The sequence below is a fragment of the Staurois parvus genome, unplaced genomic scaffold (assembly GCF_062004578.1).
Source record: "Staurois parvus isolate SC_StPar_1 unplaced genomic scaffold, SC_StPar_1.0 ptg000561l, whole genome shotgun sequence".
Taxonomy (NCBI): Eukaryota; Metazoa; Chordata; class Amphibia; order Anura; family Ranidae; genus Staurois; species Staurois parvus.
In genome coordinates, this window is record NW_028318357.1 from 3,234,236 (window position 1) to 3,295,183 (window position 60,948).

The 60,948-nt window shown below is 42.8% G+C and overlaps 1 protein-coding gene across 1 annotated transcript; it reads left to right on the top strand.

Moving 5' to 3' along the window:
- Positions 1-20,770: 20,770 nt before the first annotated feature.
- Positions 20,771-60,535, top strand: AKIRIN2 (akirin 2). The gene is made up of 5 exons (XM_089691310.1): positions 20,771-21,268; positions 36,372-36,515; positions 44,812-44,958; positions 51,890-51,961; positions 59,836-60,535. The coding sequence occupies exons 1-5, from the start codon at positions 21,094-21,096 to the stop codon at positions 59,844-59,846; spliced, it is 549 nt and encodes a 182-aa protein (XP_089547436.1). The 5' UTR covers positions 20,771-21,093; the 3' UTR covers positions 59,847-60,535.
- Positions 60,536-60,948: the final 413 nt, after the last annotated feature.

The following is a 60,948-nucleotide window of genomic DNA, read 5'->3' on the forward strand; positions in this document are numbered from 1 at the left end:
AAAATGCGCCGGAAAAACACATCAACCACAACCTGTAGGTGTGAACCTAGCCTAAAAGTGGCCTGCCTTCTTACACCTCTGGTGAGCCACAGGTTCCCATTCCAACGTTGCCCTCTTCTTTTCTTCTGTTGAAATATTATATAGTGGGTGAAAAGTCTTTCTGCCACAAGTAGAGAAAGTTATCGGCATTCCTTTTTTTTTTTTTAGTAAACATCATAGTTTTGTCACTATACAAAAACAGACACCATTTTTTATCTGGACACTGCATCTGGTTCTGACTAACATGTTTCGACATGTGTCGTCATCAGGGGCATGCTGGTGGCAATGTGAGTGTACCTATGATAGTTTTTATTAATAAATAATAGATTGTTTTATGCTATTCAACTATTAAGCCTTCCTTTCTGGTTTTTGCCATGCTGGCAAATGGTCTGAAACTGTGAGAACCTTGCAAGCCCATTAATGAAGAGAGCTGATCTCTCATAGGCATACGCACAGGGTGTGATGGATGTGCCTGGGCACATCCTAATCACCTGGTGCACATTAGTGTTATCACTCTGTGTGCAGACGAGGAGATGGGAAAGATCGCTCTCTGGCTGACTCTGCCATAAGTGAAGTGTTTCCGCACTTCTCTTTAACATGTGTTTGAGCTTTGGGGTGCACACCCATGGGATCTATTAACCCATTGTTGGCTGTTATAGATTGCATAGTGCCCCAACAGGATTCGAAGATGATTGTATTGTGTATGATACCTTTTAAAGGAACAAATTTTTACTTTGTAATTTAAGTTTTGTTGAAAGAGGTGAGCCATTTACTTGAAGAGGTGAAGGACACTGTGTGCTTTTACATCACATGTATGCAAAGAGAATTTTTGTACAAATTTATTCCACTATATATTTTTTGCTGTTTGCACATATTGCACTTGATGGTGGACATTAAAGTGTTACTAAACCCAGGACCTTGCATTCACTACAGTATATCTGGTCTTCCACAGTACACAGAACATGGAAGTGCAATTATTTTAGTAAATATAAATTGCTAAATACCTTTCCCATCAGCAGTTATAGCAGTCTTCTGACTTCAGCAGAGTACTGGTTAAAGCTTGTAGGAGGCGTTTTCTTTCTGCTTTAGGAGGATGCAAAACCCCTGACCCTCTGTCTGAAGAGTGCCCATTGACCCTGTGCTGATCACATGGACTCTCCAAAGAAAAAAAAACTCTCTAGCAATACACACTAAATTGAGCATATGTATGTGGCTAGGGGGTCAGTCTGTCTTATCAGGAAATAAGATATTAGGACAAGAGGAGGGGCAGAGAAGACAGGATCAAATGGCCTTTTCACACACTGCAGAGGATTAACCACTTAGGTTCCACAGTGAGTACAAGAAGCATGCTTTACTGCATATACAAACTGATGTTATTGTTGTGGGTTTGGTAACACTTTAGGACTTTGTTTTTGTTTATTTGGGTTTAGGAATAATTATTATGGACACAGTGTTTGTGAGCTGAGCTGCACAATATTTTGAAAGTGAATATTTTGAGGATAGGTTTTTTTTATAGTATTATTTTAACACTTTTTCTTGTTTTAGATAGTTTAACACTTGATATTTTGAGCACGGTCATACACACATTTGTTTTTAGACATTTTTTTACCCTGACCTTGCGAAGCCAGATATACTCATCTATGTCCTCCTCCAGGTTCCTCACCTCCCCTACTACCAACAGTGATCATGTTGTCCTTTTTTGGATCCTGAAAGAACTCTGCGACTGGACAAACAATAGGAAGTAATATGGACACACGAAGGACACAGGCAGGAAGTAAAAAGAGAAGAAGAAGATTCGGGGCTGTGGTCTCGCATGCCATAAGGAAGGTAAAAAGGGAATTAAGGGATTTTTTTTTCTTTAATTCAGCAATCACATAGGAGGGAGGGGTGGACAAGGGTGAAATATATCCAGGAGTGCGGTTTTAATGGAAGAGGGCCTTTATAGCAAGTCCATATCATAAAACAAACCAAACATCTGCTCATCTGAGTCACTAACTAAATCCATGTGTATTCCTGACTAACAGGGTGCCCCTAAAACGTTCCCCAAAACACAGCAGAAGACTCCCACAGCAGAGAGATTCCTGAGCATCACACATATTAAAAGGCCTGTCCTAAGCTGAGACTAATTAATGAGGTCTAGCTACTAAGTAGAATATTGACCTAGAAATGAAGGCTTTGCCCACCAAAAGTTCTACAATGCTTCTTTTAAGCCTCCATGCTCCAAAAACTGGTACTTCTTAAGATTCATAGAAAAAAAAATTTGTTTCCCATATCGGACGCAAACCCTGGAGCCCAAGACTTTGGCTAGCTTGGACCAAACAAATTATTTGCATGCCAGAATGGACTGGATTTATGAGAATTCTTGAATTTTTATCAATGTACACAAGGCTTTCTCTGATTGACCGAAGTGGAGATCATGACATTATCTACCTACCTATCCACATTAGCCAATCAAAGGAAGCTGTCCATTTATTGATAAAATATAAGACTTCTTCTAAAAGGCGTAAATACATTATGGACTACTTTCTCTAGACAGAAGTATACCACTCTCCTAATCTCTTTACAGTTCCCAGGTAGAAACATCTCTGCTTCTGCCATCATTGATTCCAGGACTTTTAGCCGTTATAGGATTCTTCGCTCTTCAACATGAACTGCCTCTCCATGATCAGAAAGACAGCTTCTTGGGACCCATTACTCAAGAGACTTTCCCTATTCTGTGTAGCACTTCATTGGGTCACCAAGAGTTCTTACGCCTGGATGTCGTAACCTCCCCGTTTCCTGGTATATTGGGTCTTTGTGTGCGGGAATGCGTTAGCACATCAACAATCAATGTTAGCACCAGACAGCCTATTTAAGGGATGCCTTATTCCAGTACCAGTAGACTGGTCTTCAGATGTATCCTGTCTCCTGCTTGTATCCTGTGTCTTACTTCTGTTGCTGACCCAACTTGCCCATAACCTGATCCTGGATTCTACTTACATGCACCTTTTCCTGACTTTGGCTCTGCTTCTGACTTTGATTCTGCCTATGTCTCTGTACCTTGCTGCCTGCCTTAGGCTAACCCCAGCTACCCATGTGACCACACTTCTGTATCTGATTCAGTTCTATGTTACTTTTGAGTGCCTACCCTGGCTATCATCCGCATCTGCACTAATCACCGCTGTGTGTTCCTGTTACAAGCCTGCAGGGAGCTCTGACAAGCCACACTTCCTGAACCTGTGGCACGCATGGAGTGCCCCTTTAACCTCTGCTAGTCTGTCCTGCAAAGCTTTTGTTCCTGACTCAATGTCCTGCTGGAAGTCTGCACTTCCAGCAGCAAGTTGTGCTATCAACACCTGCTGGTACTCGTGTTCCTCCTGTCCCTTGGCATTATCTGTTTTACTCTCAGTGTGGCCTGAGCTGGAGGCCAACATCATTATTTCAGTCTCCTATCAGGTACTGTACGTGACAGTACTAGTCAGTCATTGATGAAGTCTGAAGGGGACACCTCTCAATTAGTGACTCTTTGCCAACCCATCTCTGGCTTGTCTCAAGTCATCATGTGTCTGTAGGAGATCTTCAGTCAAATAGAGTGGCAGTTACTTGCTCTGACAAGTGTGGCGTCCTTTTCCAATTTAGTGTCTTCTTCAGCAGTCAGACTTTTCCACCAAAGTTGTATCCTGCACATCCCGTGGGGTAGTTCCTTAAAGTGTTACTAAACCCACAACAGTAAAATCAGTCTGTATATGCAGTAAAGCATGTTTGTTATACCCACTGTGGAACCTAAGGGGTTAATCTACTGCATTGTATAAAAAGTCTGTTTTATCCTGTCTTCTCTGATCCTCCCCTTCTTCCACTGTCTTCAATTCATCTGCTGATAGTACAGAGCTCTAGGAGTCATTCTGCACATGCTCAGTTTGGTGTGTATTGCTAGAGAGTTTTTTTTTCTTTGGGAGGGTGAATGTGTTCAGCACAGGGTCAATCAGCGCTGTCCAGACAGAGGGTCAGGGGTCATGCAGCCTCATAGGAAAATCAGGAAAGAATGAAAACTCCTCCTACAAGATTAACCAGTGACAATGATAGAAATCACAAGACTGCTATATACTGCTAATGAGAAAAGGTATTTAGCAGTTTATATTTACTAAAATAATTGTATTTCCAAGCTCTGTGTACTGTGGGAGACCAGATATAGTGAATACAGGGTCCTGGGTTTAGTAACACTTTAACCAGAACCCAGGATGCCTATAACTGAATGTATATCTGGAGACCACAAGAGGTTCTGAATATTTAAGAACTCCTGTGAATTTTATTTCTCACTTTTGCCCCGAACCTTCTCATTGGAAGACACCAAAGTGGGGTTCATCATTTCACCACTATAGAATAAACCTCAGTCCTGGGCCCACATCTTGTTGAACAACTTGACATTTTCTACCACAGACTCTTTTTTCTTGGCTATGTCTCAATTATACTCAGATCTTGTCTGCCATCTGACCTCAGAAACTATGCTCAGTAATCTACAACAAGGCAACCTTTGGAGAACTACATATCTGACTTTTGATTATGGAGCACACATACAAAATGGAGCAACTCAGCATTGCTACCAATTCTATCCTGGCCTGCCAGAATCAGTAAAAGATGAACTTGCCAAAGTGGAAGTACCTGCCATCTTGGAGGACCTGATCCACCTCAGCATCTAGATTGACCATCATCTACAAGAGAGACAATTTGAAAGATCTGGTAAGTTCGGCTCCCCGGTTTCATGCAGTTCCTACAATAGACTCTAGACAGATTCATACTTCCCTAATTGCTCTTCTATTCTCTTTACAATTCCCGGTATGATCAGGGTAGCTCGGGAATGACTGCCAGCCAGTTTGGTAAAAGCAAAACTGTTTATTTATTTGAAAATGGATAAGAAAAGACAGCTTACTTCAGCCAAAATCAGTCAACAGTTCAAGTCCTGGCTTCAAAAACTAAACAGTGGCTCACCACCAATCTTTGGTTCCACACTGGGGTTAGGCTCCTCTGTAATAAGGGTGTCAGGCCACACAGGGGAGTCAAGAACCTGTGGTTCAGCTTGTCTGGGAGCTCACGCTTCCCACACAGCTTGTGAGTCTCTCTCTCCACTCACTTCCCTGACACAGTTGCCAGTTTCCCTCTGCTGCCTTTCAAGCCTCCCCCACCTGGGACCAGTAATTAGGCTGCACCTGATGTGGGCTGCTGGGAATTCTCCACCCAGTTATTTATTTTCTCTAGAAAACTGGTGGAATGGCAGTATCTGTTGGAGGGAGGTTTGCATCCTATTTTTATTTTCAAAGACCATAAAAAGAATATTTAAGGAACGCTAAACATTTAAGGTCCCCAACAGGCCAGATAAGCAATTTTTAAAAAATAGACAAACCAGATGTTCTCTCATCCATGTTTTATAATACCGTTGGGTCATTAGAATATGATACTATCTTACCTGCTGCTTGAGGTGATTGTAGCCATATTAGTGCGACAAACAATTGAGTACTGTCTGTGATACTTTTTTTATTTGCACTAACATACAATTCTGAGGACAAGCTTTCGGGGAATGTCCCCTTCGTCAAGGTCCAAGCAGTACTACTCACAAAGTTTTAGCAGAATGTTAGCAGAGATGTGGGGGATTAAAAAAAAAGGAGACTAGAGATAAGACACAGCAAAAGCAAAGACTGGGGGGGGGGGGGGGGAGACAACCACATCTCTGCTAACATTCTGCTAAAACTTTGTGAGTAGTAGTGCTTGGACCTTGAGGAAGGGGACATTCCCCGAAAGCTTGTCCTCAAAATTGTATGTTAGTGCAAATAAAAAAAGTATCACGGACAGTACTCAATTATTTCTGTATCTTACCTGCTGAAAACTTTTCATTGCTCCGGGATGATTTTGTAAAGTTCCTTCAAAGGTTGCCAGTGGTTCCCTGAGCAATGACCAATTTTCGCCTCTTAGATAAGTTCCCACTGACACCAATTATCTTTTTAGCTATCTGTAAAGGGGTAATCCTTCCCAATGACCACAAATGTAAGGAGCACTCTTCCCATTGACCATTGCACTAATGCATCTTGAGTTGTAGATACAGTATTTTTAGTAGAGGCTCCCTGAGACCGGAAAGTTATTTAAAGGGTTCCTCTATGTTGAAAACGTGAGAAAGTCTGATTTAGTATAATAAGTGAAGGAGGCTAACCATCCCCCTCCGCAGAAACTCTATTTTCAAAGCAAGGAAGGTCTTTACATGTTGAGGAAATCTTTGTTCTTGAGCAACTTCGGACTCTTCACATGTGTCATGATCACAATCAAGCGGGACACTTTAGGGTGTGCAAGACCTCAAATGTAATCCTTTGTTCTTTCTGTTGGCCAGACTTGGTCCAAGACCACAAGAACTATATTAAAGAAGTATTAAATCCAAAAGCAAATGTTTATTAAACTGCAGCTTATCAATTCTTAGCTATGATGGCTGTGTTGTTTTCTTTTTTAGGCTTTCTTTCTTATATTTTCATCTGGTGATTCAGCCAGACAGTCTGCTGTTTTTCAAAAGCTCAAGCTCTCCAGCAGAGTGTATCAGTTTACATGGATGAGACAATCCATTTACTACTGGCAGGGGTGATTAAAATGATCAGTCTTTATTTATTAAAGCGGAGTTCCATCCAAAAGTGGAAGCTCTGCTTATTTAGCTCCTCCACTGCCATATTTGGCACCTTTTGGGGGGCAGTGGGTACCTGGTTCTGACAAATACCTGCTCCCATTTCTGGTTCAGTTCACCAGAGGCAAAGAGAGCCAGAAGTTCGGCCCCCTCCTTCCTCCCGCAGTCTCCTGGAAACTTTCGCAGGTCCCAGAAGACTGCCGGACCAATCACAAGGCGCATCTCGCGCATGCACAGCGGGCACCAGGCTGTGAAGCTGTAAGCTGTCACAGCCTGGTGCCCACAGTTGAGATGCCGGCGCCGTGGAGGAGAGAATGGATGGCACGGCTGAGTACATTGCTAGACCCTGGGACAAGTGTGTTTATTAAAAGTCAGCAGCTATGAAGCTGCTGACTTTTAATAAACAAAAAAAGTCTGGAACTTCGCTTTACTCTAAAATCTGTTATAATGGATTATAAAGTGTGAGCTGGAGATTGGCTTTAATTTGTTATTGTATTCAAATCTGCTAATACATTTAACACTCCCATCTCCTCCAAACTGATAATTCTGCTGTGGAGGGGCTACAGTCCAGAGGATAATTCCTCTGAGCCATCCTCTAATGTTCATGCTCCACGGTTGGTGCAAGCCGATCTCCAAGTTCATCCTGAAAAGTGAGCACTGGTGGACATTTAGCAGCTGCCCTTAAAATTATACTCACACACATAGTTTAATTTACATTATCTCTTCTTTTTCTGTATGTGAATGATGGCACTGTCAAAAAACTTCTAAGTACCTTTTTTCCTAATTGATATACAGCTGTCATGTGACCCACCTCTTTCCAGCATGTCTGCAGGGAAGCCGTGGCAGAAAAAGCTTCTAGTACTCTGCTGCTGGCCATAAGCTCAAAATAAAAATAAAAAAAAACAGCCTTTGGGATAGAGAGTAAAATAATCAATCAATATGAACTGTTTTAAGTTGTCATACAATTATATATTTGACATGAAATGGAGGAGGAGGGAGTAAGTGGGTTGTCATTTACCACTGTGTATACGTGCGCGTGTAACTCTGTAGTCACATGGGCTGCGCAGATGTAATAGAGTGGAAATGCTTAGGGTAGAAATGCACAGAAAACTGAACATGTGAACTAGGTAGCAACATTGCTGCTAAATCCCCAACTGCAGTGGGGACATGGACAGAAGAGGGAGATTTCTTTTGCAGAGTACAGAAATGAATCCCATAGTGACTGAGTATGAACAGCATGTAATACTGCATTTTTTATGTTTTTTAATGCTGTGGATTTAATAACACTTTGGGGGAGGGGGTGGTATTTCACACAGAGCTGACACTGTAAGGTATAGTTGTATACACTAACACTACTGATCCTGAGTGGTTAGGACCTGGATCACCTGCTGGTGGCACTGTGGTTCCCTGCGCAGAGGGTTTTATTTCCAGTGTCCACCAGTAGGCGTCTCCGAGAAGCCAGCAGACCCTAGTAATCAATTTCCACCTGATGCGGTCTGCAGGAAGAGTATTTAGGTCTTTTCCTATTAGTCCCCCTCACTCCAGTGTTTTGCTTCTGACAGATTCTGTTGCCATTTATTCTGATCTTGCGCCTACCCTGTACCCAGTGCTCTGCTGCTCACCCTTGTTCCTTTTCCCAGTTTTCTTCCCCCATCTCTCAACACCTCCAGTTTTTCCCTGCCTTTTGTGTTCCTTGGTTTGTATATAAATAGTTGTTAGGTTTTCTGTTCCTTAGGTTTAGGTTAGGTTCACTGATATTTTTAGGTTTACTGTGTGCTGGGGTTTGGATGGTTTTTGTTTCACTGTATATAAATCTCACAAAGTATACACAGTCTGGTACCAGCTTTCCAAGTGTATCTATGCAGATCTGGTTATCCCTGCTGATTCCTGACACAACACTGGAGCCCTCTAAGGACCAGATCAGCTACACTTATGAACTAGGAGCTTTTTGCTCTGAGTATTTGTTGTGTTGCATCTAAGAGGAGGTTATTGGTGATGTGGCATTGGCATTAAAAAGCAAAGATCTTTGCCACTTAGTCTTACAGGACTGCACTAGTAAAAAACAGCAGTTACAGTCAGGTTCATAAATATTGGGACATTGACACAATTCTAACATTTTTGGCTCTATACACCACCACAATGGATTTGAAATGAAATGAACAAGATGTGCTTTAACTGCAGACTGTCAGCTTTAATTTGAGGGTATTTACATCCAAATCAGGTGAACGGTGTAGTAATTACAACAGTTTGCATATGTGCCTCCCACTTTTTAAGGGACCAAAAGTAATGGGACAATTGGCTTCTCAGCTGTTCCATGGCCAGGTGTGTGTTATTCCCTCATTATCCCAATTACAATGAGCAGATAAAAGGTCCAGAGTTCATTTCAAGTGTGCTATTTGAATATGGAATCTGTTGCTGTCAACTCTCAAGATGAGATCCAAAGAGCTGTCACTATCAGTGAAGCAAGCCATCATTAGGCTGAAAAAACAAAACAAACCCATCAGAGAGATAGCAAAAACATTAGGCGTGGCCAAAACAACTGTTTGGAACATTCTTAAAAAGAAGGAACGCACCGGTGAGCTCAGCAACACCAAAAGACCCGGAAGACCACGGAAAACAACTGTGGTGGATGACCGAAGAATTCTTTACCTGGTGAAGAAAACACCCTTCACAACAGTTGGCCAGATCAAGAACACTCTCCAGGAGGTAGGTGTATGTGTGTCAAAAGCAACAATCAAGATAAAACTTCACCAGAGTGAATACAGAGGGTTCACCACAAGATGTAAACCATTGGTGAGCCTCAAAAACAGGAAGGCCAGATTAGAGTTTGTCAAACGACATCTAAAAAAGCCTTCACAGTTCTGGAACAACATCCTATGGACAGATGAGACCAAGATCAACTTGTACCAGAGTGATGGGAAGAGAAGAGTATGGAGAAGGAAAGGAACTGCTCATGATCCTAAGCATACCACCTCATCAGTGAAGCATGGTGGTGGTAGTGTCATGGCGTGGGCATGTATGGCTGCAAATGGAACTGGTTCTCTTGTATTTATTGATGATGTGACTGCTGACAAAAGCAGCAGGATGAATTCTGAAGTGTTTCGGGCAATATTATCTGCTCATATTCAGCCAAATGCTTCAGAACTCATTGGATGCCGCTTCACAGTGCAGATGGACAATGACCCAAAGCATACTGCAAAAGCAACCAAAGAGTTTTTTAAGGGAAAGAAGTGGAATGTTATGCAATGGCCAAGTCAGTCACCTGACCTGAATCCGATTGAGCATGCATTTCGCTTGCTGAAGACAAAACTGAAGTGAAAATGCCCCAAGAACAAGCAGGAACTGAAGACAGTTGCAGTAGAGGCCTGGCAGAGCATCACCAGGGATGAAACCCAGCGTCTGGTGATGTCTATGCGTTCCAGACTTCAGGCTGTAATTGACTGCAAAGGATTTGCAACCAAGTATTAAAAAGTGAAAGTTTGATTTATGATTATTATTCTGTCCCATTACTTTTGGTCCCTTAACAAGTGGGAGGCACATATGCAAACTGTTGTAATTCCTACACCGTTCACCTGATTTGGATGTAAATACCCTCAAATTAAATCTGTCAGTCTGCAGTTAAATCACATCTTGTTTGTTTCATTTCAAATCCATTGTGGTGGTGTATAGAGCCAAAAATGTTAGAATTGTGTCGATGTCCCAATATTTATGGACCTGACTGTATATATTCAGATCAGAACATATTTTCATTTAGGGAAATACAGCATTTTGTTAAGGTGTGTTCTGAATTATCTTTTCCTGCTACATCTCATGGCCATGATGCTTTCACTCCTCCCTTTAATATGGCTCAGTCTTTGGTATGCTTGCTGGAAGATGGCACCGGTTGCTTATTTGAGCAGTGCTCAGCTTGTTCACAACAGGTACTGTTAAATTGTATTATTGTTGTGTACTCTTTAGTTAAGCAAGGTAAATGCAAACTGACCTTTGTTCAACCTCTAATCCGAACCTGGTCTGAGATCCTATCGCTAGTTTCCCTTGATTCACACCAAACTGCCTCTGAACAGCAACCACAGCTGCTACTGATTGTTCCTTACCTCCTGTAAATCAGTACTCTGCTTTCATTAACCAGACTTCCCCTGCATTTATCCCATTGAAGGCTCCCCCTACAGTTCTGTTACCCATGGCAACCTCTCAGACATCTTCCTCTGCTTCTGCTACCATTTTCTCTATGCTCCTCAGTACTGTTACTACTTTCCCACCAGCAGCACAATCTGGTCTGCTGAAGGAGTCCAGTCTGCCTCCATGCCGCCTGCCGATGGGGTCCAGTCTGCCTCAATGCCTGCTGGTGGGGTTTAGTCTGGTGATCCGCTGTCTGCTGCCAAACTTGCTTCTGGTGTTTCACTGTCTGCTGCTAAGCTTTCCTCTGATGATCCACTGTCTGCTAACAAGTCTGCCTCTGGTGGTCCGCTGACAAACCTGCCTCTGGTGGCCCGCTGCCATAGCTGCCCCTGGTGGTCCACACATTTCTTGAAATTCTACTTTAATCTTTAACCCCTACTGCCACCTCCTGGCAGCCCTTTAAGGTGGTGCTAATGTAGCTTCCTGATCATGCTATCAGATTGAACCTTGGCTGCCAGGGCGTTCAAACGTCTGAACAATTGCATGTTAGGTGGGAGCAGAACGTCATAGAAAATAGTCGTATTGCTTTATTATTATTATTATACGGGATTTATATAGCGCCAACAGTTTGCGCAGCACTTTACAAAATGAAGGTAGAGGTTACAATACAATTTGGTACAAGACGAAACAGAGGGCCCTGCTCGTTAGAGCTTACAATCTAGGAGGAAGGGTTAAGTGATACAAAAGGTAATAGCTGTGGGGGGATGAGCTGATGGAGGAAATAAATGGCGGTTTACTAGGTAGAAGCAGGATAGGCTTCTTTAAAGAGGGAGGTTTTCAGGGATCGTCTAAAGGTGGATAGATTAGGAGACAGCCGGACAGATTCAGGTTGGTAGTTCCATAGGATGGGAGAAGCTCAGGAGAAGTCCTGGAGGCGAGCGTGGGAGGAGGTGACACGGGAACTAGGGAGCAGAAGGTCTTGGGAGGATTGAAGAGAGTGGTTTAGTTTATATTTTGAGACCAAGTTGGTGATGCAGCTGGGGGCCGAGTTGTGGATGGCTTTGTAAGTTGTTGTTAGTATTTTGAATTTTATTCGTTGGAGGAGTGGAAGCCAGTGGAGGGATTGGCAGAGAGGGGTAGCAGACACTGAACGGTTGGTAAGGTGGATGAGCCTGGCAACAGTATTCATGATTGACTGGAGGGGGGATAGCCTATGTAAAGGTAAGCCAATGAGGAGAGAGTTGCAGTAGTCGAGGCGAGAGATGACCAGGGAGTAAATTAGGAGCTTTGTGGTATCATTGGTTAAAAAGAGGCTTATTCTGGAGATGTTGCGGAGGTTGAGGCACCATGATTTGGACAGGGATTGGATGTGGGCCTGAAAGGATAGTTCAGAATCCAGGGTTACACCTAGCACCCTGGCATGCAGGGATGGGTTGATAGTGGTGCTATTGATCCTGACTGAGAAATCAGGGGAAGAGGCACGTGGGGGAGGAAATATTATGAGCTCATTGGATAGATTGAGTTTTAGGAAGTGGTGTGACATCCAGTCTGCATATGTCTGTTAGTAAATCGATGATACGCGAGGAAACTGATGGGATGAGCAGAGGAGTAGAGAGATAGATTTGTGTGTCATCAGCATATAAATGGCATTAGAAACCATGGGAAGCTATCAGCTGACCCAAGGAAAAAGTGTATATCGAGAATAGGAGAGGTCCAAGGACAGAACCTTGGGGGACCCCGACAGTAAGAGGAGTAGGAGATGAGGAAGTATAGTTGTAAGTGACACCGAAGGTGCGGTGAGATAGGTAAGATTCGAACGAACGAAGAGTACAGTCATGGAGACCAAGTAAATAGAGTTTTTTTTTGAGGAGGGGGTGGTCAACTGTGTCAAAGACAGCAGAGAGGTCCAAGAGCAAGACTACACAATAGTGACCATTGGTTTAAGTGGTTAGTAAGTCGTTTGTGAGTTTTAGGAGAGCAGTTTCTGTGGAGTGTTGTGGGTGAAATCCAGACTTAAGGGGATCGAGAAGGTTATTTTCAATAAGGTGGCAGCTCAGCCGGTTGTAGACTAGACATTCAAGGAGTTTGGAGGCAAAAGGGAGTAAGGAGATGAGTCTTAGTTTGCTAAGATTGGCGGGGTCCAGTGAGGCTTTTTTAAGTATGGGGGTGACTAGCCCATGTTTTAGAGAGTTGGGGAAGATGCCATTAGAAAAGGGAGAGATTGAAGATATGAGTTAAAGAATGAAGGATAGAGCCAGAGGGTGACCGTAGTATATGTGAGGGAACAGGGTCCAGGGGGCAAGTTGGCTTTAGAAAACAGTTTACCAACCTCCTCTATAGTAGCTGGGTTAAACAAGAGAAGTATAGATTGTGCAGGTGGACAAGGAGTGTAGGGTGAGGGAGATATCTGTACAGTGGAGATCTCATCACAAATTGTATCAATCTTATTTTGAAGTGATTAGCGATCTCCCGGGCAGCGAGTGAGTTAGTGGGTGGAGGTAAAGAAGGACGAATTAGAGAGTTAAAGGTAGAAAAGTGTTGACGGGGATTGCGTGAGAGGGTGTTAATGAAAGTGATCCAATAGGTCTGTTTGGCAGTGTGAAGACAAGAATTGTATTTTTGAAGGGCAGATTTATATTGGTCGAAGTCTTGCTGGGTCTTAGTCTTACGCCATAGACGCTCAAGAGCACGGCTACGTTTTTTGAGGCATCTGGTATTGTCCATTTGCCAGGGCTGTAGCGGTGGGGGCCTAATTCTGTGTGTAGTGAGGGGGGGGTCAATGTATCCAGGGTGGATGACAGTGAACTATCATAGACAGAAGTGGCCAGGTTGGGGCAGGCCAGGGCTGAGAATTTGTCATACAAACTGTTGCAGAAAAAAGAATAGAAGGGTCAAGATAACTAACGTTTCTACGGGTAACCGTTTGGTAGTTGGAAGCCAAGGAGAGAGTGAAGCTAATAAGGGAGCGATCAGAGAGAGGTAGAGGAAAGTTGGTGAGGTTGCAAGTAGTACATAGGTAGGAGAATACAAGGTCTAGGAAGTTACCATTGGAGTGAGTAGAAGCATGTGTCCATTGTTTTAGGTCAAAGAAGTGGTTAGGCTCAGAGGTTTAGAGGTAGCAGGAGTGTTAAGATTAAAAGGGATGTTGAAGTCACCAAGAATGATAGTGGGAATTTCAGAAGAGAGAAAGTAAGGCAGCCAGGCAGAGAAGTCATCAAGGAAGGTTGATACTGGTCCAGGAGGACGATAGATCACAGCAATTTTTAAAGAAACTGGAGAGAACAGACGAATAGAGTGAACTACAAATGAGGAGAGGGACAGAGAGGGAGGTGAATGGTGGAACTGAAAAGTGCTTTGAGGGGATTGGAGGATTCCTACTCCACCTCCTTTCCATCTATTAGGCCTGGGAGAGTGAGTCCAGAGGAGACCAACATGGGAGAGGGCAGCAGGAGAGGGAAAGTCAGATTCTTGAAGCCAGGTTTCCGTAATTGCAAGCAAGTTAAAGGAGTTTGTGATAAAAAGGTCATGGACAGAGGTAAGTTTGTTACAGACAGAACTGGCATTCCAGAGGGCAAAGGAAAAGGGGAGGCTGGTTCTAGGAAAAAGAGGAATAGTAACTAGATTGTGTGTATTTCTGTTGTAGGATAGAGGGTGCCGGGTGTGTTGATCAAAGGAAAAAGATGGCAGCGCAAAATTTGGGGAAATGTCTCCAGATGTTAGGAGAAGCAGAAGCGTGAGGGAGGTAATATGGGAGCATGACTTATATGGAGGGAAAGGTTCCAGTGTCCTGGAGGTTTTATTAGTGTGTGGGTTCAGAATTAGCAGGAGTTGATGAGTACAGTAATAAGGTGAAGAAAGGAGTGAGGGTGATATATATATATAAGCTGTGGGGTGGAGAAGAGGGGTGAAGGAGAGAGAGTTTGAAGAGAGATAACACGACTGTGAGAAGGAGGAGTAGAGAGTGTTACAGAGTGGAGATGAAGCAGACTGGATAAGAGCTGAAAGAGCTGGATGGGGAAAAGGTCACTTGTAGTCTGATTAGTATTTGAAGTTGTCTGCTGTTGTTTCTCGCTTTGTGCATTGCTGAAGTGCAGAGTCGAAGTGCAATACTTAATCCAAGATCAATACTTTATCCAAGATGATAGTTGCCAATGCTACCCCTGGCTGTGCCTCCCCTAAGGAAGACCTTATTTTATACTGAATTGAGTGGGGGAATTGGCAATTAATCAATTTGGAATGCTTAGCAGAGACACATGGCTAGCAGAGCAAACTTCTCACACCAAAGAAGAACAAGATACAACAAGAGAGCAGGAGGGCAGAGTTGTAAAGATTAGGATCAGCTTATAAATTTGAGTTAGAAAATATGATCAAAATAAACACCACAGTAATATGGACCACAGTTAAAGATTTTGAAGCAGTAACAATGACCAATAAGAACACTGATAGTCATGAATCAGCTTCATTTAGAGGTGGATTTTAAAAGCAGTATAGATTACCATATAGCGTTGCAGGGTGAATTAGCATTCGTACATGGCATGGGCGATATTTCAGATGAATATTGCTCGCAGACATTTACCATATAGCAGTGCAGGGTAAATTAGCATTCATACATGGCATGGGTGATATTACAGATGGATATTGCCAGCAGACATTTACCTGTAATGGGATAGAGAAGAGTTACTCAGATGATGCAGAGCTGAAGTGCGATACTTAATCGAAGATCAATACTTTATCCATGATGATAGTTGTCAATGCTACCCATGGCTGAGATTGCTTCTGCTATTATACATGACAGTTTATCGCATGCTGGTCCTCCCTCTTTCTTGCATGCGGATATGGATTTTTGTAGGGAGACCTTGCACTTTCTGCCATGTGTGTGTGTTGGGGGGGGAATGGGGTGTCCCTTAAGACCAGATCGATAAGACCTGGTACAAATTAGTGAGGAACCGCATGCCATTATTTTCCACCAAACAGATTTCGTACATGTCCCCCGGGGCAGTGTTCAGCCTCCCATGTCATTTAATTGACAATCCCTTGCTGGTTATCCTAGAAAACAACCATAAGACAGTCCGTACCTTAATATTTTTTTTATTCAACCAGCGAGTTGAAGGAAAAAAAAAAAATCTGACTGCTCCATTCACACATTCCATGAATGGCTGGTTTAACTGATTTTTTTAAAGGATAAGTTCACCTTTGTAAAAAAATAAATAAATGCAGATCTTTTAGCAACTGAAAAAAAATACTAGGAGCCTGCAAAGCATTGCACCTGCGATCAGCAGATCGCAGTTGTCATGTAGAACTCCTACAGACTGTCTGTGTAAGCTGTATGCTCGTACCTCATACAGGCAGGCAGTTTTACACTGACAGGAAGAAATAATGAACTACCACAGCGCTCAACAGTGCCAGAAAAGGCTGTTGGCACTTGTAGTCTTCCCATTCACAGAACTTTGCTAACCCCCCTGGCGGTATTCCCGAGTGTAGCTCGGGGTAAAGTTTCAGTACCAAAAGCGGTAACCCCAAGCTACACTCGGGAATACCATGCGGCGCTGCTCCGGGATCCCTCGGTCACTTACCTTGTCCTCCGCTCCCGCGATGTCCCTCCTGCAGTGTCCCCTGCAATGTACTCCGGCGGATGCCGGCATCTGTCTTCTGGGTTCCATCCCCTAGTGCTTTGTCCTGTGCCCTGCCTGCATTTTTACCGTTCTTTCTGCCTGGAAACTGAGAAATGTCCATGGCGTCCAAAAAGCATCCCTTTAGGTCAAAAGCGGTTTTAGACCAGCTAGAGAACAGCGATAGTAAATTAGAAACACTTGCAGAATTGAGTGATGATTCGTGGGGAAATTTGTCATCAGACACTGAAAACGATTTTGCGACTTTGCTCAGTGATGTGCGAACTTGGCACTATATTTCAAATTTCAGTGTTTTTGGTTTGATATTATTGAATTAAATTTATTATTATATTATTATTTTTTATGATTATTATTAAATTATAATTTATGATTTCATGTTTCAAATTTTATCATACCCGGGATGTTTACTAGACTCTTGTTGGGACAGATTTCAGTGAGTTATTCCTAAAGATTACAGGCCTACAAAAAAAAAATACATATTTCCATGCAAAAAATGTACCATTTTGAGCACAGAAATATGGACATAATCAGACCGGTAGGGAGGTTAATGAATGACGTGGCCGTTTGGGTGGAACCCCGTGAAGCTGTACTCTTTTCAAATAGTGACAGCAAGTACGGGAAGAAGATCCCCAACCTGCGATCACAAGGAGTGTGGGCAGGGGCGGATTGACAACTCATGGGGCCCGCGGGCAATAGTGGATCATGAGGCCCCTGTGTCCTTGCCCAAACTCAAAAAAGCCTATGAAAAAGGTACCAGGGGCATCTCTTGGGGCCCCCTACTGACCCCGGGCAGTGCCCAAGTTTCCAAATGGTCAGTCCACCCCTGAGTGTGGGGATCGGGGAGTGGCTGAAGAGCAGAAACATGTTACACGTTCCACCCTAAAAACTGGTGGAACATGTAACATGTTCCTAAAGGTGAACTTATTCTTTAACATTCATCTCCTGTTGACTTTAGTAGGATTCAGCTTTGGTACCCACACGTAAGGCCAGGTTCACACTCGTGTACTGAGGTTTGGGTACAGTGAGACTTACGTGTGTTTTACACACAGCTTTAGTTGTGCTCCCATTGACTTCTATAAGACTGTGCATTTTCATGAAACCACAAATGCCTAAATGCTGTGCTTTTGCTGCGCTTTCACAAAATGCACAGTCTGGGGCTCCGATCACACCTATGCAGTTTGCTTTCTGTCCATTTTTCAGTGCTTTTCACAGTTTGTTTTGCGTTTTTCTACATGTGTATTACCTCGTTTTGTTCGTCTTTTTTTTTTTTTTAAAGTGTAATTTTTTTGTTCCTGGGCAGAATAGAAATGCAAAATGTGGCAAAAACATATTACCATGCATTTTAGCAATTTCTTTATTGAACTCTATTGTAGCAAAAACGCTTCTTTTTGCTTTTAAAAAAGTCCTTGACCCTTTCCAAAAATGCAGCAGCTCAAAAAAATCATAGGTGTGAACATGTTCCATAGGAAACCATGTGAAATGGGCTAAAGTGCATTTCTGCAAAAATCTCTAAAAAATAAATTGGTGTGAACGGGGCCTAATAGAAGCCAATACCGAGTTACCAAAAAAATGAGTGAAAAACGCAGATACAATCTCACTGCACCCAAACTGCAGTACACCAGTGTGAACCTGGCCTTAGTAATGTTCATCAAACCTGCCTTGAATCTCAGCACATTCCGCTTATCAGTAAATGTAATTATTTTAAAGGAGGGCATAATAAATAATATTATGGAATGTGGTATTGCTGAGTGTGCCCGTTAGGCCCCTTTCACATGGGCCAGATCCAGTTTTGCATAGCAGGGGATCTGTCCGATGACAGGTTCGTGTTCACTACGTTTATGCAGAGCAGACACAGACACAATCCATTCTCCTCTATGGGCAGTCCAATTCCACCTGATTACTTATGATTAATATGGACAGACAGAGGGAAATGGATTCCCTTTTGTTTGTTTTTGACAGAATGGATTAGATTGGAGATAGCTGGGTGTAAACGAATACAAGTCCATTTATACCCAACTGCCCATAGAAGAGAATGGAGGGTCCAGTCAGCCCTACCTGAAACACAGACATGCAGACCCGACCCAGACCACCCATGTGAAAGGAACAGTTATGGAGATTCACCCTCTCTATTTGCCCAGTTTACCATCAAAAGTGAAAGTAAAAGAAAATCCCAAATGTGGAGTTGTCAATAAAACAATAATAGAGGGGAAATCTTCCAATGGGGACACTAGTTCTGGTGACCCTGGTGACAACCAGGGATTCCCTCACTTTAGAGGGATTTCCTCTCCCTTCCTGTCTTGGCTATGGGACAAGAAGTGAAGGGAGTTCTCCACAATGGGACACAGAGGCTATAAGAGAAAAAACATGGTAGGGATTTTAACCCTCCCTCCGAACTTCCGGCTTAGTTCACTGTGGCGAACTGAGCTGGCAGTGCTCAGTTCCTGCCGCCTCAACCTCCGCAACATTTCCAAAATCCATTCCTTTCTAACCAACGACACCACAAAACAACTTATCCACACCTTGGATATATCCCGCCTTGATTACTGCAACTCCCTCCTCACTGGTCTACCATTACACAGGTTAGACACAAACTCATACAACTTACCAACCAATCAGTGACTGCTGCCCCTCTCTGTCAATCCCTTCATTGGCTTCCACTAACCCAACATATAAAATTCAAAATACTAACCACAACATACAAAGCCACCCACAACACTAGCCCTAGCTACATCACCGACCTCATCCACAGATATCATCCAAATCACCTGCTCCTCTCCACCCACAACATCTTGCTCCCACGCTCACCTCCAGGACTTCTCCAGAGCCTCTCCCATCCTCTGGAACTCCCTATCACACAAGTCTGCTTAGCCCCCACCCTGTCTGCCTTTAGGCAATCTTTGAAAACTCACTTATTCAGGGAAGCCCACCCCACCTCCACCTAAGAACTGTACTTGAGCCACCTTCACCATATCATCGCCTACAGCTATCACCATTTGTACCACCTCCCCCTTCCTTTAGATTGTAAGCTCCATGAGCAGGGCCCTCCTATTCCTTCTGTACTGAAATGTATTGTAATTGTACTGTCTCCCTTATATTGTAAAGCGCTGCGCAATCTGTTGGCGATATATAAATTCTGTATAATAATAAGTAAGCAGGAGTGGGTTCCTGTCAAAACCAGGTACCCACTTCTTCCCCAAAAGGTGCCAAATGTGGCAGTGAAGTGGGAAGGAGGCAGATAGGCGGAGCTTCAACTTTTGGGTGGAACTCCGCTGTAGAGCTTATTCACACATGTGTGGTGTAGATTGAAGCTCAGGTTTCACAGCTAATTGATACAGTGGTTGTTCACAGGATCACGTCAGGTTTACATCAGGTTCAGGAAAGGATTAGCTCAGGATCTTAGGCTGGCCATACACTATACAATTTTCTGTCCAATTTCCTTTAGCTTTACCTTCAACTATGTAGTGCAAGAGCCTGTCTAATTGGATACAATTGAAAGTGTTGTTAGTTTTGACCTCCTATTATATGGTTTTTGGTAAATCTAAACCAAACATCAGAAGAAAATTGTATAATGTATGGCCAGCCTTACCCTGCCCACACATACGTGGTTTACAAACAGTTCCCATAGAAGTCAATAGCCTGTAATCCGCACCTGAACCAGACCGCACTGCTCAGAAATCGGACATGACTCTTTAGAATCGCACTGAATCTGCACTGCCAGTGCACCAGACATATGTGAACAGGCACTATAGGAAGCAATGTTTTTTTTTTCATGTCATGTACGCATCCAATCCGCATATATGTGAACGGTCACTTGTTTTTTTTGTGGATCTTTGTCCTATTGGCAAGATTTTCTCTTACTTCCTGTCCCAAATCCACAACAGGTAATGGGGGAATCCTTCACTAATATCCTCACTGGAAGATTTCCCCTCTTTACCTTTTGTGGTGATAGATCAGAGATTTTGGATTTTCCTTTTTATTTAAATTCACTTTTGGTGGTAATGATCACCAGGACAAACAAAGAGGGACAAGTCTCCATAATGGGTGCACAGACAGCAATACATATCTAACAGGGTGCAGACACCCTCTCTACTCTATCCAAAACTTAACAAAAAACAAACCTTGTTGCACTAAGTCTATGACACAAATCTGCAACAAACCTAACCGGCTGTACAGCCACTTCCTCCCAATGGTGTGAAAACAACTAGTGGGGATTTAAATTCAAACACGGAAGTAACGGCCTTCACGCAATGCCTGACGGTCTTGTAGTCTGTTGGTCGCATTTCATAGCTAGCCGAGTAGGTGGAGAGGACTTCATTTCCCAGCAGCCACTTGGTGCCGCCTGTGAGTGTCTACGCGAGAATGAATCAGTGGCGTTGTTATTAACGCCATATTGCGAGCGGAGGGAGTGCGGTGTTTGCTGGTCCGGACACGGGATTAGAGCGAGTGGCGGAGGATATCCAGAGCCATCCTCACCGGTAGAAGAGCCCGGGAGCCTACGGATACCCCCGCAGTGTGTGAGGTGCTGTGGTGAAGCCGGCTGCCTCGGTATTGGCTCAGAGGACGGAGGGAGAGGCAGGAAGCGCACAGAGGCCGGGAGTTCCTGGGAGGGGAGCCCACTGAGAAGCCCACCGGAGCTGTGTTGTCCCTGGGGCAGGGCCCAGTGCTCAGGACATGGCCTGCGGAGCCACGCTCAAAAGGACTATCGACTTCGACCCTCTTCTCAGCCCGGCCGCCTCCCCGAAAAGAAGAAGATGTGCCCCCCTCTCCCCCTCCGCATCATCCCCACAGAAATACCTCCGCATGGAGCCGTCTCCCTTCGGAGAGGTGTCCTCCCGGCTCACTGCAGGTAAGAGGCCAGCCATTGGGGGAGAGAGAGGGCGGGGCTGTCCTTGTACTGGGAGGATGGGCACTGAGTGGCAGGAGATGGGCTGCTGGTGCCCATGTCTGTGGGAAGGCAGGTGGCTGCTCATCCCTAGGCTGGAATCTTGCCCCTCCTGGGAGCCCCATCCGACCAAGGAGCTGCTCTGCTCGCCTGCTGGGAAGTCTCACTCTTCTTGCTGCATTCTTTGTAACGCACTGTGTAAATCTAAAGAGTGAGACTACCTTGTAATGGTGTGCTGGAACTTTACCAGTGGGAAGATGATTATCATCATGATGATTATTATTATTATACAGGATAAATATAGCACCAACAGTTGACACAGCATTTCACAATATGAGGGCAGACAGTAATACAATTCAATACAGGAGGAAACAGAGGGCGCTGCTCATTTAGAGCTTACTATCTAAAGGGAGGGTCAAGTGATACAATAAATGTGGGGGGTGAGCTGATGGAGAAAACCAAAGTACAGTTAGGTGGGGGCAGCATAGGCCTCTGAAGAGAGGGGTTTTCAGGGAGCAGCTAAAAGTACATACATTAGGACATAGAATGGGGTAAGGACTTCCAGAGAATGGAAGAAGCTTTGGAGAAGTCCTGGAAGCAAGCATGGGAAGAGATTACAAGGGAGCTAGAGAGCAGGAGGTCCTGAGAGGAAGATAACTACAGCGGTGTACTAAATCCCATGTGATTCTCACAGGAACTGCACCACATTCCTGTACAAATCACATGCGATTTGTATGCGGTGCAATTAGAGCCATACATTTTGTATGGCTCTATTCGCACTGCACCAAAACCGTGCAGGGCCCTTTTTTGGTCCGCACTAGAATTGGATCACATGGGTATTCACACCTTTTCGATCCAATTCTGCGCATCGCACCATGTTTTGCGGACCGATGTCGGAGTGTTGTTAACTTTACATACATACCCGCATCGGTTCGCATGAATGGGGTACGATTGTGATGCGGTGTGGAATTCGCACAGAAAACACTGCAAATTCCACACCGCATCAGTGTGAACCAGGGCTAAAGGTCCTGAAAGGTGTTAGAAACTGATGGTGATTGAAGGAAGAACTCCAGGCAAAAAATGAATTTGCCTGTGCAGTGTGGCTATGCCAGCACTGTACAGGTTAACTGCTCATTTGTTCTAGGTCAGTGGTTCTCAAGCTTCCTAATGCCGTGACCCTTTAATACAGTTCCTCATGTTGTGGTGACCCCCAACCATAAAATTATTTACCCAGTAATTATAATTCATGAGTGTCGTTTTACCTCCAATACTGCTGCTTTCAGCACAGTAGCTGCTCTTTACACATCAGAAATATGTGTTTTCCCATGGTCTTAGGCGACCCCTGTGAAAGGGTCGTTCAACCCCCAAAGGGGTCGCGTGTCGCAGGTTGAGAATCACTGTTCTAGGTGGAGGACAGCAGAGATATACTTGCCTGACCTGTTGATCCTGCCCCCCACGGTCCAGCAGTCTTGTAAATAGACTGTTCCTGATGTCAGCCCACTCCATAGTCAGGCACAGTCCACCCCTGGACTGAGGGGGGAGTACGGTTTTCCGGAAGATCAGCAAATCAGGTGAGTATGACCTTTGTGCTCGCCCCTAGAAAAAACAAACAGTTGACCCGTGCAATGGGAGCACAGCCCCACTGCATGGTGAAATAAAAATTTTGCCAAGAGTTCTGCTTTAAACTGCGTGTAGCCTATTTAATGGCACCCTTCTGTTTCTTGCAGGTTTCTTTTTTCGTTTCCAATAGTTTTTATTGAAAGGTGTTTTAAAAAAGTAGTATAAGCAACATTGTCAAGTGGTGGCATTACAAACCACATCAGGTTTCTTTTTTGACAAGGTGATCCTGCCACCATTAGTCTTCTCACGAGCTAGGCCTAAGATCCCATTCATATCTGAGCGGCATTGCAGTTTTACCATGTGGGCTTTTTTGCTTGTTTTTGGAGTGGCACCATTTATTTGAATGGGCCTATTGCCACTCCAAAAGTGTGCTAAAGTAGCTCATGTACCAAATATTCCACATGAGCCATATGTGTTTTGTGGCGTGTGACGTTTGTGTGGCAACCCCACCACTGCTACCCATCTTTGGAGTGCCATCAAGAAATAATGGCACTGGCAGGTGTGTTCTAACACATTTGTCGCTAGTTTCTGCTACACCCAGGTGTAGTCTCCTTTTAGGCTAGGTCCACATCTGTGCGGGTGGTGCCACTGCAGATCTGCATGAAAATCTATGCAGCCGCACCACCCACCCAGAGGAATGCGGACCCGCGGTCAGGGGCCATTAGTATTAATGGCACGCCGCCCGCGTTGGAAAACACAGCCGTACTGGGAACCGAGGTGCGGGCTACGTTTTCAGAAGTGCAGGGGCTTCTTCCCTGAGTGTCACGGGGCTTCGGAGTCCATTCAATTGAATGGGCTCTCATGCCCACGCAAAGCAAGGCCGCATATATGTGAACCAGGGGTTAGATCTGTCAACAAGTGCGTAGCACAAGGGTCTGCATGATTGGCTTGATTGACTAGTTAAAGCAGTTCTTCAATGGACTTTTGATCACCGGCATGTTAACTGGGCAGTCGGCTGTGACACTTTTGGCTTTACAGTTAGCTGAACACTGCACATGTGCAAGCTGCACTGCACTTTGTGAATGGTCCCACAGGCTTCTGGGACCTGTGACATGTCCCAGAAGGTTATGAGCACAGAGGGGGAAGGCGAAATTCCAGTAGATCCACTGAGGCAATCAAACTGGAAGTGGGATCAGATACCTGTCAAAACCAGGTACCCACTCCAAAAAAAAAAATGTCCATGGGTGGTAGAGGAGGAGGCGGTAAAGTAGAACTTCCTTTTGAGTGAAGTTCTGCTTTAAGCTAATTCATATTGTATAGTACAATCTAAAGTTGATTGTAATGTGTATGGCGACCTTTTAAGGTCACAATACACATTGCAATCAGAACATACAAGCCCCTTTAGATTATCATATATGTAAATTCGATATCAGAGTAAGAGGACATACCTAAACTGACCATTCAGACAGGCCCTTGCACTACGTAGTTGTATAGAAGATTGTAATGTGTTGTAACTTTAGATTTTAGTCTGTTGAGCTGACGTGTTGTCCTCTTATGTCATGATGTCAGATGTGGTGGGACTACATCAGGTGGCCATTCTAGCACAGTCCCACTGCAAGGCAAAATGCCTTGTTTCCTTATCTCCCTGGTTCATGCCACTGCATTGAGGTGGTGTGCACTGAAAATTATTTTGTGCAGTACTTTTTGCAATGGCGTACTGCTTTGCACTGTACAGCAGCCAATTAAACTCTGAGATATCTGTGTGACATTTCACTAAAATTAAAAAAAAATGTAAATAAATTAACAGTGCAAGGCACCAATCCAGCTGGACTGCACTGTGTACAAGCCACTGTGTGATAACACAGCAGCTGGTGTGAAAATACCCTGAGTGATGTGAGTTGCTTTCAATGCGCTCCACAACATCAGGACAGTTCCCTGCTGGGCTGACTACTTATCTCAGACCGGAAAGCCAGCCCAAGAACACAGCGCTGTGAACAGCACAATGCTTTGAAATAAGAGGACATAAAAACATATCTGTTCTAATTAAATTGCATTTAAACTGTTTTTTTAATTTAGGTTTAATTATATACTGCTCAAAAAAAGTAAAGGAACGCTTTTTAATCAGAGTATAGCATCAAGTCAATTAAACTCCTGGGGCATTGATCTGGTCAGTTAAATAGTAGAGGGGGTTGTTAATCAGTTTGCTAGTTTGGTGTTAAATTAACAGGTGTACTAGATGGGCAACAATGATATGACCCCCAAAACAGGAATGGTTTTACCAGGTGGAGGCCACTGCCATTTTTTTCCCTCCTCCTCTTTTCTGACTGTTTTTCACTAGTTTTGCATTTGGCTAGGGTCAGTGTCACTACGGGCAGCATGAGGCGATACCTGGACCCTACATGGGTTGCACAAGCAGTCCATCTCCTCCAGGATGGCACATCAGTACATGCCATTGCCAGAAAGGTTTGCTGTATGTCCTAGCACAGTCTCAAGAGCATGGAGGAGATGCCAGGAGACAGGCAGTTACTCTAGGAGAGCTGGACAGGGCCGTAGAAGGTCCTTAACCCATCAGCAGGACCGGAATCTGCTCCTTTGTGCAAGGATGAACAGGATGAGCACTGCCAGAGCCCTACAAATTGACCTCCAGCAGGCCTCTGGTGTGAATGTCTCTGACCAATCAGAAACAGACTTCATGAGGGAGGCCTGAGGGCCCGACGTCCTGTAGTGGGCCCTGTGGGTCACCTCCTGGCACCACAGAGCTCAATTGGCATTTGCCATTGAACACCAGAATTGGCAGGTCCCCCACTGGCACCCTGTGCTTTACACAGATGAGAGCAGGTTCCCTGAGCACATGTGACAGACGTGAAAGGGTCTGCAGAAGCTGTGGAGAATGTTACGCTGCCTGTTACATTGTTCAGAATGACCATTTTGGTGGTGGATCAGTGATGGTCTGGAGAGGCATATCCATGGAGGGATGCACAGACCTCTACAGGCTAGATAATGGTACCCTGACTGCCATTAGGTATCGGGATGAAATCTTTGGACCCATTGTCGGACCCTAGGCTGGTGCAGTGGGTCCTGGGTTCCTCCTGGTGCATGACAATGCCCGGCCTCATGTGGCGAGAGTATGCAGGCAGTTCCTGGTGGATAAAATTGCCCCTACGCTCGCCTGACCTAACTCCAATAGAACACTTCTAGGATATCATGTTTTGGTCCACCTGACGCTGCCAGGTTGCACCTCAAACTGTCCAGGAGCTCAGTGATGCCCTGGTCCAGATCTGGGAGGAAATACCCCAGGACACCATCCATCGCCTCATTAGGAGCATGCCTGGATGTGGTCAGGTATGCATAATTGGTCCGGCAGTCTCCTGGGACCTGTGAAAGTTCCCAGGAGACAGTGGGAAGGAGGAGGGGGCCGAACTTCTGTCTCACTTCTTCGTGGCAAACTGAGCTGGAATTGGGAGCAGGTACCTGTCAAAACTAGGTACTCCCCTGCCCCCCCCCCCCCCCCCTCAAAGGAGACAAATGTATATCAGTGGAGGGGGGGAGGAGGAGGCAAATAAGCAGAGCTTCCACTTTTGAGTGGAACTCCGCTTTAGTACGTTTCAACAGAGTACAAAGGGTGCACTAGGGGTTGAATATATCCCTGATGTCACCTTGAAGGCAAAGTTTACCACCATTTTGCAGGTAAAAACAAAATGTGCATTTTTTTTTTTTTCTTTTTCTGAAGGAACCTGCAGAGCATTGCACCAAGTGCTCACCAGTGCATTTGTGAGCCACAATGAATGACGTGGCTACGCTGTTTTCAAATCGTGACAGCAGGGAGAAGATCCCTCAGTCCACTTTCAAAAGAAGGGGGGATCAGGGGTGCAGTTGCTGGAATGTTATATGTTCCATCCTAAAAATGTGTGGAATATATAACATTTTCCAAATGTGAAACTTACCCTTTAAACCTGCACTATGCTATCACATAGGGGTATTAACAGCCCCCTTACGATGGTAATAAAGTTTAATATGATACCCTCCAAACATTTTAAAACCCTCCACATACACACAGACACAAGCGTGCACTGGATGTGTATGAAACCTAGAATTACACCACACATGGGGGTATTGCCAAACATGCCAGAGCGAGAAGAGACCTTTTCCAGCCAGCATTTACAGTGAGCTCTAAGTTGATGAGCTGTTAAAAACTTTTAAAGCGTCATCTATGTACAATTTTGGTACCTTGGAGTTTTGCCAATTCATGGGCACATGCAGTATCGAGGCGTTGCATATTTTCACTGAAATACCGCATTGATTTTAACAGCCGTGCTAATACAGTATGACATGAAAATTGCAGCTGCTGCCATTTTATATATATCATGCTGTCTGCTTTAAGAAAATAATTAATCATTGGGTTTAAATCTTCTCCTGGCCTAAAATGTCATTTTAACGTGCAAAAAAAAAAGGAAAAAATGGGTTTGGCAACAAAAGGGTTGACCGGTACCTAAATCCAGGATATCAGTTCAGAGAGGAATAAAGCGGTATTAAACCCCAAACAAAAAATGTAATATATTGCAGCTTACCAATCCTTTAATGTAGGGGGCAGCATTAGTTTACTCTTTTTAAGCTTTTATCCCTCTGTTTTCACCTGGTGGTCTGGACATTAGCACACGTCCTGTATTAGTGCCCAAACTCTGGATGAAGGTGCACAGGTGACACCTTTTGGACAGCAGCATTGTCAGTCTGGGGGGGAGGGGAGTGTTACATGTACTAGCAGACTTAGATACACAAACAAATTGAAGTCAAACTCCAGCTAACGCTTCATAGGCAGTTACAGCAAATGTGTATTTTTGTTCTTTTGGGAGAGAGGTTTTAAATGAATAAAAGCTAGTCATTGTAAGCACCCTTGTTAGTGGTAAATGGTTTGTCTCAACACTCTTAACTGATACATTCTGCAGAACGTTTTCTTTTGAAAAACAGACTTGAGCCCCTTTAAGATGGGCATTCAGTCAGGTCCATCTGTCAGTTTTTCGGGCAGACCTGATCAAAGGGTCCATGTATTCCGATGGGCAGGTGGGTGTAAACAGACTTGTCCATTTAAAACTGACTACCTCCATGTCTGAAAGTCCACTAAAAACTGGGAAAGACCTCTGTCCTCTTCTGTTTAGGCAGAGTGGAGGTAGCTGGGTGTAAACGGACAGCGAAGTCTGTTTATGCCTGGCCACCCACAAAGCATCATCTGCCTGCTCTGCTCTGATCAGCAGGGGATCTCTGAGCTGACACCTTGCTGATCGGAACAGAAACTGTCCCGTGTGAACGGGGGCCTCACTGGCCAGTTCACCCGGTGAATATAAAAAGAAAAAAAAACCTAAAGAAAACTGATGCAGGCATCACATCTAAGGATATATAAGCTTCAATATATTTGCTTTTAGGTTTTATACTACTTTAACCCCTTTACACGGCCTTAGTGTGAGTACACAGTCGCTCAGGTAGATTGAAGATTATTATTTTGGTAATTCTTTTACTTTGATAGATCAATACAAAGAAATGGGCTGATTTGCCTTTTGAAAAAGTTTTAAAGAAGGTTGTTGTGTTCTTTGTAGGAAAAATAGTTTGTTTGTACAGTATAAGGTGACAACCTGGTGTACCATGCCATGGATAAATCTTTTACAGGGCCACTATTGTTAAAATCTCTTTTATCTGATTAGTCATTAGAAATGGTGACTGGTCATCATGGCATCACTAGCCCTGTGGTGTTTGCTATTAGCCCTGCTGGCTAGACTGTCATGTTTGCCCATGGACAGATGTTACTTTTGGCTGCATAGCAACAGTGACACTTGCACTGCATAATATGCTTGTATTTAAATGTTTGTGATCTATCAATGATTCTGTATATGTCCCTGCTCATATTTTCTGTTTTTAAATAAAATATTGCTTACGTTTTTAGAACTAGTAAGCAGGGTGGCATATATTTCTTTTGTATGTTGTGAGTCCTAAGTACTTTTGTGTAATTGCCTCCTCTGTGGGATGTAGGGAATGCAATCAGCTATTTAATGAATGGAAAATGTAATGGCTTTTGTTCTACTGGCACTAAATAATGATCCTACCATTTGAGGTTCAGGATCATTCTAAGTGCTGTGTTTTCTGCAAATGTCGATCTTCATGGTGATAAAGTGGCTGCCATTCATTACAATACTGTCTATGTATTCATCAGCAACTAAAGCATGCATAAGAATTTGGTACATGGTAAAGATGCTAGCTAAAGGCTTTCCTTTGTTTGATCGCTCACCATGAGTCAAGTGGTAAGAAATCTGCTTGTCATTTTTATTAGTTGCAGATACTTGACCACTCCAGCTCCAAGCTCTTTCTGTACATTTGGCACATGGTCTTTTCTAAATTACAAAATTTGGCAGCAAGCAGTTGACACATATGATCAGTTTTCCTTACTACTCTGTCTGATTAGAAAGTTTTGGCTGGATGTTGATCAGTTTTAACATACTTGTGAAGAATAAAGTAGAGACAGGTAAGAGCACTGTTTTGAAGAGTATACTCTGGCACAAAGCTTTCCCAGGGTTTAGACCCCTGCTACCCAACCTGAAGCCCAAGGGCCACATGCAGCCTTGAGGTTTATGATGTGCAGCCCTCAGACCAGCAATTGTAGTGGGAACATTGATTAGGGTAATGGCATTGATCTCTGTTAGCCCCATTTAACATGTTCTCAGTTTTATTGTCTTCTGCAGCATATCCCTATCCAAAACACTCTCATTTCCTTTGAGATCTGCAGTTACTGACAGTCTCCTCAAGCATTACATACAGTGGGTATAGAAAGGAACTACCCTCCTTTAAAATAATCACATGTTGTTGCTTTGCAGCTTGAAATGAAGACATAAACCGTTTTTGTTTTATCCAGCTGTATTTACTCAGTGCAACTTATAACATCCAAGTTAAAGAGATAACACCAACATGTCAGAAATAAAATAAAAAACCAAGTCAGTGAGTTGGGGAAAAGGATCACCTCCTAATAAAAATGACTTTTTTAAAACTCAGGTGTAGATAATCACTTTCTTGATGGCATGCAAAGCCATTTGACTTTAACTGTGATTGGCTGTGGTGATTTTGATTAGCTCAACATCAAAAGAGCTTTCCTGGAGCATTTCGGTCCCGGGTAGTGCTAATGAAGCAAACAATCAGCTATGGGTGGCAAGGCACTGCCAAAAGATCTCCACACCTATCAGGAGATGGATTAAAAAAAAAAAAAATTTAAAGGATTTATTAATTCCTAGAAGCACAGTGAAGTCTTTTATTAAGGAGTGGAAGGTATTTGATGCAACACAGACCCTCCCTGGATCAGGATGTCGTTCCAAACTAATTAACAGTTAACAGTCGGGAGGACAGTGGTCAGAGAGGCTACCAAGAGGCCTACAGCAACTCTAATGTTGCAGGAATTTCTGACAGAGTAGTCAGTGTGCATGTGGCAACAATTTATTTTTCAGGTACTTATATAGCGCTGTCAGTTTACACAGCGCTTTACATACATATTGTACATTCACATCAGTCCCTAACCCTCAAGGGGTGTACAATCTAAGGTCCCTAACTCACATTCATACATACACATATTAGGGCCAATTTAGACAGGATCCAATTCACCTACCAGCATGTTTTTGGCGTGTGGGAAGAAACCGGAGCACCCGGAGGAAACCCACGCAAGCACAGGGAGAACATGCAGGAGGCGCCATGGTCGGGAATCAAACCCATGACCCATTTACTGCAAGGCAGACGTACTAACCACTAAGCCACTGAGCCACCCAATATTACACTATTACAAATTCTCCACAAATGTGGTTCGTGTGGAAGGGTTGCAAGAAAAATCCACTCCTCAAAGGCCACATGCAGTCATGACTGAACTTTGCCAAAACGCACCCTGAAGTTTGAGACCACATGGAAAAAGGTGTTTGGGTCAGTTGAGACTAAAATTGAATTATTTGGGTTTAACACTGAACGATATGTCTGGTGGAAATCCAATAGCGCTCGCCATCCAAATCACACCATTCCTTCTACAAAGCATGGAGGTGGTAGTATCCTGTTATATGGGTGTTTCTTTGCAGCAGGGACTAGAGCACTTGTCAAGATAGAAGGAAAAATGGATGGGGCAAAATGCCATCAAATTCTTAGGTAAACCTTCCCATTGACAACTTTCTGGCAGATTTTCCTTGTCAACATGACAATGACCCAAAGCACACAGCAAAAAAGTGACCACACAGTGGTTGAAAGAGAAAAAGGTGAATGTCCTTTCATGGCCTAGTCAGAGCCCAGACTTGAACCCCACTGAAAATCTGTGGATTGACTTGAAGACTGCAGTCCACAAACGGCCACCATAAAATTTATCTGAACTTGAGCAGTTCTGTAAAGAAGAGTGGGCAAGTATTGAAAAGTCTAGATGTGCAAAGTTGGTAGAGACATATCCCAACAGACTAAAGGCTGTAATTAAAGCAAAAGGTGGTTCAACTAAATACTGACACAAGGGGGTGATCCTTTTTCCAACTCTGATTCTGTTTTTGAATTTTTTAAATTCTGTTTCTGACATGTTTCAATTGGATGTTTTAAATTGCGCTTAGTAAATACATCTGAATAAAACAAACTCTTAATTTCAGGCTGCAAAGCAACAAAATGTGATTATTTTAAAAGGGGGTGATGTGACCTCTTATTCCAGATAGAGTTTTCAGTTCAATCAGAGCCTTTGCCTGAAAACACTTCAGAGATGATGGTGGCTTTGGCAGAGACCTTCCTCTATTGATTATGTGAATACTGTAAATGTTTTGGTAAATGTACGTGTAGTCGGCCTATTCATTTTAATGGGCAGTGGTACTTGCAGAAACGCAGGGAAAGAAGTTCCTGCCTTTTTAAATTGCGCCGCTTCGAGCCACATGGTGCTGCAGCACCATCTGTTTTGGTGCAAGGAAAAATGCGCTGTTTGCTGTTCATGGTGGTGCCATTAAAGTGATACTAAAGTCCTTTTTAAATAACATGGCATACGTACCTGCTTTGTGCAGTCGTTTTGCACAGAGAAGCCTAGATCCTCCTCCTCTGTTCCCCTGTTGGCGTTCCTGGCCCCTCCCCCTGTCGGGTGCCCCCATAGCAAACAGCTTGTTATGGGGGCACCCGGGCAGGCATGATCCTGAGTTGAGGCTCTGTGTCCATTCTTACAGAGCTGCAACTTTTCCTCATTCCCTCCCTCTCCTGATTGGCTCACTGGCTGTGATTGACAGCAGCTGCATCAGCCAATCAGGAGTAAGGGTCCCCAGGGAACCAAGGCTCTCATGGACATCACTGCATCGGGATGGGGCTCAGCTAGGTGTTTTGGGGGGGCTGCTGCAACGAAAGTTTTTTTGTTTTTTTTAACCTTCGTGCATCCTTTACAACCACTTCAAGAATTAATGGCACCCCCCTACATCTGCTAAAGAGCAATTATTATTATTCAGTATTTATAAAGCGCCAATAGTTCACTCAGCGCTGTACATTACAAAGGGGGACAGAACATGTGACAGAACAAGAACAATACAATGCAAAACATGAGGGGATTGAGGGCCCTGCTCCTTGGAGCTTACAATCTAGGCAATGAATTTTCCCTGAGGGTTGGGAACAAGTGTGATTTTAGCAAGTGCTCCCGACTCACCCAAGTGTGAACCTATCCTAAAGACTCACACTGACACTCCTGTGTTCAGCTTTTCTAAATGTAGAAGTTATCTGGGAAACAGAAACAACTTTTATTCTAAGTAGGGATGCACTGAAATTTCGGCCACTGAAACATATTGGCCGAAAATAGCCCTATCAGCATTTTGCTGATAGGAAAAATTTAGCCAATGTAGGAGACTGTGCACTGCAGATGTGAGGGTGGTGTGAGAGGAGCAGTGTATACAGTGACTGTTTTTAAATGTAAATACCGGCTTTTTTTTTTTTTTTTTTTGCTTTTTCTTTTTTGTTCACTATAGCTCGCAGAATTAGCTGTCACTTTCCCCCCAGCTAAAAGAAATCATTTGTTTTTAGTTTCTTTCCCCAAGTTAAAAGAAACAAAGTTTCCTTTAGCTCCAGGGAAAGTGACAGCTAATTCTGTGAGCTATAGTGAAGGAGGAGGAGAAAAAAAAAGCCAGCAATTGCATTTAAATACCGGCACCGAGATATAGTGACAGCCAGTGAGGGAGCCTCTCTGTATACCCTCCTTGCACACGTTGCCCCCTCCCCCCTACAAAGAGGACCTGTCACTCATATGCTATCACATAGGGGACTATTGGTCCCCTATGTGATAGCAATAAAATCATATGTTAAAAGTGTGTGTGTGTGTGTATATATATATATATATATAATATAAAAAAATGTTAGTCTCCCCACCCTCATATACGCAGACATTTCGGTTTTCGGCCAGATGCATTCTAAATTTTCGGTTTCGGCACCAGAATTTTCATTTCAGTGCACCACTAATTCTAAGTCTAATGTAAATGCAACTAAATACACTGCATCTACATCTAAAATGAAAGTTAAAGGAGTATAGCCAAAAGTGTTTTTTTTCTTTTTTTCTCCCAGCTATAACTCCTATGGCTCACAGGAGTGTAGTTAGTTCTGCGCTCCTGTGATCCTTTTTCAGCTGACAGTGGGCTAAAGCCCATTGTCAGCTAACGTCACAGAGCTGGTCCAGGCTCTGAAAAGATCCTGACCATGTCCTCCTAGAAGTCTGGACTGGCACCTGGTTCAGGCTCTCAGCGATCCATCTAGAGCCTAAGCCAGCCCCTCTCACTCCCTCCACAGCCCAACACTCCAATGAGTACTGGAGAAGCAGAGACTGACAGTCATGGCTCTCGGCTCAAAGTGGAGGGGAGAACTGAGCGATCAGCAATGTGGCAGGGGGACAGATGCTGCATCCACCTAGGTAAATTTTTTTTTTTTAAGCCAAGTTTTAGAGTGTCTAATCTGATCCTGGTCACTGCAATTCTGGTTTCTCTAAATGCATCTAAACTGACCTCCGCTAAATGTGGGTACACAATGAGAATGAATGAAAAAAAATTGGCTGCATTTTTAGAAGGGTCTAGAAATGTCCTCTAAATGCATATAAACGGGCATATAAAGGGCCAGCAGAAAGGAGGTCTTAAAGGAGAAGTACAGCCAAACCTCTTTTGCTGTTTGTTCTGCACTCCTGTGACCTGGTTTCAGATGACAGTGGGCTGAAGTCACTTAGCTGTTGCAGGCTGGGGAAATATCCAGACTTTAAAGTTGGGATCCACCCAAGGGTCTGGAGCGCCACCTGGCTCAGCCTCAGTGAGGCGCTGAGAATCTGAGCCAGCCTCTCCCTCCCCCTCTACAGCCCTGCACTCCAGTGAGTGTGGGGTGGGGGGTGTCGGAGCTCTCTGCTCACAGCAGTGGTGAGAAATCAAGGATAAGAGGTCATGTGATCACTGAGTTCTCACACTTGGCGCCAGTGAGGGACAAATGCAGCATCGGACCGACGCTACATCCACCTAGGTAAGTATATTTTGGAGGGGGGGGGAACTCTTTAACTTCAGGTGGCTATCTTTCACTTTACTTGCATTTTAGAATTTTTTTTATTTTTTTCCTCATATATTTGAAAACTTGTAAAATTCCCCCTAGGAGCATGCTATAGAATTGTATCCAGTGTGTCTACAATCCAACATATCACAGTGCAAAGTTTGTTTAGTACTTCATTTACAAAAAAAAAGGTTGTGAATTGGCAGCCCATTCAAAGGTAATGGTCACCTTTAACATTTCTGCATTAACACTTGCATATCAACACATGATAAACCACTACTCACCCCATTGTGGCCAAAACACCTTGCCTCTATATGGAAATGCAAGGCAGGGTTGTGTGCTGCAGCCTGCTGTGTTGTCTTTGTTTTATACATGTAACGTGCATTACCATAATCCGTGTAGTGCACATGATTATGGGGGGGTATTTTCAGTCCTCTTTGGGGAAAAAAAAAAATCAAGAGTCTAACAGACACTTAATTTTTCACTTTTCAGTCTCCTTCTCTAACTAGTAGTTACTGAACTGAATGCCTCTGTACTGAGTATTCCATTGTTCACTCAAACTAAATCCCATTGCTGGTGGGGCTCAGTAGATATTGGAGGGCACACAATTTGCAGTACCAGCAGGTTGTGAAGGGTCCACAGAAGAAAAGAACTGATAATATGAAGCAGAGTGATGGAAACACTGTTGGGTCAGCAGTAGCAGAAGGGTGTGCTCACATTTTAGGCGTTTTGTGAACTTGGGCAGAATCGCAGTAATTCTGCCCACAATCCCGAATTGCACTGCAATAATAACAGACCACACCATGCATGTCCCAAGTGCCATTCATTTTTAATGGCACCTAAATGGGGTGCAGTTTTGCCATTGTCGCGCAATAAATAGTTGGAAACCGCAATGCACAAAGCTTGCCACCCAAAAGAAGCTCCATCTCCTTTATGGGCAACAAACTTTGTGCATTGCTGTTTGCTGTCATCACAACATGCCAGATGTGATGGCTTTAATGTATGGCTGTGACTAACAGGTTGTCACCTTCTGATCACAACTGCTCATGAGTAGCCATGGTCCCTTTTCTGTAAGCTGAAGCGACCACAAGCTTCTAGCTCAAGAGAGTGTAGTGGGTCAAAGGGGTATTGAGCTGCTCAGCAGCAAGCTGTTTGGCTCATGGCAGTGAAAACCTTCAAGAACTCTTTATGTTCCTTGTGTACAATGTTGATTTGTTTCAATTACTTTCTGTCCCAGTGATTTAAATTGCTAGGCTTCACTCTGTTCCTAACTAAAAAAACAATTTGTATGGAAACCTTAATGTGTGTGGAGTGTCTAGGCTTCAACAGGCTTTCAGGAAACTTGCTGCTTTGCAGTCAAGCATTGTCCCAAGAGGAGTGCCCATAAACACATGACTAGTCTGATCCAATTAGAGTAGAAATAGCCAAGTCAGATTAGTCATTTGTTAACTGACACAAGAGCACAGCTTACCCATGTGATTGGAGAGGGTTAGTAGCACTTTTTCATAGTTATACTAGTTAGGGACCCAAGAGCTAGTAATCCTGGGGTTCTCAGTATGTAAATCTCAAACATGTTGGTGAGGATTATCTCAGCTATGTTAATCAGTTGGGTAGATACACAGAGCGATCTGAATCAAAGCATGTAGGGGAGCCGTAGGCTTCCATTTGGAAAGGGCCCCTAATTTAATGACTCCAGGGCACAGAAATAGTAATGTAGGGATACCTGCAGTATAGGTTTTTGGGTTTAAATACACTGTTTCATGATTGATAATGTCTGGACTTTGTGGCCATGCTGATTTGGTTTTTGTAAAGCACAAATGGCTTGCTGTGGGTTCCTGGCTTGTGAATTTAGCATCTTCACTTTCTGTAGGTTTTTTTTTTTTTTCTTTAATCCTGGCAATTCTATAAATAAAATGATAACATTAAACATGTCTCTGGTGATAAGAGATGGGTTGATGTTTAATTGGCTTGTGTATCCTATTTACAGAACAAATCCTTTACAACATCAAACAAGAGTACAAACGCATGCAAAAGAGGAGACATTTGGAAAGCAGCTTTCAGCAAACAGAACCTTGCTGTTCCAGTGAAGGCCAACCACACACTTTCCTGCCTTCTGGGCCTACTTTACCCGGTGAGTGAAGATGTCTTATGCTCTATTGTATATTTGTTCTTGGTGACAGCTAGACATGGATGATGAGATTGTTCTCTGTTCTCTGTGTTGCAGCGCCAGTTTAGAGGACTATGCAACAGCAAGCTGTTTTTTATGTTTTTATCAATCAGTTACTTTACTAGGCATCTGATCCTGCACTGTTTCTAGCTCTCTCATCCTATTTCCTTCCAAAATAATGTGTTCTGTAGCCATGTGTGGCCTAGTTAGAATACATAAAATGTTGAGGCAGATTAAATGTTTTTGCATATAAAGGCCTACTGATCCTACTGATTCTGGCCATATAAGGGCAAGAATTGATGCACAGTGCAGAAGGTATGGTGGATTTACTGTGTATGTGACACAATTGGATGTCATGAAAACAAGAGGAACTGCCATTTTATTTGAAACTTTGGATAGGAGCAAAAGGGAAACTGTCTAATATGTATTAGGTTGTGGAAGTGTATGTCTGGTAAACCTCTCAAGTGTAAAGGTTTAACAAATGAATAGCACAGTAAAGCTGTCTTAAAACAGAAGATATTCTCTTGTCTGTCCATCACTTTTCCCAAAAAGAAAAGTACTGTTCCTCATTTCTGGACAGTGGGCAGAACCATGTAAATCATTCCTTTACAACCTAAACAGCCAAAAGCACACCCAGGACCTCTGCTGTATAGTGCTAATATAGTCATTTATTCCAAACTGCTTAATAGGTGGTCTGAGAGCATTTGGTTTTTTTGTACCCTTCTCACCATAACCTGTAAGATTATACTGTCAAAAGTGAATAATCTGTGCATATAATCTTCAAATAGAGCTGCAGACATACCACTGAATACACTGTTGAAATACATGTTTTTACTTCTTGGATCACATGCAAATTGGATACAGGTGATAATTTGATTTTATTATGCACTGAACAGCTTGGAGACAGAGGTGACACAGTGATCTGAAATGTTGAACCAGTAAGTGTCATTTGCAGCGTGTGAATCAGAAGGCTGCATGTACAAAATTACATGCAGCGTTTATTTAATACAAGTATTCATTTCAACCAGAAACCTTCCCATAGGATTATATGCAAATGAATTTGTTATGCATGTTATTTACCTGTAAATGCCTCCCTTGTCAGCAGCCCCCTGAGGTCTCAGTTGACACTATAGTATTTTGTAGCTTCTGCTCCCCAGCAGCTACGTAAAAGGTTATGTAGGGACTGGTGTGGACGAGCTAGGCCAACACAAACAGTAGTTGGTTTGTTCAAGGCACAGTGCATATGTATAAAAAAAATTAATCTATGTCCAGATAGTTACGCAAAAAAAAAAAAGCGTTAAAATCTCAGACTCCATGCAAATGTGTTTGTTGTTTTTGGTATACACAGTACCCTCTGCTGTTTTGACACTGACCTATGTTTCTAATCCACTGGATACCCTCATTCTCCCCAACCAACACCTTCTCTGCATATCTGTTCTGCAGTAAAGAGCTGCGTGGTCTTTTTTTTTTTTTTTTTTTTTTTTTGCAGGTTTAGTTTCACTTTAAAGCGAAACTTTACTCTCTCAATCAGCGTTGGCTATTTTTAATCCTTATGCTGCTAGCATTAGTAATAGATAGGGAAGCAAATTATATTTACTTGTTACTTTTTTTTTTTTTAACTTCAGTTATTGCCTAGGCAAAATATGTCCTACATCCCAGGATTCTTCAGCAGGGGAGGAGAGGTTTTCTCATCTCGGCACACCCTCCTAATAAATGGGCACTTGCTTGATAAACAAGGTGACTGTTTTTTTTTTTTTTTTTAAAGGGGGGGCACTTTACTTTACATCCCTCTCCTGAATAGTGCCACTCTTGCTCCCTGTGCATACATTAGAGCAAATATGCTTTGTTAAAAGCTTCCTGTTTTTTGCAGCTGTCTTGTAAATTGTGGGAATAGTTCTCCAGGTTTACTGTAGTGTTTTTTCTTTCATGTCCTGATGGCTTGATTTAATTTAGTAACACGTGTTTTACAGTTAGATGAAGACCTCTGCTTTGTCATGGCTTGGGGCCCCGCTTCGGGATAAAATCCTCCCCTTCACCCACAGGCCTAAACATAATTGCTATTTATTTGAAAAAAAAAAATCCCTTGTAAAAGCCCTTTTTACTTACCTGTAGCCATGGTCATATGATGTTCTGGCTTTGAGTCTTTTGTTTAGATCCTGTTTTGGGTGTCCATGTCAGTGCCTGTCTGATGTGCAGACTTATTGGATTTGAATTGGCTTCAGCCAGGCCTTCACAGAATCGGAGGAAAGGTAGATGACAGCAGAGGGGTGTGGTGAGGTCAGATGCTGCCTGCAAGGTTACTGCAGTGATGAATCAGTGGTCACATCACTCAAACAGTGCTGGTGTGGGACCTGGATGGAGGACTTGGGGCTCGGTCACAAGGGGCCCATATTAAGGCGCCCAATGTGAAAAAGAGCCCTGAGGCAAGTACCTCTGGCTTCACAAGGTAAAGGGGGATAAAGACCTAATAGACTGGTTTAAAGTTAAAGGGGATGGCTGGTTTGAAAGAAAAAAAAAAAAACTCTCGGGTGGGGCTTCAAAGTATATGTAAAAACAATTGCTAAAAATCGCATACTTTTTTTTTTTTTTTTGCCAATGTGCTGTAGTCATTTGTGACGCACGCATTTTCATTTTGAATTGGTCCTAACGCAGCAAAAATGGAACCTGCATTATTTTTCAAGACGGCACACCGACATCTTCAACGGTGCATTGAACAGTTGAGTGACATTTGTGTTGGTTGCTATTGAAAATGCATCAACACAGTAAAGCTTTTGATACTGCATTACTGCAGCGTGCTAGGTGTGGACGGGCCCTTAATGTAATTTCATAATTTTTACATTTTTAAATATGCAGAGTTATTTAAAATATTGGGTCCTAGATCAAACATTTCCCGTTTTTGGGTTAACAGTTGCCACCCAGTTGAAGCACCATCAAACAGTTGTCGCCCCATAATTGGAAACTGTCTCCATGTGCCCCAGGTGGAAGCTAAAATCAGCTGTTTAGACACACATTGCCCAGCCTTGACCCTTTATTATCACTATAATGAAGGTGGTCTAGAGCAGTGATGTGCAGCTAATGCTGTAGTCAGTGAATGTAGACAGTGGCTGAAAGAGGCTAGAAATGACCAGCAATATTCAGATGTAAATAGAATAAGAATAACAAAATTAAATGCATAAAACTAGATGCAGGATAGGGATGGAGGTTATTTTGGGAATCTTGGTGACACCAAATTGACACACAAGGACTTTCTCTGACTCGTGGGAGACACTCATCTGCTTCCTACAACTTGGCATTGCATGCCATTGCTTAGCCTGTGATCAGTGAAGTCCTATGGATCCTTTTCCACCTTCCCCCTAGTGAGTAACTTGTATTCATATTTTTAGTTCCCAAGTACTTTACATTTATCAATATTAAACCTCATCTCCCATATAGCTGCCCAACCCTCTATTTTAACTAGGTGGTTTTGTAAAGTTGCTATATCCTGTTGTGAAGTTATTGCCCCCTTAGGTTTGTATAATCCAAAAACAGAGATTTAACTGTGTATTCCAACATCTATAACATTTATGAACAAGTTAAACAGAATTGATCCCAGGACAGAGATCTGGGGAACCCTGCTTACTACTATAGACTATCCGAAAATATGCCGCCTTCTGAATGCTGCTGCAACTAGTGTTCTATCCAGGTACACACATTATCAATGCCAAAAGCCTGTAATTTGTAAATTAAGCATTTATGGTGGGGTACTGCAGGGCTTGACAATTCCAAGGTCACCATGGCAACCAGAAACCATGTCCTGGAGCCTGGGCCCATCAGCTTGCACTGCTCTTTTATCCCCCCATGTCCTTGGCCAGCACCTCTCTCCCGCCCCACAGAGTGGAACGCAACATTCCGGGACCCCCGAAATCTCGCCCATCCTTCCAATCCACAGAGTCCAGGTGGAACACAGCTGCACAGCTCCATGAAAGCCAGTCACTTAGAGAACACCGCAGGCGCCCCTCCCCCTCCCATACCGACTGCCCCATCCACACCACAGAACCCATCAAGGCCACCTTCAACTGCGGTGGTGCTTTTAATAATAAATTAATATTCTGCCCAATAAAAAGGAATTAATGCCCAGGTTCTTGACACCTATAAACGCACCTAAACGCTTATAAAAGCATCAGGTGTGTTTTCAGCAAAAAAACGCTGCTGCCAGGAGGAGCAAGAGGTTTTTTTTTTTTTTTTTCTTTCTTCCCCCAGCGTTCTATGTGCATGAAGCCTAAGTGGCCAGTTATTACTGAAGTTTATGCACTGCTGCTTTAAGAAATTAAAAACTTAAATTTTATATTAAATGAAATGGCAACTGAGCGTTGTGTACAATACTAATTTGTATACATAATTAACACACATTTATTTAAAAAAAACCAAAAATATACACAAGCAGTTGTGTGTTATATAGTGTACACCCGACATTAATAGAGCTGTGTACCCATGACATAAAGTCCATACAATTACAACTGTTCAAATTTGGCTCAGTTTTTGTAAAGTATGTAAATCACCAATGTTCACAACGTGCGTGATAAATTATGCCACTCTGCCATCACTGCCGTGTGCTCCAACATTTCTACATGCCCACCTTGACCCATATGCATTATAGGTCTACAAGCGTTTTAGATTAGTAATCCTTGTGGATCCATCTGCTGGCTATTTGCCCACTTTACTTGAAGGATCCCTTTAAGGGACAGGACCTTCCATCCACCATTCAGATGTTGCTCAGACATCAAATAGATTTCTCATAACGCAACACGATTTTCAAACTTTCAGCCTTTTATTATTTAAAAATATTGCTACTCACAGACCTAAAAAACATCAAATGGCATTATTTCTGTTCAGACCCACTCTTTCACCACACATTCGGTTTCACGTCCAACTGAAAGTACCGTCACTGGCTCTGCCTGATGCGGTGCCTGACTGGTCACATGCCTTCTGTGCAGCTGCTGTATCCCAAAAGACACTAAATGGGATTGCCTACACGGGGATGCACAGAATACCTGTTCATCGTGTGAAGATGAATGTGGTCCTGCATGGGCATACGGTACTGTACGTCCTGTGTGAATGATGCCTTAAACTGGTTCTAAAGCCTTGTTTTTTAAATAATAAAAACATCCTTATTTGCTCTGTGCAGTGGTTTTGCACAGAACAGTCCCAATTCTCCTTGGGTCCCCTGCTGGCACTTCCCTCTTGCCAAGTGCCCCCAGAGCAAGCTGCTTGCTCTGGAAGCACTCGTGCATGTTTGCTCCCAAGCCCCCTCTGTTTGTCTATGCGACACACAGAGCGTAGCTCAGTCTCAAGCTACATACACAGCATAGCTCAGTTTATAAAGGCTCCCGCTGCTATGTCTCCAATGAAGGAAGAGGGCCGCGGGAGAGCCTCTGCTCTCGTACACCTCACTGGATCAGGCTCAGGTAAGTATTAGAGGGGATCTGTACCCTGAAGGTTTTTAGATTTTAGACCCACTTTAACAGGGAAAAGAGGATTCCTACTCTTCAGGGCATAAGCCTTAAGATTAATTCTTTGAAGTGAGTACCAATGTGATTTGTAGGGATGGATGAAGATCATATTCTCTCAATCACAGAACAACTTTTTTTCAATGAGAAAAAATACAAGACCTATACAGTCAGGTCCATAAATATTGGGACATGGACACAATTCTAACATTTTTGCCTCTATACACCACCACAATGGATTTGAAGTGAAACAAACAAGATGTGCTTTAACTGCAGACTGTCAGCTTTAATTTGAGGGTATTTACATCCAAATCAGGTGAACGGTGTAGGAATTACAACAGTTTGCATATGTGCCTCCCACTTGTTAAGGGACCAAAAGTAATGGGACAATTGGCTTCTCAGCTGTTCCATGGCCAGGTGTGTGTTATCCCCTCATTATCCCAATTACAATGAGCAGATAAAAGGTCCAGAGTTCATTTCAAGTGTGCTATTTCCATTTGGAATCTGTTGCTGTCAACTCTCAAGACGAGATCCAAAGAGCTGTCACCATCAGTGAAGCAAGCCATCATTAGGCTGAAAAAACAAACCCATCAGAGAGATAGCAAAAACATTAGGCGTGGCCAAAACAACTGTTAAAAAGAAGGAACACACCGTTAAGCTCAGCAACACCAAAAGTCCCGGAAGACCACAGAAAACAACTGTGGTGGATGACCGAAGAATTCTTTCCCTGGTGAAGAAAACACCCTTCACAACAGTTGGCCAGATCAAGAACACTCTCCAGGAGGTAGGTGTATGTGTGTCAAAGTCAACAATCAAGAGAAGACTTCACCAGAGTGAATACAGAGGGTTCACCACAAGATGTAAACCATTGGTGAACCTCAAAAACAGGAAGGCCAGATTAGAGTTTGCCAAACGACATCTAAAAAAGCCTTCACAGTTCTGGAACAACATCCTATGGACAGATGAGACCAAGATCAACTTGTACCAGAGTGATGGGAAGAGAAGAGTATGGAGAAGGAAAGGAACTGCTCATGATCCTAAGCATACCACCTCATCAGTGAAGCATGGTGGTGGTAGTGTCATGGCGTGGGCATGCATGGCTGCCAATGAAACTGGTTCTCTTGTATTTATTGATGATGTGACTGCTGACAAAAGCAGCAGGATGAATTCTGAAGTGTTTCGGGCAATATTATCTGCTCAGCTAAATGCTTCACAACTCATTGGATGCCGCTTCACAGTGCAGATGGACAATGACCCAAAGCATACTGCAAAAGCAACCAAAGAGTTTTTTAAGGGAAAGAAGTGGAATGTTATGCAATGGCCAAGTCAATCACCTGACCTGAATCCGATTGAGCATGCATTTCACTTGCTGAAGACAAAACTGAAGGGAAAATGCCCCAAGAACAAGCAGGAACTGAAGACAGTTGCAGTAGAGGCCTGGCAGAGCATCACCAGGGATGAAACCCAGCGTCTGGTGATGTCTATGCGTTCCAGACTTCAGGCTGTAATTGACTGCAAAGGATTTGCAACCAAGTATTAAAAAGTGAAAGTTTGATTTATGATTATTATTCTGTCCCATTACTTTTGGTCCCTTAACAAGTGGGAGGCACATATGCAAACTGTTGTAATTCCTACACTGTTCACCTGATTTGGATATAAATACCCTCAAATTAAAGCTGACAGTCTGCAGTTAAAGCACAACTTGTTTGTTTCATTTCAAATCCATTGTGGTGGTGTATAGAGCCAAAAACGTTAGAATTGTCAATGTCCCAATATTTATGGACCTGACTGTATGAAGGGATGAGGTGGAGAGGTACAGAAAACTACTGCTGGAACATAAGCTACGGCACCTGATATTCAGTTGTTACTGTAGTATGCTGAAGTAATAGTTTTAAGTAGCAGCAATCACACAAGGCACACATAATTAGTGGACCCTGATTCTTACATTGCAAATATCCAAAAGTCGTTTTTTCAGGAGTTTGGCTAGACGAGAAATTGGCAGTATTTTATTATTATACAGTATTTATATAGCGCCAACAGTTCACTCAGTGCTGTACATTACAATGGGGGACAATACATGATACAGTACAATAACAATACAGTGCGATACACGAGGGGTTCGAGGGCCCTGCTCCTTGGAGCTTACAATCTAGGAGATATATATTGGTCCATAATTATGACTAACACTCGCCAATCACTTCAGTACTGTAGGTATGTGTAGGGATCTTGATGTACCTTCTCTTTAATAATGTGCTCAGTTTAAAATTTTTCTTTCCATTACTGAACAGGTAACAGCATACTTCTGATTTTTTGTTATATAGACCCTGATGTGTAAGGGACTCATTCATACCAGCAGCACCACGGTAGCTTGTGATTTTACTGCAGCACATATTACATCTGTTGGTGTGATTCATTTTGAACGTCACCCCAGCGCATTGCTGACAGGCAGGTTTCCATGCGTTGCCAAAATGTTGCATGTTCTGCAATGCATGTCAATCGACAAGCTCATTTTGAATGACTGTGCATTGCACTAAAGTATGCAGTAGTTTGTATGTGTTTTACTGTGGTGCCATAGTGTGAATGATTCCCAAATATTCTGTAACTTTTCAGCTTGTTGGATGTTGTCATTTCTTTTATACTTGTAATATTCTAGAATAGTTTTTTTAAACACTTTATATAATTCAGAAAACTTGTGTGTTTGCCATTTGTGACTTACCTTAATTGGTTTCAGTAAAAATTTATGTTCACACTTGAAGTATCAAAATGTCTTTTAGGCACGTCCACATCGTCATCACAGTTCCGTAAAGAACAGCCCTTGTTTACTCTAAGACAAGTTGGAATGATATGTGAACGTCTTCTTAAAGAAAGGGAAGATAAAGTTCGTGAAGAATATGAAGAAATATTGACCACAAAACTGGCGGGTATGTTATTTTTCTGTAGGTTTTAGTCACTTTGCTTGTGAAACAACATGTTCACGTTAATCTTAGTGTTTAAAATTCCCATTTTAATGTAAAGTTTGTAGTTATGAAGGGTACCTTTTTCTTCTTAATCATACCTCCTAGGTGATTAAACACTGACAGCTCAGCACTGCATAACCCCTCCCCAATGTTGTGAAGCAACCTTTTTCCCAGTCAATTTCTATGGACCTCTGTTCATAGAGGGGTTGTACCTGAACCCCAAGGAGAATGGGGGCCACTTGTAAGCCACCACATGTACTTGACTCTGTGTGGAAAGGGCCCACCTTGGCAGGCAGTTCAACAAACTAGCAGGGTGTTATACAGATCCAGAGCTGTGGTTTGGTTTGGTGGAGCCCTTTTTATTTAAGACGCTGCGGGATATGCCTGACCTGCAGAGGTGAAGATTTAGCAGTTCTGCAATGTTTTCATTGTAAGTGGTTGTCCCTGTATTTGAGTCCCTGGTGCTGGTTTTTCCCACTATTTGGCTTTGGAAAACATGAGTATAGTTTTGAGGATTTTCCTACCATGTCTGAGAGAGGTGTGCGAGTTGTTGTGGAGCCTCCCAGAGGATGCTATTGTCTTGAGTAGTGAGGCCTTGTGTGGGCCACCTGGTCTGCAGCACAGATGTGGTAACCATGGGTCCTTGGGCTTCCTGATGATGGGACAGGGAACCTGGGTGACTTGAAGTCCATCATAGGACAGGTGATAAATTCTTTCAAGCCAGTTCTGAAATGGAATCAGCATCTAGTTTTTCACTTGCCCTTTCAAAGCCTTCTTCAGGTACCTTTATGTCCAAGAGGAATTTACATCTTTGTCCACGGTGTTGGAGCAACTGGTGGATATCTAATTTAAGGCAGGAGGAACATAAGCATTCCAGATCTCCATCTTTGGAAAGTTGACCAATGAACTCCCCTTTCCACCCTTCCTAGGGTTTGAATAGGAGACAGTGGAAAAGGAGGGGGTCTGAGGAAATGGGCTCCTCCTGAGGCAGATAAATCCTTACAGTAGGAAACTCCAACCCTGTACATTTCACAAGCCCAAAAGGCCACAGTGGGACAACTCACCATGATGTTCTGTAAGAATTTGAAGCAATCACTGCCAGAGCCATTTAGACCTAAGGTGATAGGGCCGGGGTCATGGAAGGCTTCCAAACTAGCCAAATACTGTCCACTACACCCTAATACAGAAGAGGAATTGTTCAAGGTCTGTTATCACTGGAATAAGGTTCTTGTGACAATATCCAGTGGAGGATAGCGTGTGAAAAAGATGGTCCGGACTGTACCCTGCGCTGTCTTGAATAAGATGCCTGCAGTTCTGGTATTTAAGGATGCCGCAGGCAAAAAAAATGTAATCTTTTTTCAAGGCATCATTTTCTTGCAGGCAATGATTGCCTCCATGTTGGTTTGCCAGACCTTATTGGTTTAAGCAGAGTACATGGCTAAGAAACCAGGTGCCTTTCAGGCAAGTTTCTCAGCTAGGCAGCACTTTAAGCTCTTTCCTGAGACATTGCACTTATGTGTGGATGTGTTTGGAGATTCTCCCTAGTAACTTTCCTGCCTGTTTCCTGTCCATTTGCATGAAGTATGTATTATGGCTGAAATGTTAGTCAGCAGAGCAAGAAACAGCTGCAACTTATGCTCTTCAAAGGTGAACAACTGTTTGGCAAAGTTTATCCAAAGGATCATGGGAGGCAAAAGTAGAACCATTGTACTCTGAGGTCCACATCGGGGGCCAGAAAGGGTGGTTCTTTTGTTCCCTAAAACTGATTCCAAGCAGAATACTCCCTTTCAGAACTACTGGACTCCCAAGCCCACTAAGGTGATTGGTAAGTCCATTTCTTTGGATCCAGGATATTTCATGTGTCTGGGTTCAAAATATTTTATCTAGAGGCTATAAGCTGGAGGTTTGTGACATGCCTTCTGCATGCTTTATGCTAGAAAGTGCCTGCTGCACCCAACAAAAGAACAGCTCTATTTGCTGAGCTGGACCTGTTGTGCTCTTGAAGGTTTATTGGTCCTGTTCTAGGACCAGAAAAATTTCACGAGCACTATTCTAATCTTTCTACTGTAGAGAAGCCAAATGGAGAGGTGTGGACCATTCTGAATCTAGCAGAAATCCAGGACAATTTCTTTTTTGGGCTGTGGTAAATACCTGTTTTGTTCTGGGGGAGAGGACACCGAGGATCCTCCCCGCACAGGACCAGCCCTTTTGGCTCCTGCTTCCCCTGTGGTCCAGCAGTCTTGTAAATGAACTGTTCCTGACGTCCGTACGCTCAGTGCACCCTCCAGAGACAGGAACAGTCCACCATGGGGGAGTGTGGTTTTCCGCAGGATTGGCAGGCCAGGTGAGCTGAGTCCTCACCCCTAATGGGGAAAAAAGGCATCTAAGCTGCAGTGGGGGGGGGGGGGGGCACAGCCCCACTCTGTGATTTAAAAAAAAGAAATTATCTGAAGTTCTGCTTTTAAGGTTATATTAAACCCAAAAGTAAACATTTTATTATATGGCATCCCACTGCCCAACAGAAGAAGCAGTCCTGCAGATGTATGAGTTGCAGGATTGAGACATGCGATTTACTACTCACATGAGTGCTCACAATGATGAGCTTTTAGTTATGAAAATAAACTTTTCTCGAACGGCTTATAAAGTATTAGGTGGGATTCAGCAAATGGTTAGTGTATGGAAGGCCATTTCACACCTGTGTTTTTGGCCTTTGACCAGGTTCATCTGCATGTGATTGACCCTGAATGCATACTGTCGGTGCCCGGGGCCAATCACCTGTCAATAAGCACCACATAGCGATTACATGCAAGTAGCTGCAGGAGCCAGCAGCCTCCATGGGCTGCCTCCTACAGCTTATCGCCGGGACCTCCTACTGATTTTCTTGTGTCTCCATGCTGTCGGGCAAAAAGATAGGATAGGTGTAAATGTAACTTTAATCTTACTGCATATCAAGCTCCCCAGCCTGGATTAACAGTGCTGCTGTCCAAAGGTGCCCCTATGCTCCTTCATCCAGTGTGGAGGCACTCAGGTGTGTTACTAGCCAGATCAACAGGTAAAAACAGAGGGGGAAAAGCCTAAAAAAAAAAAAACTAATGCAGCCACCACCTTCAATGATTTATTTGGGTCTTCATACTGCTTTCAAGAGTTTTAACAAACTTTCCACATGGAAACTATTGAAACTTTTCAGTCAGTGATTGCTTCTATCTATCAAGGGGATTTCTTGACTTTGGTAGACATCAAGCATCCCATATTTCTGCCATCATCTCTACTTGGCCCTTTTTTGGTAGGGGAACAGTGCTCTTCCACCTTTGGCTGTACTTTTTCAGAGACTGCTGGCTTCCCTTTCCTTGGTCAGAGCTTTTTCCAGGGGGTGACTTGCATTGTATCACTTGTACGTTCTCCGTTGACTCTGTAGGACATCAACCTAGCGTTTTCTGTCCTTCAGAGGTTGCCTTTTGACCCTATTCTTGTGGGTAGGACAGTGTTTATGATGGTGCCTGAACTTGCAGCCTTAATCTTTTTGAGGAGATAGGCCTGTGCTTCTCAAGGACAGGGGGATTTTAAGACCTAGACCCGCCTTTCTGCCCATGGTGGTCACATTTCATTTGAACCTGGACATTGTATCACAAACCTTTTCTGTCACCTAAGGTGATTTGTGTCTGCTGTTTTGATATTGTTAGGACTTTGCAACTCCTATCCCACAGCCACATCCTCAGGTCGTCAATCTGATACACAAACCGGTTGCTAAATTTTACCAGAAGGATGTTTAGCCTTGACTGTGGATGCACTTCCTTTTTTTTTCCTTTTTATGTTCAGGGGTTTTTCAGTGAGCCTGTTTGCCAGGTTGCCCATCCTCAAAGGAATGCTTGTAGACATCCCAATAATTTAAGAAGTAACCATTTTCTTTGTGCTGTAATATCCCACTAAAACCAGATTTTTGACTTGCCTGTAAAATACCTTTCTTTGAGTATTACAGAACAAAGGTCCTTCTCCCTCTTCTTTTTATTCTGACACCGATATTGCTTATCAACAAAACTGAGGATATGCTGGAAGTAAGCAATGTGCAGGCCTGAAGTGGAGTTCTGGCCCCCCTCCTAAAAAAAATAATCAGAAGTTACAAATACTGTAGCTGCTGACTTAATATTAGGGCACTTACCTGTCCAGGGATTCAGCGGTGTCCTCACCCCGAGCCATTTCTTTAATTGGCTGTCAGGTGCTGGCGCTGCCATCATGATTAAGGGAAACCGGCAGTGAAGTTTCCTACTGCGCATGCGCCGTGCTGTGCCTTACGAATGGGCCGCAGTCTCCTGGGACCTGTGAAATGTCCCAGAGGGTTGCGGGGGGAACGAAGGTGGGGGCAAACTTCCTGCTCTGCTTGCAGCTGCGAACTTAGACATAAGTGGGTGCAGATACCTATCAAAACCAGGTACCCACTTCCCTCAAAAAGTTGCCAAAGGTAATGCTGGGGGGGGGGGGGGTGTTGTGGAATAGGCACTTAAGCAGATCTTCCACTTTTGGGTGGAACTCTGCTGTAAGCTTTGCAATTTGCTAGAGTCCAATCACCTGGTGGTGGAGCATAACTCAGTGGTCTAAGAATTAACCATTTCCTGTAATGTAATCAAAGACTTTAATGTTACTGGAAAAGGAGATGGGGGAAATCTTCTGATGGGCACTCCTGGTTAGTGACATCTAGGGGAAATTTAAGCTTAGCAATACACAATCTATTTATATTCATTCACTGGGCTGATCAAAAAGATTCCTACAGCTACTCAAGCCAGATGGATGGGGGACGCCCCTCTCTGAGACATTGAATTCTTACAGCGGGACCTTTAAGAATACAGTGATCAGTGGCTGCAGCCACTGATTGACACCGTTTTTGTAATTATAAAGAGGAGGAAATCCCAAAGTGAGAGTAAAGCGGGCCACACAAAATTCAGTTGGTCCCTCAATGCTAGTGGCAAGTAGGGCTTTGCATTGTGTAATGGTGGAAAACAGCATAGTACTGATGAAATGGGTCATCAGCTGGCTATACACTAAGAAAATTGAGCAAATGTTCTTAATGTAAATTTGTAACAAACTTCTCCAATAGTGGGGTCATATTGATGATTGTTTACAACTGCGGAGAAGAGGAGAATATTTGCAGGAACAGGATAAACAAAATTTCTCAAAATTATTTCTAACAGTGAATATGGGCTTCCTTTTGGGATATTCCACTCCTTCTGAAATTGAATGTTAAAAGCCAACGGAATTCTGAAGTTCGTTTGAATGAGGGTCATCTGGTCTTCGAATATACAAGAAATGTTTGTAGTAATGTCCATATGGAAATCTACTAGTGTATAGCCAGCTTTAGTACTAAGTCTTAGACGTTGAAGCCAACTGTATATCTACACTTAAGATATGGGATTTGGGGAAACAAGTTGGTGATGAGCACAGTTTAGTGTCTGCTCTTTAGCCATACTTTTTTTTAGTTTTTATACTCAAAAGGATTCTGGTTAAAAGTAAGTCCATTCCAGTAATTGAGCCCTTTTTGTTTGTGTATAAAAAAAAATATAGCTTTACAAGTAAAGGTTATTTTTGCAGCCCTCCACCTGATTGCTTTACTAGTTATTCAAAACTTTGGTCCAATTTACACCAGTGCATTGATCTGCATTTTAGCTGTAAAACGCAGATCAACAGAGGGTCATCTGAAAACAATTTGCAATGTGTCGTATTGACACCATAATGCTGTGTTGACCTGGGTGCGCTAAAATGCAACATGTATTCAGTTTAATGCAACGCAGTGGGTGTAAGCGGATATCAGCGCAATGCACTGGATATACTGTGAAAATGCAGTATGGTTTAACACAGCCTTTCTCAACCAGGGTGCCTTGAGGTTTCTTCAGGAGTACCATGGCAAAATGTCTACAAATTGCCCAAAACTTGTATATAAAGCAGTGGGTGGAACAAGCCTGCCTTTTAGTTACACAAAGCCACTGGCTTCCATTGTGCACCATTACAACCTTCTAGCTGCCGATGTCCTGAGAACTAATGACATCATCAGTTGATAAAGAGGATGTCAGCTGCCTGCACAGCATCCTAGTTTGACCCTCCCCCGCCCCTCTCCATCAGCGTTGGGGTCACATCAGCTGAGTGATGGAAAAAAACTGAGGGAGAAGAGAAACACTGGAATACTGGTCAGTACCAGTGTGCAAAATGTTTGCTTTGGAAGAATAAATCACCTCTAGTGTTGGGCATCTTACATGTGTGGATGTTGCCTCGTTATATAAAACTATTTAGAATAGTTTTTTGATATTTTAGAATGGGGTGCCCTTTTTATAACCTATGGACAGTCTTGAGGCACCTCATAATTTTAAGGGGTGCCTCAGGACTCTCCATTTTAAAGGGTGCCTTGACTGAAAAAAGGTTGAGAAACACTGCTTTAACGCACGCTAAAATGTCAATAGAGGTGAAAATGTATGTCAACAGATGTCAGCGCACGACCAAAAGGTATTTTCCATACATTTTAGTGCAGGTCAGTGTGAATTGGCCCTTTTACGTGTGTGTGTGTGTGTGTGTGTGTGTGTGTGTGTCACTTTTCACTGGAAAATAGATTTTTGTATACAATCATGTGACTAGAAGACATTGGAGAGATTTACACAGATACAAATTATATGCATATGAGAGAGTGCACAAAAAGTAAAATAGTTTGCAGCAATGTTGTGCAGATATTGCATGTTTAATGAAATACACAACTGAATTGGAGCTTCTTCTTTTTTCTACATTTGTTGAACTTGCTTGCTGTGGTAAATGGCTCATGGCCCATACAGCACGGCCGTTTTTCATTAGTTCTTTTGAAAAGCACATCAAAATGTATACTGGTGGCAAATGATTTTTTTTTTTTTTCTTATCTCTAAAGAGCAATATGATGCTTTTGTGAAGTTCACTCATGATCAGATTATGCGACGATATGGAGAACAGCCTGCTAGCTGTAAGTATATTTTCTTGACTCTTGCCAACTCAGAATGCATTGTAATTCTGCTTCACAGTCTTCATGTAAATACAGCTGTACTTCATAATTGCTGTGTGAATAAACTGACCTGCTTTCCTTAGATGGTTTCACATTATTAGTTAAGGAAAATATCCAAAATGTAGTGATCTTGTCTGATTATGCCTTGTTACACATACATGTCTCATTTGTTCATTGGAAGGCCTCATACACGCAAGTGTGCTGAAAGTGTTACAAAATCCAGGTCACTGCATTCACTATATCTGGTCTCCCACACTACAAAGAACATGCATGGAAATGCAATTATTTTGGTGAATAAACTGCTAAATACCTTTTTCTCATCAGTATATAGCAGATTTGTTACTTCTATCAGTGTTCAGCAGAGCACCGGTTAAAGCTTCTAGGAGTTTTCATCCCCCCCCCCAATTGTCCTATGAGGCTGCAGGACCTCTGACTATCTGGATAGTTCTGATTGGCCCTGTGCTGAGCACTCGACCAAGGAAAAAAGGCAATTCTAGCAATACACATCAAACTGAGCATGTGCAGCTTGCTCCCAAGGCTCTTCTATCAGGAGATGGATTGGGGACAGTAGAATGGGAGGACCAGGGAAGGCAGGATAAAACAGACATTTTACACAATGGACGATTAACCTCTTAGGTTCCACAGTGGGTATAACAAGCATGTTTTACTGCATATACAGACTGATTTTACAGAGTGGGTTTTGTAACACTTTAAGCATACACTCACTCGAATGTAGTATTTGCCCACACAGGGATGCACAGGTACATTGCTGTGCAGGTAGTGTCCGTAGGGACACAGCCGCTGTAGGGACACAGCCATTGCTCCCAATTTGACAGCCATGGGGGTGTTCAGGGCTGTGTAAGCTCATGGCTGTCAAATTGGGAGCAGCAGCTGTGTCCTATTTGAAAATAATTTTGACTGCCTGTGTGAGGATACATGGAACATCCTTGCAGGCAAACATAGCTCTCACAGAGGCTTTACTCTATAGTATGCCCATGTGAATAAGGCCTTACTGAGGAATGAAATTTCATGCAATTTGTCAATTAGTAAGTTGAATCACAGCTAAGTGACTTTACCTGGTTGGATCAGACATGGAGGGGAGATATCCCCATCCTTGTAACAGATGGCAGGAAAAATCCTTAGTGATCAGGCTCTGCCCAATGCCACTGAAACAAGAAAACAATTGGAAATGAATCCTCAAAGTAGCTACAGACAGATGTGGACCCCTTTTTTTGGTGGCAGTGGAGGAACTCTGCATATTACACAGGGCTAAAGAAGGGCATATTCTCACGAACTTTCTGCAGTAGCTTGAAAAAGGAGGTAAATGACCTTCGTTCAGTTGTGCATGAACTTCTAAAATGTCTGTTTACACCTATCCATTTTTCATGCAGTAGAAGTTGTGCATTCTGCTGTGTTGAAATGATTTTTCTTTGAAATCCCCATTTGTTGCTCTGCCTGGTTCACATATGTGTGCTGCAGTTTAGTGTGAAGGGGTAACCCTTTTGAGCACATTTTATACCCATATGTGTTTGTTACCCTGCACACTAAAAATACACATGGAATGGTGTAAATACAGCCTTAGACTGTTCACCTTTATCAAAAAACTGCCTATGCAGGTAAGGTGCACCTGTAGAGAACACCAAACTGTGCAGCTTTGAGTAAAGTTGGATAATGCACTTGCTGTATGTGTAGGCTATTTACGTACTTCCACTATCACAGGAATGAGCCTTTTCTCTGATTCAATTCCCTTACTTGTGGTTTGCTCCCCTGACACCATCATTTGAGAGCTCATTCCTATGGTGGTGGAGGTGAACTGTAAGAGCTAAGAGACCTACCAATGTCCTAGCAATATGGCAGAATGCGATGATGCAATCTCTGGGGGTTTTACCACTTGGGCATCAGGACGTACAGTATGTAAATGGAATTATTCCACTTTGGTCTTCGCTGTACAGTGTTTTGTTTTATAATCTACAGACATCCCTTACCTTCCTAGGCAGGTTTGTATGTGGTGGGTTTTTTGTGTGAAGGTGAACTATGGCTTTCATGTTATGAGGAATCAGTAAGCCTAATCATTTAAAAGAATTTGCTGCTATTGTGAAGAAGGAAGTACTCTGACAGACGGGACATATCATATTGTAAGCAAAAAGACCCTCCATTGTAATATGATAGATTTGAGCTCCCATTTAGGGCTTGTTCACTATGGCACTCCTGCATGTAGCTTTTCGAAGTGTAGGAAAAGTGATCTGGGGAAGTAGAAGCAAATGTTAACCATTTCCATAGCAGGCACTTTTACCCCCTTCCTGCCCAGGCCATTTTTCAGGTTTCAGCGCTCTCACACTTTGAATGACAATTGCGCGGTCATACAACATTGTACCCAAACTAAAATTATCTTTTTCTTCACACAACTAGAGTTTTCTTTTGGTGGTATTTAATCATCGTTGGGGTTTTTATTTTTTGCTAAATTAACAAAAAAAAGACTGAAAATTTTGGAAAAAAAACACGTTTTTCTTTGTTTCTGTTATAAAAGTTTGCAAATAATTGTTCATAAATTTAGGCCAAAATGTATTCTACTACATGTCTTTTGTGAAAATAACCCAAATTAGGATGTATTATTTAGTCTGTAGGAAAGTTATAGAGTTCACAAACTATGGTATAGATCTGAAAATTGATCAATCCTGAAGTACTGACAGCCAATCTAATTTCTTGAGGTCCAAGAATGTCAGAACAGTACAGATATCCCCCAAATGACCCCTTTTTGCAGAGTAGACAGTCCGACGTACTTCATAAGAGGCATGGCGAGTTTTTTGAAGTTGTATTTTTTTTTTGGCCATAATTTTTCAGAAAATGAAAAAAATTAAAAACATTTTCACTTTTTTTTTTTTTTACATACTGTCACCAGTGCAGTACAGCGTCCTCATATAACTGGCATGGCGGTGATCAGGGACACTGACTGGTGACAGTATGAAAAAAAAATACATTTTTTAAATTTTTTTTTATTAATTTTTGATTTTTATTTTTTTTTTTTTTTTTTTCATATTTCACTTTGCCCAAAGTAGTACAATGTTTTTTTTTGTGTTTTTTTGTGCTCAGCTGTGATTTGGCCACGGCTAATCATATGACATTGGCCCAGCTTGTGCATGTGATCGCTGTGACCATTCACAGCTAGACACTAGTATACAATGGATGGCATGAATGAAGCCATCCATTGTATACAACTGTCATGGTACCGGCAACGGGGCCGGTACTTGGATCTGTCATCGGCCGTGTCCGAGGTACACAGCTCGTGACAGATTGCACCGCTGCGCGGCTCTGCAGGCGCGCAAACTGCGCATGCCCAGGAGAACGCCATATGGCGTCCACCCAGAACGCTGAAGGATTTTTCCGGCCGCCAAATGGCCATTGGCCAGGCGGCTAATGGTTAAGCTTCCCTGATCACTTTTTCCTGCATTTTAGATGCTCCTGCTATAAAGCAGATTAAGCCACATTTAAATCAGTTTAGCTGGTAATCTGATCCTGGATACACAAAAATCAGCTGGATGCACCTAAACGCAGGCAAGTGTACAATGTGAATGGCACCATTGAAAAAAGAAAAACATTACAAAGAAGCAGAAAAATCTCATGCACTCAAGAGCAGTGCCCTGGTAAGTGGGGGATCTCAGGTTCAGGCTGTTCTGTTGCTAGCCCAGGCTTTGCCACTCTCTAAGGGTTGGAGACACGCTGACAAATAACTGGAAAACTAGGAACAGACGGCACACCAGCCTTGAGCATTACCCTTTTCCATTTATTGTGTGAATAAGATGAGTTGTTTGTGAGAGTATATTTTCTTATTCCTATAATATTTTCTTATTCATACAATAACAAAGTCTATCAAATATACCCTTATTAAAGCATGAAAAAAAGGTTTACAAAATCACATAATTAGAAAACAAATACCCTTCGCCATCCCAACGATAACAATTTTCGCTTTCAGTGTTGTCACACTTTGGCAATTGCACGGTTATGCAACACTGTACCCATAAAAATTATCATTTTTTTTCACAAAAATTTTTTGCTAAATAAACAGTGTATATTATTTAGTCTGTAGGAAAGTTAGAGTCCACAAACAATGGTGTGTACATGCATATCTCTGTCAATCGATCAATCCTGATGTGCTGACGGCCAATCTCAATTCTTGAAGCCTGAACACGCCAGGATAGTACAAATACCCCCCAAATGACCCATTTTTGGAAAATACAGTCCAAGGTATTTAGTAAGAGGCATGGCGAGTTTTTTGAAGTTGTCATTTTTTTGTTACAATTTTTTTGGAAAATGAATTAAAAAAAAAAAAAATTTGAATATACATATTGTCACCAGTCCAGTACAGCATTATCATGCCACTGGATTTTCAATTATATTTATATATTTTTCCCAACACACTGTGGCAAGAGCAATACAGTGTTGCCATAGTAACACTGTACTAATCTGGGCAAGTGATCAGGATTTGTTGTGTTGGTTTTTTTTTTTTACACATTGATTGCTAATACCAATGTATTTAATTGATTTTAGCAACCATTGTTACTGAATGAAACTGATTCATTCAGTCTTTTGTTGTGATTAGCTGTGAATGTGGAAAGCTCATCACATGATACTGATGGGCTGTGATTGGCCCTGCCTGTACCATGTGACCGCTGTGACCAATCATAGCTAACACAATTGTATACAATGGATGGAATGAAAGGAAGCCATCCATTGTATACAACTGTCATGTGATCTGCTGTGATTGGTCACAGCAGTCACATGACACTGGCAGCGGTTTCGTGTAGTGATCTGCCAAAATGGATCGTGCTGCACTGCACAGGCACAATCATGTACATGTAAGTCATTGTGTCTCCATGGGCTAAGGGAGGGCACAGCGGATTGTGGCCCACAGTACCAGGCTGCTTTGAGTGGCTCGAGGATCATGTGAATCATTCATAACAGCTCTGCTTCCTTTCATGACAGCTGTGATTACTAGTGATGTGTGGTTGGCTATGGCTATCCCATGGTACCTGGTCCAATCACAGTACCCTGTACCATGTGATTAGCTGCAGTCCATCTTTTATATGATAAAAAATAAAAAACCCACAAGTGATCACATACCACCAAAAAAAACTCTATTTGTGTTTTGAAGAAAAAAAATTTGTATAACTTTCACAACACAATTGCCAGTTAAAGTAGCGTAGTGCTAAAGAGCAGAAAATGGCCTGGTCATGAAGGGGTAAAATTTTCCAGGGCCAAAGTGTTAACCTGGCTCTTTCTGGCTGTGGATTGCTTGATAAACTCAGTGGCTCTGGTAATGTCCGGACAGAAAGGTGTGTTATAGACAATGTTGTCTTTTTTATTGTTGGGTTGATGAAAGGAATTTGTCTTCTAATTGGGTGATTTTTTTTTTTTGGTTACATTTTTTTCATGCTTTAAAAAGGTATATTTGATAGACTTTCATGTTATGATTTTGGTTGTAAATAAGCCACGTGGGCTTAGAGGTGGTAACCTGTTTGGTTAAACGTATCTATGTCCTGTCAATCCCTCCCTTCCCTTTTTTTTTTTTTCTTTCTTTCTTTAACCACTTGCCTACCAGGCACTTATAACCCCTTATTTACCAGGCCAATTTTCAGCTTTCAGTGCTGCCGCACTTTGATTGACAATTGCGCGGTCATGCAACATTGTACCCATATGAAATTTTGATCATTTTTTTTCTCACAAATAGAGCTTTCTTTTGGTGGTATTTAATTGCCACTGGGCGCTTTACTTTTTGCGCTATAAATAAAAAAAGTGAAAAATTTTATAATAGAAACAAAGAAACTTTTTTTTTTTTTTTAAATATTTTGCAAACAGGTATTTTTTCTCCTTCACTGATGTGCGTTGATGAGGCAGCACTGATGGGCACTGATAGGCGGCACTGATGGGCAGTACTAATGAGGTGGCACGGATAGGCTGCACTAATATGCAGCACTGATAGGCGGCACTGATAGGTGACACTGATGATGGGTACTGATAGACGGCACTGACTGGCATCACTGCTGGGCACTGACTGGCACAGCCCCTGGGCACTGACTGGCCGCACTGGTGGGCGGCACTGGTGGGCGGGCACAGGTAGGTGGCACTTCTGGGCACAGGTGTGTGACACTGCAGAAAGGCACAGGTGGGCGCACTGCTGGGCACAGGTGGGCGGAGCTAGTAGGCGCACTGCTGGGCACAGGTGGGCGGAACTTGCGGGTGGCACTGCTGGGCACCGATCATCAGGGCACTGATCATCAGTGCCCTGATGATCGGTGCCGATCCCCGCTCTGACAACTGCCGACTCTCGGCAGTACTTTCCTCACGATCTGACAGCGTGAGGAAAGTGCAGCCGAGAACCGACACTTGCATTTCCCTGTGATCAGCGTGTCATTGGGCACCGCTGATCACGTGGTAAAAGGCCGCTGTGATTGGCCTTTTACCACATCACGTGATCAGTTGTGTCCGTAGGACACAGCGATCACGGAGATCGCCGGGTGCGCGCCCCCTGGGGCGCGCAGGAGAGCGCGTTCTGGGAGGACGTCATATGACGTCCACTCAGAACTGGCCGGCCGCAGTGCAGCCGTCTTTCGGCTATCTGCGGTCGGCAGGTAGTTAATGATTAAGGTTCTTAAAAGAAGAGAGCCTTTGATGTATGGTAGGTTGAAAAGGCTTTGCCAATGGCTTTGTTTGTCAACACCATGGCAACTTTTTAACACCTTTTTTGGCATGTTTTTTCCAGCTACATGTTTTACTACCACATGTCAAAGTTGCAAAACGTGGTTAAACTGTACACATCACAATTACTAGATGTATGCTGTTGAATTATATTGTGTGGTTTTTGGTTTTTTTTTTTTTTTTTAAAGGGTAAACTGGCGCAAAATAACTTAAAAAAAGTAGCTGTCTTTTTCTTGCTATTACCATAACCAATCACCAAAAAACAACCCAAAGGAATTTCTTTTGATCACAGTGATGCCACATGGGAGGGAGGAGAGAAAAACACGGGCGGGCTATACAGTGATCAATGACAGACTGTTACAGCGATCAGGTCTCTGTTTTGGGAGAACACTGCACAGCGTGTACCCAGCACAAATATATGCGGCCCCACAGATAGTGAGGCTGTATATATCTGCACACTCAGCGGAAAGGAGTTAAACTCAAGAGATGGGGAGATATTTCAGTTTGGTAATTTACATCTAGTTTCACTCTACTGCAAATAGGTACTTGCTGTTTGGTACACAGTTTATAAGATCAGCTGAGCTTTACAAAGGGAGTTTGTACAGACAGCAGACCTTTTTTTTTTTTTTTTTTTTTTTTTTTTTTTTGGCTGGCAGCCATTCCTTGTCCAACCACTGTTACATTCTTGGAACTGTTAATCCCTTGGTTTCCATACTCCTGGGTTACCACTTGGCAGATGCAGACATCAAAATAGTGATGTATTGATTGCTGCAGGGAAAGGTTTCTCTGTACTCCTTGTACTGTTAACAAATGCCAGACAGATTGTGAATTCTGGTTCTGTTTAATGTTTGGTAAAAATACAAAGTACACAATTCTCAGATCAATGATAGATAAGTTTTGAATACCAAGGAAGCCAATACATTCCTGCAGAGAAGGCACTGTTTAATTATGTTCGGTTGTATCATGAAGGATAGGGTTTTAAAAGCATTGGTGAGAGGTCAGTTTGAATACAATGACTAACAGTAGGTTTGTCTTGTTTGTACTTTATTGCTGGCATAGATGCTTTGTGATTTAATCTTCCAAGTGATTTGTGAATGATTATATTGTCTAACTACATTTTATTTTTTTTTTTTTACCCACAGATGTCTCATGAATTGTCCTATGCCTTCCTTGGCTGTGCTCCTTTTTATTGCTGCAAGATGTCCTAGTTGAGAACTGCGGCAATGCCATAATCCCCTCCCCTGTGAACACAGCTTATTTCAAGCTTTTGTCAGTGGTAACCACTCTTTTATGCAGCAACTGGTTTTGGAGTGTTCCCTGATGTCAGTGCCACCTGGATGTGGATCTAAGCTACCTGTATTGATATACCAGTGGCCTCATTTGCTGTATCATTAAAATCTGGCTTCTTTTGTTAATGTTTAAAAAAAAAAAAAAAAAAAAAGGTTTAAAGCTGGTGTTCAAGAACATGCCCTATGCTAGTTTGTGTAAATAAGTGAAAATAGCAATTTTTTTTTTTTTTTTTTGATGGATTTTCAGGAAGGTTTTAACAGTGCACTACAAAGCAGTATCAATCGCCAATATGGTGACTTCATCCATGGGACAATTTCAAAGTTACATTCAACATATTTGACCAAGAGAATACAATAAAAAGAAGGGCATGACCATTTTAAAGGACTTTGGGGGGAAATGGTAAAGATGGATTTATGATTTGTTTTGTTAGTTTTTATTTATTCTATCATTCTTTAACAAATGTTTAATGCAATTTTTCCCGTCTATCATTGTTTAACTGCCTTGTAGTACTGGAATTTAGTTGAAAAAATAAATAAAAGAAAACGAGAGCTATTTCTCAGATGTACTTTATTGTGATTTTTAGGTTTTTTGTTTTTTTTCCTCTTTCGAAAACCACATTAACCACTTATCTACCACCGTTCCTTTATGAACAGCACAGTGGTAGACATTTCTGCAGCGCTGTGTATAAACTACCTTTTGGGCACCCACTGTTCCCATTAATGATTGTAAATGGAACTTTCATTGTCCCGATTAGGTCACAGTGTACAGAGCCCATCCAAACAACTAAACCACTTGAAGATCGATCAGAAATGTAAACAGTACAGTGGTACATTGAATGATACATTGGTCCTCCTTCCACTGTAAGAGGCAGGCTGTGCAGTCAGTGAATACCAAGGTCGTGGTATTTTTAACCCTTTCACCACCACCCAGTATATCTCGGCCCAGTTTCAAGAATCTCTGATCTG

What these genes read in the sequence shown, in the direction of transcription:
- AKIRIN2 (XM_089691310.1), top strand. Translation starts at nt 21,094, where the DNA reads ATGGCCTGCGGAGCCACGCTCAAAAGGACTATCGACTTCGACCCTCTT. An exon ending in GTCCTCCCGGCTCACTGCAG is followed by an intron (nt 21,269 to 36,371) that starts GTAAGAGGCCAG and finishes TCCTATTTACAG; the next exon opens with AACAAATCCTTTACAACATC. An exon ending in ATTGACCACAAAACTGGCGG is followed by an intron (nt 44,959 to 51,889) that starts GTATGTTATTTT and finishes TTATCTCTAAAG; the next exon opens with AGCAATATGATGCTTTTGTG.